At 40.9% G+C, this 72,089-nt stretch overlaps 2 protein-coding genes and 1 long non-coding RNA gene across 19 annotated transcripts; 2 read left to right on the top strand and 1 right to left on the bottom strand.

Moving 5' to 3' along the window:
• The first annotated feature begins 12,848 nt into the window (after positions 1–12,848).
• On the top strand, positions 12,849–18,247 carry LOC113049913 (gap junction gamma-1 protein). Of its 4 annotated transcripts, none has more exons than XM_026212655.1 (4): positions 12,849–13,008; positions 13,718–13,790; positions 15,612–16,776; positions 16,997–18,247. In XM_026212655.1, the coding sequence occupies exons 3-4, from the start codon at positions 15,633–15,635 to the stop codon at positions 17,008–17,010; spliced, it is 1,158 nt and encodes a 385-aa protein (XP_026068440.1). In that variant the 5' UTR covers positions 12,849–13,008; positions 13,718–13,790; positions 15,612–15,632; the 3' UTR covers positions 17,011–18,247. The 4 variants fall into 4 exon arrangements, with proteins under 4 accessions (XP_026068440.1, XP_026068439.1, XP_026068442.1 ...); XM_026212654.1 differs by having other exon boundaries at positions 15,607–16,776; XM_026212657.1 differs by lacking the exon at positions 13,718–13,790.
• An 18,339-nt stretch (positions 18,248–36,586) lies between these two features.
• LOC113049912 (uncharacterized) lies at positions 36,587–53,126 on the top strand. 14 transcript variants are annotated; one of them, XR_003276667.1, is made up of 12 exons: positions 36,587–37,251; positions 37,873–37,915; positions 38,321–38,350; positions 39,597–39,701; positions 39,877–41,868; positions 42,711–42,804; positions 48,485–48,726; positions 49,597–49,626; positions 49,937–51,148; positions 51,256–51,322; positions 51,618–51,767; positions 52,285–53,124. It is a non-coding gene; the product is annotated as an uncharacterized LOC113049912 (long non-coding RNA). The 14 variants fall into 14 exon arrangements; XR_003276671.1 differs by having other exon boundaries at positions 48,485–50,326; positions 50,647–51,148; positions 52,285–53,126; XR_003276670.1 differs by having other exon boundaries at positions 48,485–50,326; positions 50,627–51,148; positions 52,285–53,126.
• An 11,606-nt stretch (positions 53,127–64,732) lies between these two features.
• LOC113050074 (zinc finger BED domain-containing protein 4-like) lies at positions 64,733–66,799 on the bottom strand. The gene is made up of 2 exons (XM_026212776.1): positions 65,998–66,799; positions 64,733–65,909 (listed from the first exon to the last, which is right to left on the bottom strand). Exons 1-2 carry the CDS (start codon positions 66,468–66,470, stop codon positions 64,820–64,822), a joined length of 1,563 nt encoding a protein of 520 aa, XP_026068561.1. The 5' UTR covers positions 66,471–66,799; the 3' UTR covers positions 64,733–64,819.
• Positions 66,800–72,089: the final 5,290 nt, after the last annotated feature.

The following is a 72,089-nucleotide window of genomic DNA, read 5'->3' as shown; positions in this document are numbered from 1 at the left end:
TCTCTATGTGGTATGTACTGAAACTGTATATATTTGCTTAGCGGTTTTGGAAAATGACTAAGTTCCACTTTATGTCATTTTTCTTTTCTTTTTTCTTTTTTTTAAGCTGTACATGTGGAAAGTACAGTTTGATGACAACATCGCATATTGTTTACTTGATGTGCTTACGCGCCGATAGCTAAGTTAACAACACAGAGATATTTGAAGCAGTTTTACTCACCGCATGCGGTTCCAACACACGATCGTGACCCTTTTTTCGTTGGGACTGCATTATCCTTAAGAAATAAACGATGTGCAAATCCGGCGTCAAACTGGGCCTTGTTTGTAAAACAAGCATCTTCGAAATGCAGGGAACAAACAAAAACACTTGCACAACTCCACTGATGCTCTGTAAAAATAAACTCCATCCACTGGTCCCTTAATGCTGTTTTTTTTTGGTAATCTGTGCAGGGTTGTCTTGCCCTGGCAACCAAAAACACACTTTTTTTGTGACTTTTCGCGACGCTCTCGCTCTGATCAGTGAATGTCTGTGTTCAGCCTCTCAGTGCTCTGATATACGGGAGCGCGCGCTCTTCCGGCAGAAGTGCCCTTAGGACCCATATAAGGAAATTCAGCTCCATCTAACGTCACACAGAGCCATACTCGAAAAAAAACTTTCCGAAACTTGTGACAAACCGGAAGGAGTATTTTTGGAACAGAAATACTCCCTCAAACATACAACTTAATTTTTGAAAATTAATGGCTTAAATTTTTAAACATTGTCCATGTTTAGCATGGGAATCCAACTCTTTAACAGTGTAAAAAACTCAGTATGCTGGAATAGCATTTCACTCCTTCTTTAAAGAGATGGGTCTTTAATCTAGATTTAAACTGCAAGAGTGTGTTTGTCTCCCGAACAATGTTAGGTAGGTTATTCCAGAGTTTAGGCGACAAATAGGAAAAGGATCTGCCGCCCGCATTATCAAATAGGTAGGTATTATCAAATTGCCTGAGTTTTGAGAATGTGTAGCGGACGTAGAGGAATATAATTGTGACTGACTCGTCACAATTATATATATATATATGTATATATATGTATATATATAAATAAATATAATAAATAAATATAATATATATATATATATATATATATATATATATATATATATATCTATATATATATATATATATATATCTATATATTGTCACGGGGTGAAGAATCACTCGACAAGAGGTGCGTGAAATCAAAGGCCCCGGAGGGTGGATTTATTTAATAGTGTGGGGTGCCTGGTGAAGTGTGCTGCTCCGCTTTCTGGTGGCCGGTGCTTCCCGTGTGTTTTCTGTGCTCTTCGGTGCCAGTTAAGGTGAAAGTGGGTGCCCTGACGTGCTCCAAAGCAGGTGGGCTGTCAGTCACTCGCTGCATTCCCTCTTTTGAGTGCAGCATGTGGTGCTTAAGAGCATGTAGGTATTTGAGGAGCAGCTGTGACCGATCAGCCCGTGACGAGGAAGTGCAGGTGCTTTCTGTCGGTTGCCAGGGCGACGCTGATTCCTCCGGGAGCGCTCGTCACCCCCCCCCCCAAGCGTCGTTCTGGTCCTGTGAACATATGTAGAGAGTAGGGGTGAAGTTAGGGGAGGGTGGGGAATGACCCCTGACAGACCTGCGTAAGCTGTCCAGATCCGGGAGAGGCCATCGGCGTTCGTGTTGGTGGCCCCTGCTCGATGGCGAACTTCAAAGTGGAAGTCCTGGAGTGCTAGTAACCAGCGAGTCACCCTGGCGTTGGTGTCCTTGGCATGGGCCATCCATTGTAGGGGCGCGTGGTCAGTTACCAGGGTGAACTTGCGGCCCAGGAGGTAGTACCAGAACTCCAGGACTGCCCACCTGATGGCCAGGGCTTCCCTCTCCACGGCATCGTACTTCCTCTCGGCTGGGGACAGCTTCCTGCTGATGTAAATGATCGGATGCTCCTCACCTTCTTGAATTTGGGAGAGGACCGCTCCCAGTCCTGCGTCGGAGGCTTCCGTCTGCAGCAGGAAGGGGCAGCTAAAGGCCGGGGCGCGGAGTACGGGCGAGGACATGACCGCCGCTCTAACTTGGGGTAGGGCTCTTCCGCCGAGGTGGTCCAACATACTTTCTCCAGCTGCCTCTTCCTTGTCAGGTCTGTCAGGGGGGTGGCTAAAGAGGAGAAGTTGGGGATAAAACATCGGTAATAACCCGCCAACCCCAAGAAGGTTCATACCTCGGTCTTTGTCCGGGGTCTTTGGGCAGCGTGGATGGCCTCAACTTTCTTGTCTTGCGGTGGGATGAGATGTTGCCTCGGAGTGGACCACGATGTCATCCAGGTAGGCGGCCGCGTAGGCCTGGTGGGGCCAAAGGAGGATGTCCATCATCCACTGGAACGTCGCGAGGGCCCTGTGTAGGCCGAAGGGAAGGGTCCGGTACTGCCAATGGCCACTGGGGGTGGAGAAGGCGGTCTTCGTCTTGGCGGCCTCGGAGAGTGGTACCTGCCAATAGCCCTTGGTGAGGTCCAGGGTACTGATGTACCGGGCCCTTCCTAGGCAGTCCAGCAGTTCATCAACCCTAGGCATGGGGTACCCGTCAAATTCGGAGACTACGTTCAGGCGGCGGAAGTCGTTACAAAAGCGGAGGGTGCCATCCGGCTTTGCGACCATCACAATGGGGCTGGACCATGGACTCCGGGATGGTTCTATTACCCCCAACTTTAGCATTTGTTGGACCTCTTCCTCAATAGCCTGCCGACGAGCCTCCGGGACTCGGTAGGGCCGTTGCCTAACGACAACTCCTGGGGACGTCCGGATGTGGTGCTGAAGCACGTTGGTCTGCCCAGGCTGAGAGGAGAACACATCCTGGAACTGACTGACTAGGTGCTGCAGCTCCGTCTTCTGGGCAGCCGAGAGGTGAGGGTTGACATCCACAACCACGGCCTCGGTGAGGCTCAGGGCAGCTATTTGGTCCCGGGTCCCCACCCATTTCATCAGGAGGTTGATGTGGTAGAGTTGCTCCGCCTGTTGTCGTCCCGGCTGTCTCAGGTGGTATGTGACCTGCCCAATCCTCTCCACCACCGAGTAGGGTCCTTTCCAGGAGGCCAGTAATTTGCATGCGGAGCTGGGGACCAGGACCATGATGCGGTCTCCCGGTTGAAACTCCCGTGGTTGGGCTGCCCGGTCCTATTGACGTTGCTGCGCCTGCTGGGCTCTGGTGAGGTGTTCCCGGACTAACGGCATCACTCGGTCGAACCGTTCCCTCATTTTACTGGACGTGTTCAATGATGGTACGATGAAGGGCCGGCTGCTGCTCCCACACTTCCCGGGCCACATCCAAGAGGCAGGGCCGGCACAAGCTCAAATGCCGCTCTAGACAGAGCACGATCGTGCCACCCCCACCTCACATTCACAATTACGGATCCTTAAGATGCATGTAAAAAACCTTTTTTTTTAATCTTTGAAATCACAATAAATAAATAAAAAATTAATAAAAAAATAAAAACGTGCAAGCATGTTTTCAGAGTTTTTTTCATTCTGCAAAAAGGTGAAAAGGTACACAATGCAACAGCTGCGTATAATTTCTGTTTTATAGGCTAATAAATAGTGTACAGAATAAAACTAAGCATATGCACAAAACTCTTTAGCTCACAAAAATGGAGGTTTAGATTTTTTCTGGACTGATACACACATTCACACACCACATTTCAGAAGCATGCGCGTCGGGCTTTCGCAGCGGCAAACGATTTGATTGCGTCCTCGAGTTTAACTTGTACTTCGGAGATAATTTTTATCAGTTTAAGCTTTGAGAAACTGCGTTCTCCAGATCTCACAGTGATGGGTAGAGTGAGAAGCACTCTGAATGCTACGAAAACATTTGGAAAATTGTTTTCCATCCCTTTTCACTGATTAATTTAAGCGCATCCAGTGGTTTATATCCAGCAACCAGGAATCTGCCCAAAGCAGTCAGCTCTTCAAACAATTCATGCCATCAACATCCCGCAAGTCTCCATGAGTCAGGGTCTTTTTCTGTCCTAAGCAATCCTGAAGAACTATTGTATTGTTCTTTTCTTTGAGAGATGCAATGTCATATAAAAATCCAAAAAATCCTCTCTCTCTCTCTCTCTTGCCTTCTCTCTCTCTTGCCACCCTGGATGAGCTGCCGCCCTAGGCGACTGCCTAGTTCGCCTATAGGCACGCGCCGGCCCTGCCAAGAGGCCCCGAGGTTGACGGCCGAACAGGAGCTTGAAGAGGGTGAAGCCAGTTGAGGCCTGAGGAACTTTGCGGATGCCAAAGAGCATGTAGGGGATCATGAGGTCCCAATCCCGCTTGTCCTCCGCCGCTACGTGTCTGAGCATTTGCTTGAGGGTCTGGTTAAATCTCTCTACGAGCCCATCGGTTTGGGGATGATAGACAATGGACCTCAACTGCTTCACCCGCAGCACCCGAAGCATTGTCTCGGAAGCGGCCTTTGCTGAGCGTCACTCCCGGATAATCGAAAATGGGCAAAAAGGCGGGAGCTGGTTGCTGAAACCACGCCCACCTAGCTCGACGGCGGTGACAGCAGCGGCAATCCACCTGTTATTCAAGTGGCTGAGCCCTTAATTATGCAGAACTTTAAAAAAATAATGCTCACCTGAGGTGGTGATGCAGTCACGATGCGAAGTGGAGTGGCCGTTACAGCTCGAGTGTGAATTACTTTTCTAATAATTCAACAGCCTGGAGTCAATTATTCCACTTATACTATGGTTACCACACCTCAAGAATTCATCCGGTTTTTGTACCCTAATCGCTATTGTGAATACTGTGAATTATTCACAAAATGCCTATTTTGCTAGTATCAAAACACAATTAATTTCTGGGAAACGCACAGCAAACGTAGTCCCAGGCAGCTCTCCTGACCACATTACAGTTCCATATCACTTTGCATAGTGTGAGCCGTGTCCTGGGCACCTATCAGCGTCGCCCTGGCAACGAGGGAGATTCACCTGCACGCAATCACAGCTGGCTGATCGGTCCCAGCTGAAGCGGATGAGGAGAGGACTATAAACGCTGTGGCTGAAGGTGACACAGGGGAGAGAGGATCTTCAGATGACTGAAACTAACGTTGTGTCTCTTGTCCCTCTAGACAGCTGCGGATCGACCAGCCCGCCACCCGAGCACCGGACACCAAGTTCCCTTGCACTCAGCCGGCCGGCAAATAGGATCACGTGGCACCGAGGACGAGCACCGGACACTACAGGATTCAGCACTACACCATTCAATAAATACACCCTTCGGGGCTTCACTTTTCACTAAACCCTGTCGTGTGATTCTTCAGCCCGTGACACTGGTGGAGAATGCGGGCAACTTACTGAAGAATCACCGACTCACCAAGTTGTTTTTTTTCCCCCCTCTGCTTCTTCGTCAGGCGGTGACTCCCTCCCCAGCTATGGAAGAGCTTCTCAAACACCTGACGGAAGTAAGCCTTCGCCAGCAGCAGATAGTCGAGCTCCCAAGGAGAAACGGAGCGTGAAGTCGCCGCTCTCCGCTTCACGGCTGCTCAGCGGGCCCCGCTGCCGGACCCGCGCACTCAAGCCACCCAGCTCCGGCCCAAGATGACCGTCCACGACGACATAGAGCATTACCTGGGCATGTTTGAATCCATCGCCGCACGAGAGGACTGGCCCCGTGAGGAATGGGCGCAGATACTGGCACCATTGCTGACCGGGGAACCCCAACAGGCCTACTTTTCTATGCCAGCCCACCAAAAGGAATCCTATGATGAACTACGGAAGGAAATTTTGGCGCGTGTGGGTTTGTCCCCCATCGCCGCGCCCCAATTGTTCCGAGCCTGGGAGTACAATAGTTGGTTGCCAGCCCGCGCCCAAGCTGCAGAACTCAACCGCCTCGCCTATCACTGGTTGCTCGCCGGGAGCCCCAGCGCCGCCCAAGTGGCCGAACGTGTCGTCGTGGACCGGTATTTGTGCGCCCTGCCACGGCCCCTTCGACAGGCGGCCGGGATGAGGAATCCACGCACCGTGGGAGAGCTCGTCAAGGCTGTGGAGCTGGCGGAGATGACGATGCGACGAGAGGCTGGGGAGCGAGCACCGCCATTTCCCCGGAGGGTGCACCAGGAGCGACGCACGCCAGAGGGCACCCAGCGCACGGTCAGCAGGTCGGCGGTTCCCGGCATGCAGGATGAGCCGATGCCCACGGAGCCACCACCCTCTCCCAATCGCGCCTGGCTGGCAGGCTGTGCAGTCCATCTGGAGCCGCCGCGAGGAGCACCCCAGAACGAGGTTACCATTAACGGCCGACCATATTCAGCGCTGTTGGACTCTGGAAGTGCGGTGAGCCTGGTCCAGTCCTCCCTGTTTCCCCCACGGACGGGAACCAAAGCACGCCTCTCCATTACCTGCGTCCATGGGGACACCCAGAACGTGCCCACCCGACGAGTAACACTCTCCACGAGAGCTGGCACCTGGCCATTGGAAGTGGGCGTAGTCAGGGACCTGCCCGTGCCCGTGCTGTTGGGGAGAGACTGGCCAGGCTTCGACCAACTGCTCACCCAAGTCACCCGGCCTGCCAGCCCTGCCGGGAACCGCCAGAAGAGGAAGAACCACAGCCGGGGTCCCCGACAGCGCCCTGTCCTCCTCGCTTCGGACAGCGCCCGAGATGGTGAGTCCCCCCCCCAAAGTGCTAACCTTTTCTATGATGTGTTCCAGCAGGTACGGGGTGGGGGAAGTTTTATGAAGGAGCAGCTCGGGGACGACCGGCTGAAGCACTGCTGGAAGCAGGTGAGAGTGGTTGAGGGAAAAGAGGTCCAACCACCACCACACCCAACCCCACACTTCGTGGTTCAGAACGGCCTGCTGTACTGTGTCGCACAGCTGAGAGGGGAGGAGGTCAAGCTATTGGTAGTCCCACACACGAAGACACAGACGATCATCGAGCTAGCCCATTCCCATCCTATGGCGGGCCACCTGGGGGCGCAAAACACCACTCACCGAGTCCGGGACCGGTTCCATTGGCCCGGCATGGAGGCGGAGATCAAGCGGTTTTGTCAGGCATGTCTGGACTGTCAACGGACGTCCCCCCAAGCTCCTCCCCCAGCTCCGCTAATCCCGCTGCCCATCATTGAGGTGCCCTTTGAGCGGATAGGAATGGACCTCGTAGGGCCGCTGCCGAAGTCCGCCCGGGGACACGAACACATCCTCGTCATCGTGGATTATGCGACCCGGTACCCCGAAGCCATTCCACTGCGCAAAGCCACGTCCAAGGCCATCGCCCAGGAGCTCTTCCTGCTGTGCAGCCGGGTCGGCATACCCTGGGAGATACTGACCGACCAGGGCACCCCCTTCATGTCCCGGACGATGGCGGACCTCTGCCACCTCCTAAAGGTCAAGCAGCTTCGGACCACCGTGTACCACCCACAGACCGATGGGCTGGTCGAGAGGTTCAACAAAACCCTGAAGCAGATGCTCCGCCGCGTGGCTGCGGACGACCGACGGGATTGGGATCAAATGCTGCCGTACGTCCTATTCGGCATCCGGGAAGTCCCCCAGGCCTCCACTGGATTCACACCATTCGAGCTCCTGTTTGGGCGGCAGCCCCGTGGCCTGCTCGATGTCGCCCGAGAGGCCTGGGAGCAGCAGCCGACCGCCCATCGAACCACGATCGAGCACGTGAGGGAGATGAGGGAGAGGATCGACCGCGTCATGCCCCGCGTCCGGGAGCACCTGGCGGCCGCCCAAGAAGCTCAACGTCGACGATACGACCGGGCGGCCCAACCACGGGAATTCCAGCCAGGGGATTACGTTCTAGTCCTCGTCCCCACAGCGGCATGTAAATTCCTCGCCAAGTGGCAAGGCCCATACATCGTCGCGGAGAAGGTGGGGCCCGTGACTTACAGAGTACACCAGCCGGGGCGTCGGAAGGAAAGCCAACTGTACCACATCAATCTCCTGAAGCGCTGGGAGGGGACGGGGACTCAGCTTGCGGCCCTAGCCGCCTCCTCACCCGTGGTTGTTGACGTCAGCCCCCACCTGTCGGCCGCCCAGAAGACAGAGCTTCAACATTTGGTCGGTCAGTTCTCCGACGTGTTCTCCCCACGGCCCGGGCGGACCAACCTACTGCAGCATGATGTCCGCACACCACAAGGGACCGTTGTGCGGCAGCGGCCCTATCGAATTCCCGAGGCCCGGCGACACGCGGTTGAAGAGGGGGTGCAAGAGATGCTGAAGCTAGGGGTCATCGAGCCCTCCCGCAGTCCCTGGTCCAGTCCCATAGTCATGGTCCCAAAACCGGACGGCACCCTCCGGTTCTGTAACGACTTCCGCCACCTAAACGAGGTCTCCGAGTTCGACGGATACCCGATGCCCCGTGTGGATGAGCTGCTGGAGCGGCTGGAGAGAGCCCGGTTCATATCCACGCTCGATCTCACCAAGGGCTATTGGCAGGTACCGTTAACAGAGACCGCCAAACCAAAGACCGCCTTCTCCACCCCTACTGGCCACTGGCAGTACCGGGTTCTCCCCTTCGGGCTGCACGGGGCTCCGGCTACCTTCCAGAGGATGATGGACATTGTGCTGAGACCCCATCAAGCCTACGCCGCGGCCTACATAGACGATGTGGTCATCCACTCGGAGACCTGGGAGGACCATCTGGAGCGGCTCCGGAGGGTGCTTCTTGAGCTGCGGCGGGCAGGGCTCACCGCCAACCCCAAGAAATGCCACCTCGCCCTACCTGAAGCACAGTACCTCGGTTTCCAGGTGGGCCGGGGCCTAATCCGTCCGCAACAGGGAAAAGTGACAGCCATTCTCTCGGCCCCGAGGCCCTCCACCAAGAAACAGGTACGGGCCTTCTTGGGGTTGGCTGGGTATTATCGATGTTTTATACCCAACTTCTCCTCCCTAGCGACAGCCCTGACAGACCTCACTAAGAAGGGACAGCCGGAGAAGGTAAAGTGGGGAACCCCGGAAGAGGAGGCATTCAGAAGGATAAAGGCGGCGCTCACGTCTGAGCCACTGTTGCGCGCTCCCGACTTTAACTGTCCCTTCTTATTGCAGACGGACGCATCCGACACCGGGTTGGGAGCCGTCCTGTCACAGGTGCAAGACGGTGAGGAGCACCCGGTGGTCTACATCAGCCGAAAACTGTCCACCACCGAGCAACGATACGCGGCAGTGGAGAAGGAGGCGCTGGCCGTCAAGTGGGCAGTCCTGGAGCTGAAATATTACCTACTGGGACGGAAATTCACCCTCTTCACCGATCATACCCCGTTGCAGTGGATGGCCCGGGCTAAGGACACCAATGCCCGGGTAACGCGGTGGTTCCTAGCGCTCCAGGACTTCCACTTTGACGTGCGACATCGAGCTGGAACCGCCAACGCCAATGCGGATGGACTCTCCCGCCTGTGGACAGCTTTCGCAGGTCTGTCAGGTACTCTTCCTCCACCAGCCCCCGCCTCCCCCCTCGCCCGAGGAACCAGAGCGACGCTTAGGGGGGGGGGTGTGAGCCGTGTCCTGGGCACCTATCAGCGTCGCCCTGGCAATGAGGGAGATTCACCTGCACACAATCACAGCGGGCTGATCGGTCCCAGCTGAAGCGGATGAGGAGAGGACTATAAACGCTGTGGCTGAAGGTGACACAGGGGAGAGAGGATCTTCAGATGACTGAAACTAACGTTGTGTCTCTTGTCCCTCTAGACAGCTGCGGATCGACCAGCCCGCCACCCGAGCACCGGACACCAAGTTCCCTTGCACTTAGCCGGCCGGCAAATAGGATCACGTGGCACCGAGGATGAGCACCGGACACTACAGGATTCAGCACTACACCATTCAATAAATACACCCTCCGGGGCTTCACTTTTCATTAAACCCTGTCGTGTGATTCTTCAGCCTGTGACAATAGTTAACTGAAATAACGGTCACGCAGTTTGCACAAACATTTTTTATCAGTTAGCCTATATAGTGTAGCAACTTAAAGGCTACACATGACATTTCTAACTAACGAGGAGACAGTGCTGTTTTGAGATGCAAAGAGGTAGCCAAAATTATCTTTTAGACCGGCCACATCTATTAATTTTGCCTTGGCCCCCCACTTTATCTTGGTTCACCTCTGCTTAATGGTCAAGATCAAGTTATCTGCATATCCTGTGCTCCATCAAGTCACTCTTATATTAGCTGTCAGTGCTAAAATTAATGCACAGCTCAGATTAAATGTACAGCATGTGTATGTGTATGACTCTAATAAAGTTAATATTTTATCATGAATAAATCTTTCAGGTACTCTTGTTACAGAGTAGCTGTGGCTGGAATAAATTTCCTATATTAGTTGCTCTTAAAAAGATGCAATCTAATGCTATTTACATTAAATAAGACTTCTCCAGAGCAGGTCGTTGCTCTGTTTCTATGACAGCAAGTCTAGAGGGGTATTGCACAAAAGTAGAATTAAGAAAGCCAGTATAACAGAAAAGGCGCGGCTTGACCTAGTTTAATCAATGCATGCTGGTTCAGTCCGTTGCACATTTGCTGAGCCAGGAAGAGAACATGCAGCTATGTCAAGCCAGGTGTAGATAGTTGGGATAAATGCACGTTCGCAGCATTCTTAAGCAGACCAATCACAGAATCAATGATGCAAAAATGGTTATAACCCGTGCTGTATTCTTCTCACCAGCTGAGCAACAGTTTCTAATGGAAACATATGAAGAGGTAAAACATAGCTATAATAATTATAATAGTAATCTGAACAAGCGTGTATGGCCAAAAAAGTATCTGGCAGCAAGTCAAGAATGAGTACAAGAACATTTTGCAGGCTGGTGATTTGATGGCTGAAAAACAATTTACAAATTAGGTGAATAGTGTCTGCTGACATATTTTATTGTCTGTATTGATTATATCATTTATTTTAGTGTAAAAAATGTTTTAACTGGCATGGGGGGTGGCTTTCTGACCCAAGACTTCACCACAGCAGAGGAGCTGGCCCTGGAGTTGAATAAAGGGAAGGCAGTGATGGAAGGGATCCATGGAGGACCAGCCACTAACTTTGGCCCAGCAAGTGAAACTGGCCTCTTCATACAAGGTACATTATTGCCATTCTAAAGCACATGGAAAACAATCAAATATTTAGAGTTTGTTATGTGGACTGTTTGACTTTGCCTTACTTAGCAGTGTCTGGTAATAAACGTGCACTTCTGGAACCACCAGACTATGATCCGCCGGTGAGTACTCTTTAATAAAATCATAGGCTTGGCACGTCCTGTCAAAACTATCAATAGAAGTTCTACTGAATATGGCAGAGGGAAGGCAACTGCAGCAGTGATGCCAATGATGAGACTCCGCTGCTGGACTCAGAAGGCTTGATGTGTCGTGTCAATTTTGTGTAAATTTTTAGTCCATAATGGTAAGTAGTCAGCAATGTGGTTCTGATAGAAAATTAACAGAATTACAGAATTAACCAACTGTCAGACATCTCTACACAATGCATCTTAAGAGACAGATAGAGCTGGCAGAGGACAAGATAGAAGTGAACAAGAGAAAACTGCAGGATATAGACCTTGAGATGGAAACTGGACTTGAAAACCCAGAAACTAGAGAGAGAAGTAAGTGATTTCAATTCACATTGCAACCATGACTGCACAATGATAATCATATTTTTTTCTCTCAAAAGCTCCAAGATGACAAGTGATGACCGCAAAATAAAAAACTACAAAAACATTGTGGTCTCTTACCTTTTTCATTAATCTCCAGTACACTATAGAGTTATTGATCCAGCAAATTGTAACTTGAATTTGGGAAGATAAATACACAGTGTGTGCTATTAATGCCAAACAAAATGCATGCACACATGAAAGAGTGACATGCAGTATTCTTTATTAAAGGGAAATCAAAACAAAATTAACTGAAATAATTTGCTATATATTTTTCTCTGACCAGTCTACCATTTATCCCAGTTATCTGGGAAGATGGCAGCATTGTCCCATTCAATATCCAAAGCAACTCTGGGAGCCCTTTCTATTCTTAGGCTGCAAATATTGTGCAGCACTGTTCAGGCAACAGTCATGTCTCAGGCCCTGTCTGCGGAGGCCCTCAGGTGGTGTAGGCACTGAAATCATGATTTCAGGAGGCTGAAGGTCAATTCTGAATCAAGCCCTCATCCTGGGATGGTTGTAAGCCTGCTGTGCTGAAGTTTGGGTGTCTGCAATTGGAGTAAACAGGAACATCTCACAGGCATAGCTTTGTCTCCTAGCAGAACACCAGAGAACTCATCTGAGAATACAAAATATAATTCTTACAACAAGCAGAGTAAACTTCTGAAATGCACATGATGTACAAGGTGCTTAAAAATATTGGGCTGGCTTACCTAGTGAATGTCTCTGGTAAATTATTCTGACCCGAAAGACAATTTAAGTTACAGTTTGGCCCTGTTATAATTTGGGGATTGCTTTTCTTGGATGCTGATGCTGGATGCTGAAAAGAATGTTAATCAAGACAAAATATTTTAGGTAAGACAGAAACAACTTCAAACATTACCGATACCTGCAGATATAGCTCCTATTGAAATGTATGTTTAGTTTATATATTTCATTATATTTATTAAATAAACTTTTATTTTATAGGGGAAATAACACATATTGACATTTGTTGATTTTTTTTCTTTTTTTTTTTTCTTTTTTTGCGATCTAATAAATCACCTTTCCTGTCATTCCAAATACATTTTGCCCAATCCTGATAACTCATATATATATATTCGAATCAATATTTACAGTGGAAACTGAATGATAATTTATTTATTTTTGCCAGGAAACGTATGCGCTCAAGTTTCAGGGTTTAAAAGGCTTACATGTGGGTGTAGACGAGCTGAAAACGCTGCTTAGGATGGATGCTCACGTGGTGCGTGGCTTCCAAACTGTGTATGGGTTTACGTGAAAAAAAGGGAGTGGAAGTTAATTGAGAGATAAGTGACACGATAGTGTCGGAGTTTTGATCAAACACAGGTATTGTCCAACAGCTGAGCACAGGAGTACTAAACACCTGTTGGACGAAGGTATGTTAATGTTTTGTTTTGTTTCTTGTTTAAAGTGTAATTGCGCTGTGTATTTACCGTAGCAACACGTGACTTGAGAATTCAGATTTAATTTCAGTGATACAAAGTTATCGCGAATAAAACTTAAAATAGATTTTAATCGGCTCAGATTGCTGAAACTTTATTTTATCGATTAATAAATCGATTGCGGAAAAGACTTTTAGATGTAATTTAGAAGCATATAAGAAAAATAAAGAATTATGTTTGTTTTCTTATTCATCAGCTATATAATTTGTGCATCTTTTAACCTTTTCTGGTTTTATTTATTTTATTTTTGTACTGTATGTAACGCAAATAATTGTTTAATAACACATCACTCAACTTTTACCTGAAGTTTGAATAGTCAGACACCAATCAACAATCATTCCACCAGCTTGAATTCTGGGGATGTTATGATGATCTTTTATGAAATTTGCATTGTGTATAATGCCGTATTTATTTATATCTAGAATGATAGGGGACAGTCAATTCAGACAGTACTGTAGCAATGTAGGTATTGTGGTGTTTCCACAAGCAGCTGTCTTCTGTGGCCTATCTGTTGTCAGCATAGGTAATTTGTATGCAAACACTTTACCATACCATCGACAGATTTTTCAATACTGGAGTTAAAATGTGAATCGTCTGTGTAGTTCCATGACTGTTCACAACACATTCTTTCTCTTAACCGCAGAACCTTAGACATGGTTAGTTTCAGGTTGTGACCTGCTGTGACTTGTCCTTATCTTTGAAGCTCCAGCTCACAGGTGAGGTCGCTGATGATGGCATGCAGCTACTCAGTACATTTCCATTACGGACGTAACAAACATTTTTCTCATGTTTGAGTTATTGTTATAATAATAATAATAATAATAATAATAATAATAATAATAATTATTATTATTATTATTATATTTAATTTTCATGTATTGTTGCAACAAAAAAATGCTCTTTGGCAGTAGGCTATTTCATATTCAGTGTATATTATATATATTAGGGATGTGACGAAAGACTTATCACACAAGATGAGACGAAACAAGATGTTTAGACTTTTTTAAGAACTCCTTTAGGAATATATTGGGGAAAAATATTGTTTTTAACTGAAAATCAACTAGTACTTTATTAAATTAAACTTCTATTTTAAATAATTATATGCAGCAATAAACAACATGTAAACTGGAGCTTCAAGGTTCTGGATAAACTAAGAATCATGTTTATACACACACACACACACATATATTTGCATAGTGTTTAAAAAAATATATATTAATTTGTACAAAATAAAAATGTAATGAAGGAGTCGGTGTCTCAGTTCATAAAGACCTATTTCTCAATTAGAATCTTTTGAATGAAGATTCAATTACAAATACTTTTTTTAAACGGGCAGTTGTCGCCACCTCGTGGCGTAAAAGGATATGGTGTTACAATACATTCACGTGTTAAGAGATACTTTCGTTTTGATAGATACTGTATAGAAAATAATTGTTTATACCCATATTATAAACTGTTATCCCAGTACTTCTGCTATCTAAATGTATTTAACACAGAAATAATGATGGGTGGTTGAAAAGACTGTTTGTGTAGCTCTTTCTGGATTAGCTGCAGCATGAATGATTACTTCACATGGGCAGCAACAAAACATGCTTCTCACGCTCCACTGACACTCCCGATGTGGAACAGTCATAACAGACATAGCTGAATCATTGTCATTCAGGAATAAGATCGCGTGGAGGGTTAAACTGAGATCGCCATCTTTAAACGATTAATCTTGCAGCTCTTATGTAAACACAGCAAATTGTTTTTGCGAGAATTATCGTCACGTTCTCGTGTATATATGTATATATATGTGCAGTGCACAAAGTCAGATCATACTTTGGTAAAGTTGCTGAAATATCATTTAACACTTCTGCCCCCCCCCACCCCCCACCCTCTCTCTCTCTCTCTCTCTCTCTCTCTATATATAAGGCCAGAAGTGCTTAAATTACATTTCAGCAACTTTCCCATAGTATGATCTGACTTTGTGCACTGATTTCAGTAGTTTCTAATAATACATTTGTACACACGTGGATGACCTTACTACTTACTGAACACTATTTAACATTTATTAAAAGAATAAAAATAATAATAAAGCACCTCTTTGGCACCAATATTTTATTCCATTTTGTGTATAAAAACATGGGCGCATCTGATGACAATATCAACAAAGCATTACATTAATGAGTTTAAAACAAATAATCTATTGTGATTAAAAATATCACATAAAAAGTCCTTATATCAAATTAATTAATTGAATGTGGGTAATTCTACTAAAAAAGTAATCCCAGCCACTTAACTATATGGCTAAACTATATTTTGTGTGTGTGTGTGTCTAATGAACACTGACACCTGCTGGTGACTTTCTTCATCACAGAAAATAATAAAAATACGTTGTTACAGCGTTAAACATATGCAGGTTTTTACGTGCATTGGTTACTGCCTACATTTTCAAAAAGGAGAACACTTTAACCCTTTTAATTGAGAAGTTGTGTGTCCCATATGCAATGCCTCTATGATCCCACTACCTTTTTGTTTTTTCTTCTGCAGATCAGGTTTCTTGTTTTGGTGGCACCATGAGTTGGAACTTCTTGACTCGCTTGCTTGATGAGATCTCCAACCATTCCACTTTTGTGGGAAAGATCTGGCTCACACTCCTCATTATCTTCCGAATAGTTCTGACAGTGGTGGGGGGTGAGAAAATCTATCAAGATGAACAGGGCAAGTTCATATGCAATACTGCACAACCCGGTTGTAATAATGTATGCTATGATGCATTTGCCCCTCTATCACACGTTCGATTCTGGGTTTTTCAAATCATTTTGATTTCCACACCATCCATTATGTACCTCGGCTTTGCCATGCACAAAATTGCTCGAATGGCTGATGACGAATACCGACCACGTAAGCAAAAACTGCTGTCTATGGTTCATCGAGGACTGAGTCGTGACTATGACGAGGCTGACGAAATGGATGATGAAGTTCCCATGATCTTGGAGGAGCCCTCTGAAAAGGATAGTAAAGTGGTAGCTGCAGCTAAGTCTGCCCCTACGTCCAGTGCTACGTCTACGAAGCATGACGGCCGTCGTCGCATCAAAAGAGATGGTCTTATGAAGGTGTATGTGCTGCAGTTGATCTCTCGTGTTGCGTTTGAAATAGCCTTCCTTTTTGGCCAGTATATTTTGTATGGTTTTGAAGTTGCGCCATCCTACATTTGCACTCGAAGCCCATGTCCATACACCGTGGACTGCTTTGTCTCACGTCCCACTGAAAAGACCATCTTCCTGCTCATCATGTATGTTGTCAGTATACTCTGCCTGGTGCTGACTGTGCTGGAAATCCTTCATTTGGGAATTGGTGGTGTGAGGGACAGTCTCCGTAGTCGCGCGGCTCGGAGGATTCCCATACACAGGTCATCCACATCCACTATCTGTCACCGCCTTAGTGCACCCCCGGGATATCAGGCCGTCCTGAAAAAGCACTCCACTGGCAAACTTAAGGCACAGTCTGGACGGGAGTCATTGGGTGATGGCTACAATGGTCGGGATATAGAGCGTCTACGGAGACACCTGAAAATGGCACAGCAACATCTGGACCAGGCCTACCACTCTGAGGATGTAAGGGCTCCACATAGTAGCGGTCCAGACTCTACCAGCACTGCCATTGAGCAAAACCGACTCAACCTAGCTCAGGAAGGCTATGTCAGCTCTAAGGAAAAAGGTTTGTTTTGAGTTTCTCAACAATCAAAAGCAAAATTGGCTGGCGAATAAATTTCACTTAAACTGTTCATGAGATATAAATCATCAATGTCTGTCAGACCTGAAGTGCATCTTGATATAAATTGCCATGTTTTGTGATTTATGTGCATTTTTTTTTTTTTTTTTTTTACATGTTTGATGAATACTTAATAATATATGTTTTCCTTTTCTGCTTTTTCAAGAGGGTCATGCTTGAAGAGACTAATGGCTTTTCATCAAACAAACCAACTCCAGGCTGAGATGCAAATTTTGGTGGGCAGTCGTTGACAAGATTTTGTGTGTTTTTCCTGTTCATCTGGCATTGAATAGATAAACTCAAAGCTGAGAAACAAATAATGGAGACCAATTATTGACAAACTTTTGTGTGTTCCTCTAAATGCATATCAGAAGAAGTGTTACTTACAGCATTAAAACCATAGCTGCCAAATTTAAAGACTAGACAAACGCCAGCTCTTAAAATACACACTACTGTACCTTTATCAAGCAATTATATGTGCACATATTAAAACAACAGCATGAGCACAAAGACACATTCCCTGTGTTGTTGAAGATGTAAGTATTGTTCATTATTATCCAGTATTTATTGTTTAGCCAAAAATCGCAGGTTGAGTAGGTTTAGGGAAGACCTTTTTCAAATAGAAATAAGGGCACAGTAATGGTTGTCTGTTTTTCTTGGTGAAATTCATTTTGAGGATTTGACATTTAGAACTTTTGAATAAAATCATTGCAATACAAATGAATCTGACCAGAATTTGAAAAAAAGAAAAGAAAATGAAAAAAAAAAGAACCTGGAAATTGCTTGAATTGTTTATTAAAAGCTTTAATGATCTTTATTACTGTAAGATAATAATAAAAATAGATGAAAAAATAAATAAAATCATCTATACAACATGCAATTGCATTACTTTTATTACAGAAGATATTTTTGGTGTACTTGAGATTTATGGCGAGATTTTACAATGACATTATATAGATGCTCACTGTTTGTGTCTTTGGTAAAGTATTTGGCACATCTTAGGAAATGAGTAGTACTTTGAAAAATATGTTTGAAATGTAGACTCTTATGCGATGAAGGCTCATTACTATTGTTTGATCAATTATTTTTTGTTTTCCCTGATTTGTATGTCACTTACATACAACCATACATACAACCATCTTTTAAATGTTATGTAAATGACTCCAGTTGTGCCAGTGGCTTATAGGAATACCTGTTAATACCTGTATTTAATGGATTCCCTCTAACAGTGGCTACCATGTTTATATTAGACGTAACAATCCAAATGGTTATGACATACAATATTGGTTAATGCCCCTTTAAAAATAAAGGTGTCATTTGTTTCTTGCCTTCAGGATTTGTCCTTTTCATTTTAATCAGAATGTTAAAGTCTTATTAGAGTGTGATGGTACAACAGCAAAAAATCTGACCTGGTAAGCCAAAGGTCTTGTATTTAAATTGTAATACAAAAGTTCCTTTTCACTATGCCTCTGAGAAAACCAAAATGCTTTCTGTGACTATTCATTTAGTTTGTATCTTATTTTCAAGTATCTGCTATATAATCAATGACTTTCAACACATTACATTGTATTGTATTGTTTATAATAATTATATATATATATATATATATATATATATATATATATATATATATATATATATATATATATATATTCTTTTTTTTTTTTACTTTCTACAGAAGTGAACAATTGTTATTAATGTAGAAGTGGATAAAAGATTATATGTGACCCTGGATCTTAAGTCGCATGGGTATATTTTTAGCAAAAGCCAAAAAATAAAAAACGTATGGGTCAAAATGTTCGATTTTTCTTTTATGCCAAAAATCATTATGATATTTAGTAAAGATCATCTCCCATTAAGAAATTTATAAATGTACTACTGTGAATATATCAAAACTGCGTATATTGATTAGTAATATGCATTGATATGAATTCAATTTAACAACTAGCAATTTTCTCAGTACTTTTTGCACCCTCAGATTCCATATTTTCAAATAGTTGTATCTCAGCCAAATATTGTCCTATCCTAACAAACCATACATCTATGAAAATATTATTTATTCAGCTTTCAGGTGTGCAATGTACAATGTTTCAATGTACAAATCTCAATTTGGAAAAAATTACACTTAAGGCTGGTTTTGTGGTCCAGGGTCACATATAATAATGACATGTCTCTCTCTCTCTCTCTCTGTTTTTTTTTTTTTTTTTTTTTCAAACATTTATGATTTATTTTGATATATACTGTATGGGTGTTGTGCAATTTCTTTTAAGTATTTTAGAATTATTTTTCAAAGAGCTTAGTGTACAAGGTTAAGATGCTTTTCTGTAATTGGCTGTATAATTTAGTACAATTAAATAAATATGCAAATACGCAAAAAAAAAAAATATCCTCATTTGATGCTATATGTGTGAACTTTACTGAGCAAGGTTTTACTTAGGAAAACTAGTAATTGTGTATTAACAATTTTTTTTTTTTTTTTTTGCTGAAGGTTAGCATTGCTAAAGTTAAAGTTACAAGTAGAGAAGTTTTCTATCATCTATCATACTATTTTAATGCACAATTATTTGCTTTGATCATTCATTTAAAATGGCTTATCTGTGTTTAAAAAATCATTCCCACATTTTACAGATAATCTTAAAGCTAAGAAACAGCAGAGTGTTAGAAGCAGTTGCACTCTTCTGGTGTGTTGTTATGCGGGGTCTCATACTTGAATGAATATACCCCGTCTGAGGTGGTGGTGAAATGGAGTGGCTTCATGCTCTCTGGGACAGGAGCGCAGCAATGGTTTATCCCAAGTAGAGTAGTAGTTTGCTCAGCACTGGAGCAGTTGCTATGGCAGTAGTACTGTAGATGAAGGCTCTAGGATAAACAATCCAGTTCTCCCAGCCAAGGTCCTCGAAGGAGATTTCTATCCGTTTTCTTCTGCAATCTGTGTCATCAGAAGCAGGTCTCCTGAGCTTATCTTAAATACAGAAGCCCATTATATTTTTTATGTGAATGTGAAGTCATTGCATTTTGTCTTATTAGTCAAAGGTGACCCCTGAACTGAATTAGGCGTGAAAACATTTTATTACATCCTTATTATTAATTTTTCTTTGTAAGATTTTTCTTACAGTTTGGATACTATTATACCTGCTTTTCCACAGTATAAAACATGATTTTTAAAAGAACAAACAAGATATTGCTTTATCAGATGTTTGACCTAGATTGTGCCAATATCTCTGCCAAGATACTGTTTTGTCAGTAGTTTTGCCAGTATCTTGGCAGGTAACTGCCACCATTCTAAATATTAATAGTCTTTTTCTTTTGGCAAACACTTTGACACCTTAATTTTGTTAGTCACATGTGTCTAGTTTAGATTTAAACCATTGTACTAATGGGTGTGATACACATGGATTTCTTCTACTTTTTAAAAGTCAAAATAATAGTCAGAATATGCATCATAACAAGAATGGAATACATGTAGAACATGGTTAAGCTTTCCACACAGTGCCAGCAGGTGGGGTAAGCCTACAACCTACAACAGTTGGCAAATGGCTCAGCGTTATTTTAAATTTGCCAGGAAGAGATCAGTTTTGCAGTCTGCATAATGTATGAAATTGCATATTGTAGCCTTTAGTTTTATGATTATTATTAAAAATAAATTATTGTGTAATTCAATAGAACACTCTTACTGATAATTTTCTGAAGTATTATGCGTAAGGCCTGGTTCACACGGGGCGATTTTAAAATTGTTGGCCGATTTTCCAAACCTGAGAGTCCCCACACATGGCGATAAAAAATCACGGGTCTAACAGTTTTGGTCGTGTGGTGTGCAGTGTGTGGTGCAGTGTGTGGTGTGCAGCCACACGGCAATATCAACACATCACACACAAACCGATTTGACTCCCGAGCATTCCCAGGTCAGACGGGAAATCTCGCGAAATCCCTCGAGATCAAACGTGACTTCACAGTAAACAATCATGGCGGACGAAGAGGATGCAGTGGCCGTAGTTTGTGCTTTGTTTTTAACGGTAAAAAACATAAGAAAAACAAGAAAAGGCGATGGTCAAAGAGGTAGAGACAATGCGAGCATGGACTATACTTGCTACATCATGATATGGAGGAAAGTTGTTGTTTTATCTCATAGAAATGTTGTTACGTACTACACAGATTAATCGTTGAAATAAACGTTCATATATTCGTGTCCATGTACTCTGGTGGACTGCAGTTGTGGATGTAGTTATGCCCATCGACTTTATTTGTATTTGTTATATTATATACGCCGGCTGTTTTGATTTTGTTTCCCGGTACTTACTTCCTCACCGCCTCGTCACCTCGCTTTCTGATTGGCTACATGCCACAGTCCACAGTCTGCGTGATTGTTTGTCCTCGGGGGACACCACACACGAGAAGAAATCGGGCCAAATAAATCCAACATGTTGGATATCCCCGATTTGAGATCGGAACGGTCCCGACGTTCTTCCGAGCAGAGGAGAGCGGTCTTAACACACCACACACAGCAGGAATATTTGATCAGATTATTTTACGATAATCGGAGCATCCTAAGATTGTCGGAAGGGGTGAATCGGGGCTAAAATCGGCCTAATTATCCTGCCATGTGAACCAGCCTTAACTCTCTTTGTTTCAACACAACTAAAGACCTATGTTTCATTGCATTATTATTCAAAACGGTATTTAACATAATTATTATCGGTAAACTAAACATATAATGTGCTAGCCCATGCTATCTTTAACCAATAAATCACTCAACATTAATTAATTGTCTTCACACACAAAAACATTAGTGTTGGTTGGTTACAAAGAGTCTGGTATGTTTCACAGCAGTGGGGAAGAGTGTCACATTTGTGTCACAGAGTGTAGTCACATTTATACTTGTCTGTACTATGCCTTTAAGACCAAATGGTCAGGGTTTGGCTGGTTAGTGTCAGCAGTTAGTCCCTGCTGGTAGATGCTGTAAGTAGGGGAGAGCGGGGTCGAAAGTAACGTCGGACGAAAGTAACAAAGTGATTTTCTCCGAGCCTCTTTCTGCATTTGCATTCCCAACTATGACAGCATATTCAGCATGCAATCCTTGACGGAGCTGAAAAATATCATGTGATTTCCTCATCGTTTCCGGAAGTTAGGTCCGTAAAACTGTTTTCGAGTACAAAAAGTAAATATTTGAAGTGGTAATTTTTTTGTATTAGTAGTGTTGTTTTTCTTGTTTCATGTGTCACACTAATGTTCAATCTACAGGTTATTTAGTGCTTTAACACGTCCTAAAGTTTGAATTTTCATTTTTTATATATATATATAAAATTAAATCGAGTTTAAATGTCAGGAGTTCCTGTTGGGACGAAAGTAACAGTTGTTACTTTTGTCCCGCTACAGTGACAAAAAGTATTTATTTTGTTCCAGTGCAAGCTATTTTGTGAGTTTCTGTGTCTTGCATCATTTCTTACAAATGTTTATGTCATATTATACCAAAATAATATGTCTGAGTGAGGGTCAGAAAGACAGACAGAGATCTGATTATGTCCAGATGTTTTTGAGAGGGCGTTTCTGGACATAGAGGAACATCTCTCTCTGGGCAGCTGCTACGTCACGTTTATATTTAGGTTTTAGCCATATCTTAGCCTTTACACCTCCAACTGTGAATTTGCAATGTTTCCAGTTGTTTTAATGCACATTTTCAATTCATGCATAAAAACAACTGGATGGAAACATGTAACAGGCCTACTGTTACATTATGTTAAGAGTTTTTTGTTTATTTTGCTAATGTGATTAAATTTTTATATTGTGCATTCTGTAGAAAAAAAAAAACTTTTATAAAAATACATTGAAATTGACAATAAAAAAAATACAGTCAGGTTTTAAGACATCTGATGAAACTTAAATTTAAAATGAAAATATGAAAATGTAATTTAATCATTTTTTGCTAAGATAAATGACTAAATATGTTTGCAGTTACACATTAACAAGGTCACAATAAGGTATTCTTAAGAAAAATAAGAGTAACAGAAAAAAAATCTAGCTTATATTGTTGTGTTACTTTTGACCCACCTGTGTGTTACTTTCGTCCCAACCGATGGGGTCGAAAGTAACAATGTGCAACTTATGTTCAAAGTGAAATTATACTGAAGTCTTTCTACATTTCTACAAAATACCACCTGGTATTGATAGACCACACTTCTGAGTTACTGGCCACAGCAGAAATATTAACTTATTAAATTATGTTTTTCTGAAATATGTTTTTCTGAAAAACTTTCGCCCCTGCTCTCCCCTACACCATTATGCACGCAAAGGCGTCTTTCTCAGTTAATTGCTACTGAAAATTAATCATGTATTCTGATCGAATTAAATTTAGGAAGTAATAAATCATAAACAAATATTTTCTTAAAGTAGATGATTTGTTAATGATGGATTTATGTCCATTTATTTTTAATTCTTATAAGTGTGAAGTGGATTGTTCCATTGGTCTGCAAAAGTTTATAAGAACTTTTTTTTCTCTCTCTCTCAATGGTACACACATTTAAAATAGATAAATGACTGGGGTAACCATATCTCTGTTTGACTTGCTCACAAATCTCATTATTGTATTAAACTCTAATCTCATAGTAAAAGTATTACAAGAGGCTTTGGGACACCCTAACAGATTCCGCCTACCCTTGATCCAGCTATCACTTGAAAGGTGGTGGTAGTAGCCTGTCACCTCTATAGCATAGTATAAAGCACATGAAAGGAAAGACAAAGGGTGGAGAAGAGAGAATGGAATGTGTTAGATCTTGATGACTTGAGTTATGCTACCATGTAGTCAGCAATGTGCTGTGTGACGTGCTGGTAGATTGCTGGGAGAGAGGGTCACTGTACCAATTATGTTACGACACTGAAGGGAAGTAACATAAATAAAATGTTCTGAAAAAGTTCAGTTTCAACAGTTTCTTTATTTTTTATCCAGTTTCATAGAGGCAAAGTGAAGCAACTCTTCAGGGTTGGGCAAGGCCAAAGCAATCATAATAATTAAGCAAGTCGTACACTGGCTATCCCAAACAGAGGAGAAAAAAGAAAAAGGTACAAAAAGGAAAAGGCACCCACTCCTACTGCTCCTATAAAAGAGATATATGTGTAATGTTTACAGAATGAAAGGGCAACACAACTGCCACAATAAAGAAATGAAAAGAATGATAAACAGACAACCAACAAATTCAAAATCTAAATAAGGATGCTTAATATAAATAAATAGGAATATGTAGTAAACAAAAACAGCTCTCTTTTATCCCTCTCTCAGCAGCCACAACTTGCCAACAACATCTTGCTCCCTCTGGGCGATATCAGCATTCTCATTGTATTTCAGAGGAACGCTTCCTCCAGCCTTCTAATCTATTGGTATGTCCCGAACGCGTCCAATTAAGGTGGAGCTACCTAAAAGCAAGAGAGAGAGAGAGAGAGAGAGAGAGACGCACGCACATACACAGGAAATACAAATACGTCTTTGGATGAAACCCTCCCAACCATCAAAAGTCAAGACATGTGTGACTGTCATGTGTGACCGAACACTAAGTCAGATTCAGATTTCGGGCAAAGGGCCTGCACAATCGATGACACGTTCCAATGATTCCCCCATTACAGTTATCAGACGCAGCGATGAATCTTCTGGTTAGGTTTTCCCACCACCTGACACACAAGACAGGAATGGCATTAGGCTGACACATCAGACTTTGACCCAGGCCAGAAAAAATAACATAACACTCGCTCATACGTTTTCCTTATTCCCAAATGCCCTGGAAGAACATTATCATGTGCAAGTTACATTATATTTTTACGGTAACCCTTTGCAACCATGATCTGACACACACTATCCTCAGCTTCCCATCTAAGCATTAATTAGAATGTCATTTTCCCAGAAATGTTACATTTGAGTCACAGTTTTGTTTATCCGGTGCAGCAGCAATACATCCTGATAGTGTCAAATCAGCATTCTGCACAGCCTGTGACCAACCTGCAAAGGACTTTCAAGAAGAAATGCATACTTCTGTTTCAGAAATTGATTCGCTCACACCAGGTGCAACCATTAATGAATGTGACAAATTCACCACTTCGTCAAAACCTAAGAGCTTGAGCTCTCATGATCACACATGCAGGGAATGATCACTTGACCACCAGCCATGTAATTCTCTAAGATGAACTCAACTCCATCTACTGGGAGTTGTGTGCAAACAGCCATATCCACATACCCGGTTACCAAGTCTGACTTCAAGAAAAATATATGTAGAGGAGCTTTTATACAATGGGTATCCACCCCGCAAAGAATGTCCAATATGAGTCCCTGGGACCAGTTTTAACACGCTATTTACAACTAATGATTGAGCTGCTCCAGTGTCCCTTAATATAGAAATTGATGTAGCCTCGTCCCCTCTCTCTTACACACACTCCATTTCCCTCTCTTGTATAAACAGACCCTGGTACTGGACTAATACTACATAATCCTGTGAAGGCTTAAAGATTAAGCTGCAGTTAATTAAGCTATTCAGATGCATTGTGTTGAGGTAAAACATTTATCTTTCTTGTTATTTTTATTTTTATTTATTTATTTATATTTATTTATTTTTTTACTGTAAAATTGATTTTGGTACAGATAAGTATGATGTAAAGCTTAATTTGCCTTGAAATTCACAGTTCCATATTCTAGTGTGCATGAAATGGAAAATATAAATGGTATTTATATATACAGGTGCATTGCAATAAATTATAATGTTGTGGAAAAGTTCATTTATTTCAGTAATTCAACTCAAATTGTGAAAATCGTGTATTAAATCTATTCAGTGCACACAGACTGAAGTAGTTTAAGTCTTTGGTTATTTTAATTGTGATGATTTTGGCTCACATTTAACAAAAACCTACCAATTCATCTGAAAATATTAGAATATGGTGACATGCCAATTAACTAATCAACTCAAAACACCTGCAAAGGTTTCCTGAGCAGGCTATAGAGGATAAGTTAGGAATGAAGCACCGGTAGTATCCCACCAACCCCAAGAAAGCTCATACCTGGGTCTTGTTTGTGGGACGTGGGAACTTCTTCACTGCCTCAACCTTCTTCTCCTGGGGCATGATGAGCCCTCTCCCAATCTTGTTGCCCAGGTATTTGGTGTCGGTGAGGTTGAGGTGACACATCTTGGGGTTGGCGTCAATACCCTCTGTAGATGCTCCAGGTGCATCTCCCAGCTCTCCAAATGGATGATAATGTCATCCAGGTAAGCTGCGGCGTAGGCTTGATGGGGCCTGAGCATAATGTCCATCAGCCGCTGGAACGTTTCTGGTGCCCCGTGAATGCTGATGGGAAGCACCCGGCAATGCCAGTGGCCATTGGGGGTGCTGAAGGTGGTCTTTTACCGAGAGCTTTGGGAGAGTACCCTTTTGTCAGGGCCAAGGTGCTTATGTATCGGGCCTTCCCTAGCCAGTCCAAGAGCTCATCCACCCGTGTTATAGGATGCCTGTCGAAGGCAGAGACTTGGTTGAGCTTCTGAAAGTTGTTACAGAACCGGAGGGAGTTGTCCAGCTTTGGTACCTTCACAATTGGGCTGGCCCAGTGGCTACGGGCGGTCTGGATGATTTCTAGATGGAGTATATTCTTTACCTCATCCTCTATAGCTGGCCGAGCTTCTGGTATCCGGTAGGGACGCTGCCAGATTACAACTCCTGGTGGTGTGTGGATTTCGTGCTCAATTATGGTGGTTCTGCCTGGGGTTTCACTGAACACATCCTTAAACTGCCGGACGGTGTGGGCAAAAGCTGCGAGTTATTCCGGCCAAGGAACCCATTTCTTGAGCAGGTTCACATGGTAGATCACGGTACATCACCAGCCCCATTCGTACCACCATGGTGTAGGGCCCCTGCCAGGTTGCCGACTTGCCGCTGTCGGGACCAGAACTACCACCCTTTCCTCTGGTAGGAATTTGCTGGCTTGGGCTTGGTGGTCATATAGCTGTTGCTGGGAACACTGGGCCATCACGAGGAGTTCCTTCACTAGGGGCATTACTCAGAAGATAATTTCACTCATTTCCCGCATGTGCTCGACCAGGCTGCGCAGTTGGGCTGGCTGGTTCTCCCACGCTTCCCTTGCAATGTTGAGAAGGCCTCTGGGTTGCCTTCAAAACTTGAGGAAGTGGCAGAGATCTGGGTACCGGGTGGCATAATCTACGATTACGAGGATGTGTGACCCCAGGCAGACTTCGGCAGTGGTCCCACCAGCTCCATCCCGATCCGCTCGAAGGGCACATCGATGAAGGGGAGTGAAATGAGTGGGCTTTTTATTTATTATTATGCACTGTGAACCAACATGAACATTCATTTTTGTTCCAAAAATACTCCTTCCGGTTTGTCACAAGTTTCGGAAAGTTTTTTTCGAGTATGGGTCTGTGTGACATTAGATGGAGCGGAATTTCCTTATATGGGTCCTAAGGGCACTTCTGCCGGAAGAGCGTGTGCTCCCGTAGAGCAGAGCACTGAGAGCAGACACATTCACTGATCAGAGCCAGAGCGAAATGTCACAAAAGAAGTGACCCCCCCCCCCAACAAAAAAATAAAACAGCATTAAGGGACCAGTGGATGGAGTTTATTTTTACAGAGCATCAACGGAGCTGTGCAAATGTTTTTGTTTGTTCCCTGCATTTCAAAGATGCTTGTTTTACAAACAAGTCCCAGTTTGACGCTGGATTTGCATATCGTTTATTTCTTAAGGATAATGCAGTCCCAACGAAAAAGGGTCACGATCGTGTGTTGGAACCGCAGGCGGTGAGTAAAACTGGTTCAAATATCTCTGTGTTGTTAACTTAGCTATCGGCGCGTAAGCACATCAAGTAAACAGCATGCGATGTTGGCATAAAACTGCACTTTCCGAATGTACACCTTAAAAAAAAAAAAAAAAAAAAAAAAAGACGACATAAAGTGGAACTTAGTCATTTTCCAAAACCGCTTAGCAAATATATACAGTTTCAATACATACCACATAGAGACGTCCTGCTGTAGTTGTTGATGCTGCTGCTCTTGTTAAATTTCAGCCTCGGGATCTGATTCTGGATCATAAATATACGCTGAATCTGATTGTTAGCCATGGTTTGTTTTGGATGATGGTTTTTTCCTCATGGTAATGTCACAGTTTCTAGCGCTCTCAAAGCAAAAGCCTACTCGCGATCGTGATTCTTTAGCTCCACTCACACGTCACTCGTGTTTTTCCGGGAAAAAACGGTACAGACTATCTTTCTCTTATAAATATAATAAAACTAAAGGCTTTTTGGAGTTATGAAGAATGCAGTACTACTCTATAGGTACTCAAGATTAACAGGATATTGAGTGAAAACGAGCATTTCAGCCCCCCTTTAAAAGTTATAGACACTGAAGTACCTTGAAAAATGTTTTACACACTGAATTTTTTTTGATATAAAAATAAATGAAATCAGTCCTGGAGGAATCTAGAAAATGAATGGGTTGAAAGTCACATATATCTTTCCATTTCGAATCTGAAGAAGATATCATGAACATTTAGATTTCTGCAAATATTATTCTGAGACTATGTCTACAACACCCCCCCCCCCATATAAAAAATATAGTATTGAAGGCTCCTACAAACTATTTTTGTCATTAAACATTCCACTGCATATTATTTCAATTATAAAACACTAGACAGAAACTTAGAAATCATATAAGTGATTTATGTGAGCTATCTAGAAACTATCTTTCTCCTATCTTTCACTTTTTTGTGGATCGTCTCATTCTGTTTGTGACACTGTATGTTGCAAAACCATGCCGTTATTCTACTACCAAGACACAGTTTCTTACCATGAGTTATTCCATAACGGACACAAACAGTTCCTGAAGAACTGAAACATAAACAATGGAATTAACATCCATATTATGTTATTGCATCGTTGGACTAAACGTGCTCCGTGATATGTCATTCAGTGGACCCATACCTTTCTAACTAAACTGGGATTTACAGTTGTGGATGTGTTTATGACTCATTATTATGATGAATCTGGTATGTACTGCATTTTTATTCTTCATGTTTTGATGTGTACTGCTTACACAAATGTAGCAAATACAGTGTTTATAACCTTTCCATTGAAAAACAGCGATCTGTCGTCAATGCTTGAGGCTTAGATCTTTATAATTATATGTAGTTTACCAAGATTAAATTTGTCCCGGTTCATTTAATCTATTCATAAATATTGACACGTGCGAACATGGGGAGTTGAGGATGCCTCTGTCGGGGTGCAGGTTAACAGCGAATACACGGTTGAGGGTGAGCCAGAATTTGGAAAAAAGGCCAGACTTGAACACAATTTGCAGCAGTTTTTGGGGCCACACTATCACAGTGGGAAGAAAATGGGACACTCTACAGCAGCCGAAGAAATACATAAAAAATTAAGCACCACAAATTCCCACAATGGAGAACCCCTTGCAGTGGTGGGCCCGTAACCACAACAATTTTCCCCGTTTGGCCAAGCTTTGCAAAAGATACTTGGCTGTTCCAGCTACCAGCACCCCAAGCGAGATCAGTTTTTTCACTGGCTGGAAACACCATCAGCCAACAGCAGGCAAGCCTCCATCCAGCTCATGCCAATTCCCTTCTGTTCTTACATGAAAACCATGATCGAAAAGTAAAAACTGTGAATGAGCAGGACTGTCACAGTGGGAAGGCTTACAGCCTACCTAGCGTAAATGGCATCATTATGCCGACATAGTGCATCATTTTGTTTTTTGCACTAAAACAGGAGTTATTGTTGCATTGTTACCGTTAAGTTGCAAAATATTATGAGCTGTCTTTTAGCATCTGTATAATTGTATACTAATTGGTTGCAAATTGTGGCATGTTGCAAAGCAGTCCTATATCTTGTGGTTTTATGAATGATGTCATCGACTAGTTGATGTCAACTCCACTTTGATCTCATAACAGTCAACTTAAAAAAAAATCAGAAGTTGTTTAACTAATGCTAATGGATGGACATTTATAATAAGGCGTTACACCAGAAAGGCTTGTTTTATTCTTTTTGAATAATGGGATTAAACTGTGTAAATTTCAATGCTTCCAAACCATTTCAAGTCTTACGTCTGTGAGTTATTGTTGTTGGGCGTCTAAAATAAACAAGATTCACAGCAACTACAAAGTCAATGGCTATGACTATGCAGGGTCATAAGCTGTCAGAACACTCAGTTCCTCTCACTCTTTCTCTTTTGGGCACTGTATATCTCGTCCTGTTCTCTTATCCCCACAGTCTCTCTCTCTCTCTCTCTCTCTCTCTTTCTCTCTTTGTGCACACATGCTGAGTGAGTGGGCAGAGCATTGAGCGTAAGTGGATCAGCACCTAGAAAGGACTTCTACTGCCCTGAAAGACAGCGGAGACCAGGACAACTAGAGCCCCAGATACAGATCCCCTGTAAAGACCTTGTCTCAGAGGAGCACCAGGACAAGACCACAGGAAACAGATGATTCTTCTGCACAATCTGACTTTGCTGCAGCCTGGAATTGAACTACTGGTTTCGTCTGGTCAGAGGAGAACTGGCCCCCCAACTGAGCCTGGTTTCTCCCAAGGTTTTTTTCTCCATTCTGTCACCGATGGAGTTTCGGTTCCTTGCCGCTGTCGCCTCTGGCTTGCTTAGTTGGGGTCACTTCATCTACAGCGATATCGTTGACTTGATTGCAAATTAAAACAGACACTATTTCAACTGAACAGAGATGACATCAATGAATTCAATGATGAACTGCCTTTAACTATCATTTTGCATTATTGAGACACTGTTTTCCAAATGAATGTTGTTCAGTGCTTTGGCGCAATGTATTTTGTTTAAAGCACTATATAAATAAAGGTGATTGATTGAAGTGGACAGAGTGGTGCGAGTGCAGGTTTTTCCTTTCTTGAGCTTTTGTCTTCAAGTGTTTGATACTTATTTGACTTGTTGGGCCACGTGCTGCCGTTCACTGTGGTCACAGGTTCTCAGTAATATCACGTGGCACCATGGTGTGAAAGTGGTGTCCGCGAAGACTGTGTAAGACTACTGCTTAGCTGTAGGTGAGGTCGTGGGGCATGAACTTATCATGTCAGCAACCAAGAAGAACAGTGCCACAGTTGTTTTTCTTAGCTTAGTGGAAAAAGCAAATGAGTTAGTTTAGACTGGTATAGTTGTTGACAACCTTTTTACTCCTGCTATGGTAAACTGGTGTCACCTTTCAAGATTATACCAGTTGGCTGCAAGTCCCCTCTCTTGAGACAGGTGGTTTAATTTAGGCGTTTTCATGATCATAAAAGAAGACAAAGAATTCGATTTGTCTCTTCATCTTAAAGTTGATTAATTAATGTGGTGGTGGTGTGTGGGTGGTGTTGGCGCAGTGGGGTGGTGTTGCCTCAGTGGCTAAGACAAATGCCTTTGGTGTGACAGACCTGGGTTCAAATCCACTGGGAGACACCAATGTGTCTCTGAGCAAGACAGTTAACCTATAGTTGCTCCAGAGGTGTGCAACCTCTGACATATACTGTATAGCAATTGTAAGTCACTTTGGATAAAAGCGTCTGCTAAATAGGTAAATGTAATGTTTTGCTGAGGAATTTGCTTTGGATGGCACTGAAATGGAGGCAGAAAAAAAACAATTTAAAGTGCTAACAAAAAAGAAAAAGCAGATTGTTAAATCAAAGAAAGCAGATGTGGAGAATATTTATTGTGACGATTTATGAAACTGAGGATATTAAAACTTTTCTCAGGGCTGTAAAAAACAAAAGAAGGGTGCGTGTAATTGAGTATTTTCCAGACACAAAACAGTTTGTTGACAAAACTAGGCTTTCCATGTCATGTTTTTCCTATATTTCTTTATAGATTAAAAAAGGTAGTGACCTTCATTAACATCATCAGAGAGTGTTTCACTATCTTTTTTAGTGAAAAGAAGATAAGAAAACGTCTCAGGTTACGAATGTAACCATGGTTCCCTGAGTAGGGAACGAGACACTGCATCCTCTAGGGGTCATTATGGGGAACACCTCATTGTGACCCGTGTCTGAAGCATACATTGAAAAAACACCAACGAGTTGGCCGGCGACAGCCTCTGACGTCTCTACCGGCGCTATTATAAATAGGCGCCAGGAGAACACATCATCCATCTCTTCGTCTGAAGCTTGCGTCCGAAGCATGGCGGGGAGCTAGAGGACGCACTGTCTCATTCCCTACTTAGGGAACCATGTTTACATTTTTAACCTGAGACGTTCCCTGAAGGTTTGGAATCAGAAAGGTTTCCTTTAAAGGGATACGGCCAAGAACCCAGTATTTATACTAAGACTTGCCTGTCACACAGGGGCTACCGCTTACTCTTGCATAAGCTTGCTGAAGGAGCTGTCTCAACAGATAGTAGCAACACCCTGTTTACATAGGTATCCGAGGACACATAAGTGGAGTGGCACCCAAGATGAATGTTACCAACTCAAGAAAGGGCACGAAGCAACCGCGCAAAGCCCTCACCATATAGGATTTTAGAAAGAATGCAGGGCACTAGCGTGCAAACTTACGTACGAAGACTATACTTGCACACCATAGCATGGCTTTTCAAATACTGTTCTAAGGAGGGGCTCTCGTGACACTCTAATAGAGCAGCTCATACATGGAATGCTGCATCTCAAAACAACATGTTTGAGAGTCATCAACTCGATCTGTAGAAATAATGATGGAGTGCTCTGAGGAAAAAACAGAGAACTCTGTCTCAAATGAGAGGAGAACTCCGAATTCAGAGTAGCGCACTCATAGGCGACCCTTCTTGGAAAGGGGGAGCGCTGCTAAAATACCATGAGAATCACCCAAATAGCCCCTCACATTGAGGGAAGCAATGCTTGAAGTGTATAAAAAGATACACACTGGCTGAATGGAGCCCAAGGAACCAAGGTCTAACCATCTCAAGAAAGGAAATGAAGCTTAGTGCGTAACCCTTACAGTACAGGATTTCAGAAAGTGCGCAGAGTCTTGTGTACCAGTGATGCGCGGGTCAATGTATTAATAACCCGCACCCGACCGGCGTTTTCAACTAACCCGCCCGCAACTCGGACCGCAAAAGAAATTTAATAAAATAATGTACCTGACCCGCTTCCTGACCCGCATTTTTAAAAAGCAGTAAATGCTCATCGTAGCGTCATTGGCCATAGGAATGTAGGCAAAACTAACTAGGCAAAATAAATCAATAAAGAAACGAATATAGTATAATTTTGTCAAGAATTATAAAAAATCGTCAGTAAGCTCATAATTTGTACTAAAATAGTCTAGTCTGGCTATGTCTATTTGTATGTTTCTGCAAGCTCAACAGACATTGAGGCTCGGGTTTGTTCCGATCAGAGCTTGTGAGCGGAGAGTGCATTTCTGAATATCCCGATCCGCTCCCTCATTCCGTGGGGTCTCGCTCAACACAGAATGCCCTGCTGGTTCGAAAATATGCAAGTAGTCATTTTATTGTTTAGTAATAAACTGGTGTTTTCTGTGTTGCTGCAAAGATGAAGTTGACAATGCAGACTCGCATATTTTGGTTTGAATATTTTCGTTTAAAAGAAGACAATTCAAGCTTTCTGTAATATATAGCCTACATTTCTCAAATCTGAGGCACACGCTGAGTTTAGTTCACATGCAATGCAAGTGATCATGCCGGCGCCTTATTACATTGTCTGCTAGGCTATATATTTGCTTCTTATTTATTAAATACAGACAACTGATTGATAAATCATTGATCAAAATTAAGATTAAGACAAAATTAAGACAAAACGAAAATCTTTTAAAAATAGTTTTCTATAAAACAAAACTTAATGAAGTCGTCAAAATCATGTTTTACCAGAAACAGCGCTGTTGCTCCCCATGCAGTCTTCTTTGCCTCCTCCATCTCTACGTGCAGACTGAGCTCATGCGTCATCTTCATGCCAGTTATTCAGCCAATAAAGTTTAGGCCCATGTATTTCAAAAATGTGTCTGGTACTATATAAATTTTATTTCAAAGGACCCGACCGAACGCGACCCGAATATCATTAAAAATATTTTTGGATGACTCGTAACCGCTGGCAACCGCAGGCGACTGCAGGCACCCGCTCATTTTGGATCAACCCGCGCATCACTGTTGTGTGCACACTTACCACTTACGGGGAAACACACAGAGTTTATTAGTAGACACTTAATCACCAGCAATTTCATACACATATAAATATAAACAGAAAGGGTTACATACTCACCCACCCTCCTGTGCTCCTCGCATAACAGGAGACTGTTATGCGAGAAGTTTCCACCTAACCTCGATCAGGTGGAGAGCTGGTGGTTACAGGGCAATTAGGAAGGGGAGGATAAAAGCAGAAGTTAAAAACCCCCAAAGGGAATGAGTAGATACCTAGGTATCGCTCTGATTCGGACGAGAACGCTGCCTCATTTGGATCACATCCTTAACTCCCTAAAAGGTCCCTAACTCTTCGTGACCCATGATTCCTCTTACAGAACGCAAGAGATGGCGGAGGCGGCCTGCTTGGTAGCACGGAGAAAGAGATCTGTGGTGCATCGCAGCTAAGCTACCTGGTCAACTGAGAGGCCCTTGCCTTTATCCAGGTCCTTCAGCAGATCAGCCTGATGAGTCTGAAGCACTGCCATTGTGTGCAATGAAGCTGACCTGCTGCTACAAAAGAGGCATTCAACATGATCAATAACTCCTGCTCAGTGTGGATAATTGTTCATAATGCTTTTACAACCAGAGTGAGGCTGTTCTGTCCCAGGGTACAGGCACCTGGCAAAGCTTCATTCATTCACTTTCTTCGAGCAAAATTATAATACCGTTAACTTAATGCTTTTCTCTATCAAGTTGGTGAAGGAGTCGTTCCATCTGTTTCAGGTCAACCAAGATCACCTTGGTGTGGAATATCTTTTCAATGCCAAATGGACATAACCCTCAGGTTTTGCTGATCTTTTCACGAAACCGGTGGCCCCAGCACCAGTACGATGGCCACTTTATCCTGGTGACTGGTGACCATTTTACAAAGGCCTATGGAGACACTGTTCCCCAATGGAACTTCTACCCACCAGGAAGACTTAGTGTCCGACCACAGTCCTCAATTCATATGCCAAGTCTGGAAGGCTTTATTCAAGTTGCTTGGCACCACTCTCATACTTTCTTCAGGATATCATCCCCAGTCCAACAGCCAATCCAACCACAAAATCTATTTATTTTTATTATTTTTTATTTTTTTATTTATTTATTTTTTTCTTCGTGACTGATCATAACTTTTTTAATTAGGGTACAAAAAGTTAGATTACTTGCATCAACTCAAGCAGGACTGTAGCCGTTGGATACTCATCTCACACTTACCTCAGTTTTCTAGTCTTGTAAATGGACACTTCGGGCACAATGTTTTCATCATGACTTCATCGGATGAGTCATCGGATGCCCATTTTCCACAAGTTGATATGGTTCTTTAGGGTCTTAATGAAAAGTCTGTAACATAGTTTGGTTAAAATTTCTTAATGGTAGGTTAAAAAACACCTTTTTTACCCTGTCAAAAGCAGCTCTTTTCAGAGCAAGCTGTTTTGTAGCATTTTCCTTTAAATGTTATTGAGCTCTGCTGACCCCTCCCCTCTCTTCCGAGCTGCTCCCAGAGTAGGGTGGCTATATGCGCCATTCATACAGGACAAGTCCCAGCCAGGATTTTAATATTGCCTAAAACATCCAGAGCAGTTTGACCAATAACATGCAGGTATTGTACATAATCGACCAATCATGGGGCTGCGTGTGAGAAGGTGAGATCTAGAAGGAACGATAAAAGCAATGCAAATATGCACACATGTTTGTTCGTTCGATTGACATGAAGCGTCGCTGCACACAAATAAAAAAAAAAACAAAGTGTGCCACAATGCTTCAAATCAAACGAACAAACACATGAAAGTGATTCGAAAGCATAAGGAACTGTCTGCTCTGCTCTTTATAGCTCTAATGAATGTTCACAATGATCAACCTGCACAATGCAAATAGCCAAAACCTGGATATTTTAGGCATTATTAAAATCCTGGCTGGGACTTGTCCTGTATGAAAGGTAAGATGCCAGTCCAGTCTGTGCTAAAACGCTACTGTAAATCGAACTATTGTGGGAGGGGCCTGTGTGTGTGATGTCACAAAGACAGGCATCTGACATAGGCTCGATTAGGGGTAAACATTTTGGTAGATAAAAAGAAAAAAACATTGGGATTTTTAGCATTATAGGGTTTTTGTGTACACACAATTTCAGTTCAAACTACTTGTAAAAGTGCATGTAGCACCTGATGAACCCTTTAAATCCAATAACCCTATACTTTAAAGCTACTGAATTAATTTACACAGTTAAATAAAAATAGAAATGAACTGCAACGAAATTTAAAATAACAAGTCAGTTCTTTATCTTATTGATTGTTGTTTTGAGGTAGGCTTAGATGAGAAAATGTATTAATCTACAACATTATTATCTTTAACATTATTGTCTTTGTTGTTCCATTTATGCATGTGTGCTCGATAAAGATTGAATGTCATTCTCCATGTAGTAGACAGAATTTTATGCATATAGTTACAAAATTAATAGAATGTTCATTGTGTATGCTGAATAAATGAATTCAATTAGGTAGCAAAAGAAAAAAAGTTAACTCTCTGTGTCAGCTTTCCTCCTTTCCCATTCCAGCAGGAGCACCATCGACATGGGAGTAGTGTGACGTAATCACAGCCTGACAGAATATATAATTGATGCTTTGTGCTGAGACCAATACTCTCTCTCTCTCTCTCTCTTCACACTAACACCAGAGACAAAGGAAGAGATGTGAGAAAAAGAGAGATAGCACAGAGTGGAAGCTGAAAATGTTGTTTTTGCTTTGACTGCACTAAGATCTGCCTCTATTATTACCTGCCGCTTGTTATTTGTTTCTCTTTTTAGTCTCATCTACCACTACCCAATTTCTCCAAAGGGGATTGAAAGAACGCAAGTGGGTGTCGGTAAAAGACTGATTTTTCATCCCTTCTCTTGTGACTAGGACCAAGCTGACCTCCACCTCCTACTGTGCCTTTGGAATATCTTATTACTTGGATTTCTGTTTGACATTTAAGAGTATCTGAATCCAAGAGCTTGGATGTTGTTGTTGTTGTTTACTTGAGGATTTTTTCACCCCTTAAACTATCTTTTGTCACACGAGGATCATGGTTGGATGTTTGAATTTTTATAAATTTTTGCATATTAGTGAATTTTGATACATTCTTTGAAGTAAAGGCTCTGGCAACGACATGACTGATACTATTAGGAGAGTACACAGGAATCAGTAATAACCAGGATTCAGATTAGAAATAGACAGTGGTCTCTGTTGTTTAGTCTGAAAGAGAGATCAAGTTCATCTGAGGCCATGAAGAAAATCTGGTCAAAGAAAAGATTTCAGGTGAGTTTAATCATTCTATCCAGAATCATACAGTCCACAAAATATACAATTTGTCTTGTGAGATTTTTTTTTTTTTTTAATTTGGAAAATCACACTCACAATGTAGTAATGTAAAATAGGTGATTTAGTTATGAACAACACAATAACTTTTAAAGAAACAAACCTAATGTCACTGAGTAAAATGTTGTTGTTGTTTGATATCAAACAAACTTACAGCACACACACACACACACAGACATATATATATATATATATATATTGCCCCAGTTATTTGCCTTTATAATGGGTGATAAACAATACAATTCCTCATGCACCGTGACAACTAAATTACCCAGTTGCCTTGGTAGCAATGTAGGAGTGCATTTGAAATGCTGCAAACCAGCATGATAATTGACAAAGGAAGGGAAATAAGCATACGTCTTCATATATATGAATTGCGTTTCATTTCTGTGTCAGTCCTGTGTCACCATGATATATTCTTGAATAGCTGTTGAATGAAACCCAAATTATTTATACCACTATCATAACCATATGAATGCAACAAACAGGCTAAGAAAGAATCTATTTAAAATGTTCCAAAATTAACGAACAGACTTTTGTGTATTTTATTTGTCTTTCCAGAGAGCTGGACATTCTAGCTGGACGTTTGGGAGATTCACTCATGGTGTGTTTTGCTTACAACAAATCTGTAAAATGTCCAAAATGGCAAACATGTTGGTAGAAAATACAACAACTAAAGAGTGTGCACAACCTTAGGATATGTTTTGCAAAATAATCATAGCGTACATGATTAAAAAGGTTTAGAAATAGCTGTTAAGATAATACATTTATATCTATAGATTTTTAAATGTAAACATCAGAAATTGTTGGGTTTCCATAAGAAAGGAGTGCAATGCTGATTGTAGCTGTACAATAATAAAATTTTTAATTTTGCCTGTAATTATACAATTGTGTTCATGTTTGTGTGTTATATATATGCTCCCACACAAGTGCATGTCTGCAGACATTGGTTTCTATAGTAACAGTCTTCTCTTGTCCACCTCTGCATGCTGCCGTTATGGAAGTGAAGTTTTTCACTTGTGCAGGAAGGAAAGCAATGGTAATTGTTATCCATTTCTGTGATCCTTACCTTCCATTACTGGACTCTTGGATTGGTTAGCATTTGCAAACATGCGTTATTATATTAGTTTTACTCCAGAGCTCTAGTTTCAGTTTGATTTATTTTCTTTTAACTTAAATTCTACATTATTTGTTACAGGGAGAGTAAGGCTTGTAATGCAGCATTATTTTCTTTCTTTGTTTCTTTAATGCCAGTTAATGTGGATTCCTATCATTTCAATCCATAGGGAGATTTTATCTGAAACTGCCATGATATATCCAGGAAAAGAAAATTACAGTATGAAAGTATTTGTTTAGTTATGAAAGTTACGAAACAATGTAAGCCTAATTAATTTATAAGTTATACATCATTCAGAGTTTTGAACTCGGGGCCAGTTGTATTAGTTGGTCTGAACATAGTCTGACCAACTAGCAGTTAGCCAAGGGTTAATGAGTCTCATTTATTTATTTATTATTTAAGTTATACCAATACATTTTTAAATGCAACTGACTTTAAAACATTATGACCAGTTTTAAAGAAGAAGAAGAAAAACATCCCTAACTCGTAAGACTAGTTCTAGCCTTTTAGGCAACTGGCCAGTTGTTTACTATAAAAAAATATTTTAGTGACAGTAATTTATTAATGTGTGCTGGGAATTGTGAAAACTGGAACTTTAATAAATAATTGCCTTAGATTTATCCATAAGAACCAATTCCTTTAAGGTAGTCCTGAAAGAGTTCCACTAAATAACATCCCTCATGGCTTTTAATTCAAAAGTGTGTGAATTCTCATATGTTTAATTACATTTTTTATTATTATTTATTATTATTATTATTTTCTTACATTTTTTACTAAAAATTTTACTCAAAATATATGCGATGAGACAAAATACTATAGAGCTCATTATAATCAGTGATGCTCCCTACACTGGATACGGTGCGGCGATACACGACAAGTCCCCGACAGAAAACTTCTCCCGCGTTTTATTTATGTCATATTGACACAAATTTCAAATGATTTTCAATGGTCGCTTTGTTGCGTCCAGTGTAGACAGACTTTAGCTGTTGCAGCTCGGCGTGACAACTGTCGAGTCTGGTGTAGACACGTTGTAAGTTTTGCATAACTTTTCTAAAATTATTTATTTCAGAAATGTATTGCAGCTAAATCATTGAGAGAAATGTCAATGTTATTTTTGTAAAAAATCATACCAATACATTTCAACAAGCCTCGACTACTCCCTCTTTAGACTCAAACAGTACAGAGGATGAAACTGAAGAGCCTCAGGTCTCCATGGAGATGAAGGAACAGTATATGCCTTCCCAGGGGGAAGCAATAAAGAATCAACCCACTGGTAAGAACATAGTGAGTGAGTACTTGTGATTGTTAAGCCTTCCAACAAAGCTCAGAATTCATAAAGGTATTAGAATTAATCCATCCATCAAACTAACCAATTGAAAAAAGCTTTAGATTATTATAATATTCCATTAACAGAACATGTTTTTTTGTGTGTTTGTGTTTTTTTTAAGGCCGGGGGAGGGCAATGCTTTTCCATATCCCAGGTGATGGTCCAGTAGTAGAGAGAGAGATGCAAGCTCTGGGCTCTAGAGCTCCTGGTCTTCAGGATCCCTTGTCACCTGGCAGGCAAGCAAATGCTGGGTGTGTTGAGAGCCCTCCAGCCAGACACCTGGGGATTGAAGCTCTTGTGCGGGCCTCACAAATAAGTGTGTACTATGTGGCACTGGGGTCAGAGGAGAGTATGTCAATAGCCAGTGACTACTATGGCAGTGTTTTGAGCCTCTATCGAAGAAGGACCTTTTCCATTTATAGTGTTCAATAATGAGCGCTGGCACACTGGATATGAAAAGGTATAACGTAACTTGAATCGAGGTGGGACAAATCAAATTTAGATTACAGCTCTAATGGAACATTTTAAAAATAGTTTGCATTACTTTATTCTTCATTTATCGTGGCCTATTTATCTCAACCATGTCATGTTATTTATGTTTCCTTGATTCCTACTTTCCCGTGGCTCCACTTGCATAGTTTTTTGTTTATGTTTTTTTTTTCTTACAAACTATTTTGCATGCCATTGCATTTGTATGCTAATTGCAGTCTTTTTTGTTTATTAATCTCCAGCAGTGCTTTACATCTTTCAACATGGCATGTGTTTCAGTGCATGTTTTATTGTATAACTATGACATTTTACTTTCTTTCACTCAAAATGCACTAGTAACAAAATATCCACACAATTTATTTATTTTTATTTTTTTTTGACACAGATTTGCCATTTTAATATTTTTATTTTCTGTCATAATGCAACATTTTCAACAGTCACCCTTATTTCAGGAGCTAGTTTGACTTTATGACAGGGAAACATTTCCATTTGTTCAAACCAAGCCATTCCAAAAAGCGAGTGATGTTGAGCCAACAACAGATCCAACAAAAAACAGGCATTAATGGAGCTGAGCTACCTTTTGAAATCTCAAAAATCTCATATTCATGTCAAAGCAGTGGTTCCAAAGATAAATTCTCACTCCAACCCCAAAAAGCGTCACAGGCAAGTTCCAAAATATTTGATAAAGTGAGAGCTTTTGATGAATAAAAACACAGCAGTAACATACCAAAGTTGTCTTCTTCAAGACTATCATGGGATCTGAATCGAACATCATCCTGCAATTCTGAGGATAGTACAAGTAAATCAGGGAAGCCCCAAGACAACTTCAAGAGTGATGTAACACCCAAGAGGTCTTTCTTCAAACAGAAGGCATCCTCTCTGTAGGAACAGTCAACCCATGTATAGAAACAGTTTCAGAATAAACTCTCAATAGAGCTTAACCGAATAAAAAAATATTTGAACATCAATAAAGCATTTTTAGTGGAACAGCGCACCCAGACTGGCAAGCAGTCCACTGGAAACACTTATTTCCAGTTATTTCCAGCCCAGGTAATTCTGAAGGTTGAAGACACTACTAATTCAAAAGATTTACCATAATCAAAAGAAGGATGATCAACATTTCCAAAGGAGGAATCACCACAACTACAGAGAAAGAAATTGGCAGATGAATCAAAACAACCTGAAAGAAAATCACCTTTTGATATTACGGGAAACCAGTGGAAGAAAAATTTCTAAGCCCAGGTGGTTGTTAGACACGCAATTCTTCAATGAAAAGGTCATGTTCAGTAAAACACCAGAACAGTGTTCACCTAAGATGCCAAGGACAAGAATGTTCAGCAAATTCCCCAAATCACCTGTAGAAATATCACTTGCTCAACCCATAATTCAAGGGGGGTTAGTGCAAGCAACCCTAAAACCTCCAAGGTTGTTTGGTTCAGTTTCCGTGCTCCCAAAGTCATTAAAGAAAACAGAGGAGGAAAAAAAGACTCATCACTTATTGCGAAAAAGACCATACCTACTATTGTGGTTGAAAATAAGCCTGTTGGTGAAGAGGCAGATAAAACAAAGTGTTGTCAAAAAGAAGTTGAGAAATATGAAGGAAAAACAACTAGAAGAAACAGAGGTAAACCTTCTTTCAGTAAGCCACTATTTTTAATTGAATTGGATGAACATTCCTAAATAAAATTGTACATATTCAAAACAGGTTTGGAGCAATCAACATCATTTGTGACATAATGCTGGACACCACAAAAAAAATTTGACTTATTCCTCATTTCTTTAAAAAAAGGTTACACTGAGCTAATTTTCGGTGCAATGGAAGTTAATGGGGGCAATTTTGGAGGTCTGAAAAGTGGACATTCAAAGCTTATATTTTTTACAAGCGCTTACATTAATTGTTCTGTGGAAGTTGTGTTTTATTTGTCAGATAATCAATATTAGTATTTAATATAATATTATATATAATATTTTTTTTGCTGTTGTGTCTTTGAATTCTAGCTTAAAAAAAATAGTAGTGTGGCTATATTATTGAAACTGTACCTTAGTGCCATAATTCCTGAGTCTCATTGATTTCCATAGTAAATTACTCACAGTAACCTTATTTTTTTATTTTTTTATTTTTTTATTTTTATAAAGATAATGAGGAACTACTGGAAATGTTTGTGGTAATCAGCATGCCACAAATGCCATCTATTGATCTTAACTTGAACACAGAATGCTCCTTCAAAACTCAAAGATCAGACACATCTTTGAAGCCAATTTAACTGCATTACTGCTAAGTCTGCCATAATGGAGCAACTTATTAAAATGATTAGTTGTTTGCAGCATAACGTTTAAATTTAGATCACATACAGTTATTTGTAACCAGAGTCAGAGACATTGTGGGGTTGTAATGAGTTCATGATATAGTATTTTACCTTAATGTCACTTGGTCTCTCTGTAACAATCGTTGCCTGATCCTTCTAGAAGACCAGTCAGATGCCACTTAAGAATGCTGTGGTAGCTGCTCGATCAGAGGTAATGCTTCAGTATGTCAACAAGGGAAAACCTGTTCCCAGAGGTAAGATCTCAGACCTAATATACAGTTTTATATAAATGCTTGTTATGTAGCTCCTTAAATTATTTTATGATCATCCTTATGGTATCTTCTCATGTAGGACTAATACTATTGCAAGTAGTGGATACACTTTCTGTAAATTACGTATATCATAACATGGTTTGAAATTAACCCCAACCAAATGAAGGTAAAATCAATTATGGTGGGTAATTCTGTCAACTCACTAGCCAATCTTGACGGGTTATGATTCATTAAACTGTAGAACTACAGCAGACAGACCATCTCTATAAGATCGACACTGGGTTCAATTTGTGAAACACTTTCAGGAAAGTTCATGTAAAATCTGTGCAGATTCAGTGGAAATACTCAGAAATAAGTCATGGTGTAAATATCATCAGATTTGTGCTGCATCTGCGCAGATCTGTTAACATGAACATGACCATCTTTAGCAACAAATGACTCACTCTACTGTTTGATTTGTGCCTTGTAAGAAGAGTTTCATAATAATAATACAATTTAACATTGAAACGTTTATAATTAACCTAGGGAGTATCAGCATAAAATATTATCTGTTCATCTTATATTAATTTAAAGTTAATTTAACCATTTAATTCAACTAACATTATTAAGTATCACTATAGACCAGCAATAAATATTTAAATTTATATTGCATGATAATGGCAATATAAACACATTACAGTCATGTATGGCAATTATCGCAATTTAACTTAGCAAAAGTGTGTATAATTTTATCGACTTCTCTGAACCAACCTAATAGTGATACATTACTGTCTAGCAATACTAAAACTACTCCTCTAAAGTGTGTATAAAATAGAATTACCCCTCTTTAAAATAATCACATTTTGTTGCTTTGCAGCCTGAAATGAAGACAGATATACAATAGTTTTTGTTTTATACTGCTGTATTTACTCCATATCCAAACTATAACATCCCATTGAAAAACAGAATCAGGCAGCATTTTTGCACGAAGGCACCTCATGAAACTGATTTTGAACAGGCATCTGAGGCAGTGTGACAGATTAATGATCTACAACAAAATAGAATGAGTTTTGGTGATAACTAAACTTATATTCAATCAGTAAATTAACATCAAAAGTGCAAAAAGTTAGTCAGTGATATACATTTACACACAAACTGACCACCAAAAGCAACTTTTAGATGCCATCTTTATTTCTTAGTTCAACCGTCACAGAACGGAATGCACAGGATTGTAGGATATTTAAGGCAGCGAAGGATATATCTGTGCTGCATTCAAAAATAGATCAGATGAAGGTATCTCATGAGACAGGAACTGAAGCTAACTTTAGACTCAAAGTGACATGACATACAGCCAAGTATGGTGACCCATACTCAGAATTTGTGCATTTAACTCATCCAAAGTGCACACACACACACACACACAGCAGTGAACAGCCATTTATGATGTAGTGACGGGGAAGTAGTTGGTGGTTCAGTGCCTTGCTCAAGGGCACCTCAGTCATGGTATTACCAGCCCAAGACTTGAACCTACAACCTTAGGGTTAAGATTCAAACTCTTTAACCACTAGGCCACAACTTCCAATTCAGGTGTGCCTTGATGCCTTCCTTCCTTGGAATGCATCCTCCAAAGGCAGCATTTTAGAACTTTTGGATGCAGCATTGGAGAAGGATCACCCATCTCCTAAAAATGACTTGTAAACTTATTCAAGTGTAGCTAATCACCTTTCAATGGCACACAAAGCTGTGGTCATTTTGATTAGCTCAGCATGAAAAGAGCTTTCCTGGAGCATTTTTCTAGAACAGTCCTTGGTAACTTATGCAAATAATCAGCTATGGGTGATAAGGCAATGTTAAAAGATCAAATCAAGGGATGGATAAAAAAAAGGCAAAGGCGTTATCAATGCCTAGAAGCAAAGTGAAATCTATTATTAAGCAGTGGAAGGTATTTGTTACAACACAGTCCCTCCCTGGATAAGGATGTCACTCCAAACTGGATGAAAGAGCCAGGGGGAATCTGGTCTAAGAAACCTACAGCAAATCTGAAGCAGTTGCAGGAAGTTATGACAGAGTGGTCATTGTGTGCATCTAACAACAATATCACACATTCTCCAAAAATCTGGCTTTTATGGGAGGGTTTCAAGAAAAAAGCCACTCCTCAAGAAAGGTCACATGCAGTCATGACTGAACTTTGCCAAAACAAACCTTGAATATTCTGAGGCCACATGAGACTAAAATGTAATTATTTGGCCTCCACACTAAACGATCCAAATTCCTCCAGTAACATGAAGGTTGTAATATCCTGTTATGGGGGTGTTTCTCTGCAGCAGGGACTGGAGCACTTTTTTGGGGGGTTAGAGAGTTGGACTTGCAATCAGAGGTTTGTGACTTCGAGGTTTATTATTATTATTATTATAGATGGGGGAGTGAATGTACAGTGCTCTCTCCACTTTCAATACCACGACTGAGGTGCCCTTGAGCAAGGCACCGAACCCCCAAATGCTCCCCGGGCGCTGCAGCATAAATGACTGCCCAATGCTGCGGGAGTGTGTGTTCACTGCTGTGTGTGTGCACTTTGGATGGGTTAAACGCAGAGCACAAATTCTGAGTATGGGTCACCATACTTGGCAGATGTCACATCACTTTCACTTTTTTTCACTTTTTCAGGAAAGAAGGAAAATGGATGGGGCAAAATGCCATCAAATTCTTGCAGAAACTCTGCTGCCCTCTGCCAGAAAGTTGTCAATGGGAAGAGGGTTTACCTTCCAACATGGCATTGACCCAAAGCACACAGCAAAACTGACACACAGTGGTTAAAGGAGAAAAAGGTGAATGTCCTTGCATGGCCTAGTCAGAGCCCAGACTTAGATCCCAATGAAAATCTGTAAAATGACTTGAAGACTGCAGTCCACAAATGGTTACCGTCAAATTTAACTGAACTTGAGTAATTCAGCAAAGAAGAGTGGGCAAATATTGCAAAGTTAATAGAAACATATCCCAGCAGACTGAAGGATATAATTAAAGCAAAAGGTGCTTCAAGAAAATACTCACACAAGGGGGTGATCCTTTTTTCAACTCAGTGATTCAGTTTATTTATTTATTTTTATTTTTTATTTATTATTTATGTTGGTGTTATATCTTTGACTCAGATATTATAAATTGCACTGAGTAAATATAGCTGGATAAAACAAAAACTATTTTCGCCTTCATTTCAAGCTGCAAAACAACAAAATGTGGCGGAGATAGAATTATTTTCTATACCCACTGTAAGTACTGTACTTCTGTTATCTTTGGCAAGTGGAGAAGTTTCCTTTTTAGGTCACAAAATACACAACACATTTATAATCCCCCTTGTTCCTTCACATAGTTGCAGCTTTGTTTTTCTTGTATTGTGTAAGATTGTTGTATTTAACTACCTTTCAAATAAACCACTGATGAATTAAAGTTTAGATAAATCCCAGGATGTTTTTCTTCAGATCTAGTTTGATAACTAATTTATGCATGGAATTTAACCGGATACTTTGTGCAAGTGATAACGCTGTAGCGAATAACATAACTCAAATAGGAGCACAATTATCGCTGTATTATTTTGGAACACAACAACACATGAAAGCAAGCTTGACAGCTAGAACTGTCTGTTCTCATACTTGCACTGAGTATGTTTCAGACTTACAGTGACAGAAAAACACCTCACTGGCATTTCCTGTGATCCACAAATAAATGAATCTGTGTCTTTCAGCTTTTCACAGAAAAGGCATTGGCATTTAACTTTAGATATTGCTTGTACTGAGAAAACATAATAGAGCAACATCAAGCATGTAGTTAATGTCATGGGAAACCAGATCCAAAGTATATGAAAGTATCAGCAAATCTACCAGACAAGAACTTTATAACAATGGAAGGGTTGAGGATATATTTCTTTGAAAAAAAATAATAATAATAAAAAACAGTGAGCATAACAGCTGAAGCAAGACATATTTAAATTTTTAGATAACTGCCATGACCAGTTTAACCTATCAGAAATTATATGACACCTTTAAACAAATAAACAAATAAAGATTAAAGGAATCTTTATGGAATTTTCCATTAAGCCACAGCATTTAATCTGTGCTGGGGGGACTGCCTTTCATACTGTAAGTGGAAAAACTTTGATTGGAGCATGGAAGCAAGTTAAATCTATTATCTCCCACGCTGTGGTCAGTTAGAAATCTCACTCAGAGCCATCTGTGTTTGTTCATTGGCCAAGATTCACTGCAGATTTTCTCTTCTTTTGCCAAGCATGACACTGTCATGATAACCCTTGTGTGTTGTTCATATTTTTGTTACTCAGCCAGTGTTCGTGGGTCTGGTACAGTGAGTGGTCATTGAAAATTTGTTCTGATATATTTTCTTCACAGAAAATGATCCAAGGCCAATGAGTCTGAGTTTGAAAAAAAACATTATACTTTTCATTATTTTTATTTTGATAAAAGTGAAAACTGGTCTCATAGAACTGAATAACATACAAGGGTTAATGTTAGGAAATAAAATAAAACCCAAGTCGGTGGAATCAAATTACTGGCATTTAGTAACATCTTTTATTGTGCTAATGTCGATGGCAAATTCATGGCTTGAAATAATGGCTGCTTAAAAGAATTGTTTTTGTTAGTAGGGGACCACATAATGTGATCAGACAGCCCTTCACAACAACAATTTGAATAAATAGTTTAACTACACTATGCGTCTAAAATTATTATATACATAAAACTATACATTTCAGGTATAGTATACATTTCTTACTATTAGGAAGCTCTGAACTGCAATGTGAAAAAAATCCTGGTTTTGGTATCATCTGAAATCAATTTTTTTTTCTTCTGGTTAGTACAAACACAGTACAAAGAAAATTGTGCAAATCATAATCAAAATGCATCATGGAATCTGATGTTATACTGTATGACAAATAGGCCTTTAGGAAAGTCTAATTGTCTAGTTACATTATTGAAGACCAACATTTTTTTTTTCAACAAAATATTTCATGCCTCTCTCTCTCTCTCTATCTCGCTCTCTCTCTCTCTCTCTCTCTCACACACACACACACACACACACACACACACACACACACACACACACACACACACACACACACAAACCCTTTATTTTATTTGGGCTTCTGTAGCAATGCCCCCATTTTGCTTTACAGCAAGTATTTGAGCTGGCATGGTCTCCACGTAAACTTATGATTTAAGTTATTAGAAGGTTTTACAGTGTTTACACTGATGGAGTGAAGAGAACATGGAAATAAGTTCAAGAAATGTGTTGTTTCTGCTCATTTTAACCAAATAAAGCATTAAAAATCTTTTTTTCAAGTGTAATGTAAAAAACTGAAATTTCTAGAATGTAAATCAGATTAAATGTCATCTATCCCTCATTTTTTTATTTACATTTTTCACAAATTGTACAAAGAAGCTAACAAAAGGTTTCTTACATTTTAATTAGTGATTCCTTTTAATTCTATAGTGCGAAGTAATTCATTTTAAAAAACAAAAAAAATGTTAATGTCTTGGTTCAAATTAAATCAGTGTCTCAGACTTCTGAACCCCACTGTATTTTTATTTTATTTTATTTTATTTTTTGCAATTCTATATTGAACTAATTTATGAACTTTGGATGGTATAATAACTTATAACTGTTCTTTTTTGCCATTCAGTTTCTGCTGAGTCATCTCTGACAATTGCCAGACCAATGCAGGATGTAAAGGTCAAGGCAGGAGAGATAGCTATATTTGAATGTTTTCAAACTGGTCCACAGGCTGTGGATGTTGATTGGCTGGCTAATTGGAAGTTTATACACCCCGCACTATTTCATTGTAAGATGCAATTTACCTTCTGTTAAAATCTGTGCAAGATGACAACAGTGGAAGCTATACTTGTAAAATCAGTTCAGCAAAAGGTAAGAGTCCTATAACAACATTCCAAATTGAGCATAGCTCTTACATCATTTATGCATTAACATCGAGTTGCCTATTCTTTAATGTTATGTTAATCTTGTTTCTTAGTAATGCTTATTTGTTTGCAATTACATCATTTTCTCAAATGCTAACACACTGATTCATTTGGCCCAATTTTCAAAACCATTAAAGACTCGTTTCTCAAAATGTTTAACACATTTCTCCTGTTTGTACACACGGGCCAATTTGCAAAAGGCTAAAAATAAAAAAAGCAAAGAAAAGCTCTTCTGAACTCTATATAAAGGAGTCACTACCAGGCATATCTACTTGCATGTAAAAAGACAACCTCTTCTTAACAATGTCTAATAAAAAAACACCCCCCCCCCCCCCCCCAAAAAAAAAATTCAATTGTTACCTTTCTTTACCCCTTTTCTGTATTGATTGTTATTATTCACTATTCAGGTCATGGTTACAGAAAATGCATTCAGTGTATGTGTGTGTGTGTATGTATGTTTGTGTGTGTGTTTAAAACCATGTAAAAAAAATGTAGCTATGGGATGTAGTGTGTCAGATGGTTCAGACTCAATGGACAAACTAGTAATAGTGGGTTTTCCATCCAAATGTAGGCAAAACTATATATCAGCTTATCCCTAAAAGTTCCAAACAAGTCACATTTCTATCACTTTTGATATAGAAGCTTTATAACAAATACATTTTTTATAGCAGAAATTATGAAATATAATTAAGAGTATCAGTGTCTCTAAAAGGCAGCTTTAGTAAAATGTTTACCTTTTCCCCTGATTTTCTCTAATTTTCAATGTCCTTTTTCATTTCATGTCCTGCTTCACTTATGTGCATTGTTCAACAACAAGCTCTAGGCTTAGGCCAACTCATTGACTGAGGTACTGAGAAGAATTGTACTTGAATTCTGTCTCTACTCACATCAGAGAAATGTGGAGATATCTGTTACTTTCTTATGACATATTTATTAATTCTGTCCCTGATTACACATGTATCTACTGCTATTCTGCACTTTTAATGAATGAAATGGTCATGCCTATAGTCTTACTTCAGCACAGCGGGCAAAAGCAAACCCACATAAATCTTTTGTCTTGCAAAATGCTGGCTGTGTCATTTCTTGATTTTTGCACATTGCATGTAGACTTGATAAAATAATTTATTATCATTATTTTAATTGTTTTTATATCACAGGACAGTACTTGCAAAAAGCTCCAGTCATTCAGGACAAGCCTGATATTGTTTATGAACCAGCCTGTCACCATCACAATAAAACTTAATCATGTCTAATCAAACTCATGGAAAAGGTTAGTGACAAATACAAACCAAACATTCAAAATGCAGTATAAATTGTGTATTACATTAACATAATATTAAGTAAGCCATTGTTTACTAGAAGTGGTGCTTCTCAACAAACCTGATGTATTAGAGATGACCATGCCTGATGATGACCAGGATATTTCAGTATATTTTAGTGCCCCCTTCATTTGAGACCATCATGGAGGACTTGGATGTGTGGGGAAAACATGTATTTTTGCTACGGTTGTAGACAGAAAACCTGACCCTATTATCCTCTGATACAAGGTCAGTTTGCACTATTGACTATTACGCCAACTGAAATGTCACTGAACATTTTTTCTGTCCTTAGTGATTCCGTGCTATATGACTTTCAGGATAATATCCTTCTGTCACAGAGCAGTCATTTTACCTTTGTGTATAATGACAGAGAGTGCTCGCTTGTGATTCTTAATGCCAGAAGCAGATCTAGAGAGTAATTCACCAAGAAAACACTAGCTATGTATGTTTAAATTAGCAGTGTTATGTCACTTACATATACATGTCTGATGAATGTCTCCATTTAGATAGCAAAGTAAATGTGTGTAGGTGTACTCACAATTTCACAGCCAAAAATGTGGACGAGGAGGAAGATCAAATGGAAGATGAAGGCACAATTCTACGGTGGACGCATAGGATGACTGATTAATGTGACATACACAAACAGATTGGCAGGTCAGACACCATACAAGAAGGACACTCCTGTTTATAATTCCTTTATTCCGCCACTGGGTGATATAGTCTAGTATGGTCAAGTTTTTATAGATTGTTCAGTTTTTTAGAACACTTTTTAGAACACTTAATTCAGTGTTCTCAGATGACTCTAGTTTTCTCTTCCAGATTTTGTTACTCTGAAGATGATGTAGTTGGCTTTGTTGTCCAGATTCTTCAGTGGTTAGAATATCTCCACAGCTGCCGGATTCTTCATCTTGACATTAATCCAGACAACTTCATGGTCACCAACCTCAACCTCAACCTCAATTCATGTCATAGATTTTGGCAGTGCTGAAAGTTTTAATCCTCTCTGCCTCCAACCATACAGCAGAGAACTCGGGACTCTGGAGTACAAGGGTATGTGCAACATAAAATTATTATCCTGTAACGGTTCTCTACATAATGATATAAAATATCTATCCTACATGGTTAACATTAATTACCTTTTTCCTGCCTTCTTCAAGCTCCAGAATTGTTGAAAGGTGATCTAGTAGGACCCCTAAGCTGACATTGAGTTCATTCCTATATTATGTAAGTCCAGTCTATAAAGGACTTCAAGTTGGCATGAAACTTGATGCAACCGAAATTTTATTGTGGTTTATTTTTGACAGAAGTGGTAACATGCAATAGAAATATAAACACTGTTCACCTTGGTATAAATACATAAAAAAATGTTTTTAAACTTTTCAATTTTAGATTATTACACAACAATGTAAGCATTCCTTCTTGAGAAATATTTAACCTTTCAAAAGGCAAAAATATTTTCCTTTAAAAGAACAGTATTCATTAATTGGAGTCTAATTTCACGTTCCTTTGTTTACTGTAGACTCAGCGTTAGGCTTCCTTTCCGAGACAAATACCCAAATCTGACAGAGACCAAAATCCATGCCACAAAGTTTGATTCAACTAAGCTCTACCCAAAGGTGTCCCAAAGTGCCTCCACATTTTTTGAGAAGATATTAAATGGCTATCCATGGTGAGTATTTATTAAACAACCTGGAGGCAGTTGCAACTTATGTTAACACTTATTCCTTAAATACAAGGGTTTTCAAACCCTTTCTGGAGCCTCCACAGCATTGCACAGGTTTAATCAGGGGTAGCTCTTGGAGGTTGACTTTGTTTAGAGTTTAATTACAACCATATTCAAACACACCTAAACCATTAGTCAAGGTCTTCCAGATTACTCTAAACTTGGTGTGTGATGTTGTTAAACTCTGCAGGACTTTAGGTGCAGCAATGGATACCCCTCTGTGACTCTACCATTTTAGAAAGCGTAACAATCATCTAGGATCACGGTTGAGTCAAAAACCAGCAGTTACGATTCTCACCTTCCACCATCAGCTTGGCAGTGGATGTGTGTCCCCAACCTCAAATCTTATTATAGCCTTGATGCCACAGAATCATTTTCAGAAAAAATCCTGAAGACAGAACAAAAAGAGTAAATGTAGTAGATATTCCAATAACCTGACTGATTTTCTGGACCTTTTCCTCAGGTGTTGACCCACCATTAAGGACTGCCTCAATCATTCATGGCTTCATAACTCTAAATCTAAAGAAGCTGGGTCGACAGACCTTGACTTTCACTACTACACAGCTCAAGGAATTCCAGGAGGAGCATCAGCGAAGATGTGCAGAGACGACTACTAAACACAAGGTCCTCCTAAGAGTCTACCAGAGTGGGTCTTCATCCCCAGCCTCACTGACTAAGCCTAGCTCAACAATTGAAGAATAAAAAAATATGGACTTTGAACAGGATATGGTAATGAATTTCTTCAGAGCTGGAAAATCTTTGGAAATTATACCCAGAGGTTTCCTTGATGACACCCATAATAAGAGTAATATTAGAACAAAATAGACTATATTTAAAAAAATAAAATAAATGTAATATATGTCAATGGTGTTGATCATAATTGGTTGATAGCTTGGTGATGGACATTAAATAAGGTTTCAATACTGGATTCAGTTAACTTTGGATCGGTAATTATACCCGAATGTATGTTTTTTTAAAGCATTGTCATTTAGTTTTTTATGTACAATAGTTTGCTACATGTGATGCATTGATTTGGACTTAAATTTGAACTGAGAATCAATTTAAGAATTACAGAAACAGGTAATAAGGCCTGTCCATGAAGAAGAATACAGTAATACTGTTTTCTGCATTTCATAAAAACATTGTTTTCTTTGAGAATTCTTAAAATACACAAACTTATCTGCAGTGTAAAATGCTGATTTGTCAGTGTTTTAAATATATAGAGTGTAAACAACTAATTAAGCTTTATTAAAGTTTAGACACATTATTCAGTGGCGTTCCAACACTGTCAATACATTCAGTTTTATTATAGATTTTTTTTTTAAAAAAAATTAAAATACAGCAGGTAAGGGTAACATATATATTTACTAAATGTATTTCTGATTCATGTGAGATACTTTCATTTCTAATAAATTCTTATTTAAGCAGAATTCAAAATAAAACTAATTAAAAACACACAATTGACATTTTTTTTACAGATGGGCATCTTCTGACTTTTATTTTACTTTATTTTTTTTACTTTTTTTACAGGACATCATGTTTACAGCTATAAGAACATTAGTACCCTGAAAATGGTTTCATATGACATTACTGCAATTACATTTTTCATCTATAAAATAGAACATTCTGTCAGTCTATTCTGTAAAATATTAAAGATTACAAATACTATAAAAAACAAATCAGTCCACATAACATTCAACTTTCTCTTCTTTATCAACATTAATGAGTGAGTTTTATTACATTAATGGTTTTGCTGCAAAAAAAATAATAAATAAAAATAAAATATTATATTGCAGCCATTTGCTAAAATCATCTAAAATAATTTGCTAAAATCATTCATACAGGAGTTCTTTTTTTCCCCTCATTAATGTAAACACACCACCCCATATTGACAGAAAAACACAATTGTTGACCTTTTTGCACATTTATTAAAAAAAGAAAAACTAAAATATCACATGGTCCTAAGTATTCAGACCCTTTGCTGAGACACTCATATTTGTCCTGTGACTATGTCACAATTATAAAGGCCTGAGTCACTGATGCTGCATTCCAAGATCTGTAGACAGCATTTACATCAAATGGAATAAATACTCAAAGTCTTACTGGATTTCAGCTCCAACCCATTCTGCCAATCGATCCATCAAAAGAAAACAGCTCAGTGAGAAAGAATGAAAACATATTTAGGAAGGCACTGTGCATGTGCATTTTTTAGGAGAACCTTTAGCTATCTGACTGTCACATTTGGGCTAGTCAACTCACACTCCAAAATGCAGATTCCTCCTCAAGCCTGACATTGGATCGCTTCTTAATGATCGTCACTGGTGTTTCTAAGAATTTAATTTACAATGTTTGTTATTTTTGCTAACTATGTGAAAAAAATTATATATTAAGATGCCCTAAACTTGGAAGTATACTATGAGGCCTAGTTTTAGTTTTGTTAGTATTAGTTATATACTGTCACGGGGTGAAGAATCACTCGACAAGAGGTGCGTAAATTAAATGCCCCGGAGTGTGGATTCATTACGAAGTGTAGGGTGCCTGGTGAAGTGTCCTAATCTGCTTTCTGGTGGCTGGTGCTTCCCGTGTGCTCTCCGTGCTCTTCGGTGCCAACCAAGGTGAAAGTGGGTGTCCTGACGTGCTCCAAAGTGTGTGGGCTGTCGGTCACTCGCTGCTTTCTGCAAAGAAATTAGAGAGGGATTAGACCAGCGTTGCATTCGGTTCGAGACCATCTTCTGAGTGCAGCATGTGCTCCTTTTGAGTGTGCTGGCTGATGGGGAGCAGCTGTGACCGATCAGCCGGTGACGAGGACGTGCAGGTGTTTTGCTTTGGTTTCCAGGGCGACGCTGATTCCTCTGGGAGTGCTCGTCACATTCCCCCCCTTAAGCGTCGTTCTGGTCCTGTGAAGACATGTAGAAAGTAGGGGTGAAATTAGGGGAGGGTGGGGAATGACCCCTGACAGACCTGCATAAGCTGTCCAGATCCGGGAGAGGCCATCGGCGTTTGCGTTGGCGGCCCCAGCTCGATGGCGGACTTCGAAGTGGAAGTCCTGGAGTGCTAGGAACCAGCGAGTAACCCTGGCGTTGGTGTCCTTGGCGCGGGCCATCCACTGTAGGGGCTGTAGTGTAGTGGTCGGTTACCAGGGTGAACTTGCGGCCCAGGATGTAGTACCGGAGCTCCAGGACTGCCCACCTGATGGCCAGGGCTTCCTTCTCCATGGCGGCGTACTTCCTCTCGGCGGGGGACAGCTTCCTGCTGATGTAAATGATCGGATTCTCCTCACCTTCTTGAATTTGGGAGAGGACTGCTCCCCGTCCTGTGTCGGAGGCATCCGTCTGCAGCAGGAAGCGTCAGCTAAAGTCCGGGGCGCGGAGTACTGGCGAGGACGTGAGTGCTGCTTTCACCTGGGAGAAGGCTTCTTCCGGCGACGGGGTCCAGCATACTTTCTCCGGCTGCCCCTTCCTGGTCAGGTCTGTCAGAGGGGCGGCTAAAGAGGAGAAGTTGGGGATAAAACAACGGTAATAACCCGCCAACCCCAAGAAGGCTCGTACCTGGGTCTTTGTCTCGGGTCTTGGGGCGGAGTGGATGGCCTCAACTTTCTTGTCTTGCGGCCGGATGAGTCCTCAGCCGACTTGGTAGCCCAGGTACTTGGCCTCAGAGAGGGCTAGGTGGCATTTTCGGGGGTTGGCGGTAAGTCCAGCCCGCTGGAGCTCCAAAAGCACCCTCCGCAGACGATCCAGATGTTCCTCCCACGCTTCGGAGTGGACCACGACGTCATCCAGATAGGCGGCCACGTAAGCCTGGTGGGGCCGCAGGAGGATGTCCATCATCCGCTGGAACGTCGCGTGGGCCCCGTGTAGGCCGAAGGGAAGGGTCCGGTACTGCCAATGGCCACTGGGGGTGGAGAAGGCGGTCTTTGGTTTGGCAGCCTCGGAGAGTGGTACCTGCCAATAGCCCTTGGTGAGGTCCAGGGTACTGATGTACCGGGCCCTTCCTAGGCGGTCCAGCAGTTCGTCCACCCAAGGCATCGGGTACCCGTCGAATTCAGAGATTTCGTTTAGGCGGCGGAAGTCATTGCAAAAGCGGAGGGTGCTATCCGGCTTTGGGACCATCACAATGGGGCTGGACCATGGACTCCGGGATGGTTCTATTACCCCTAACTTCAGCATTTGTTGGACCTCTTCCTCAATAGCCTGCCGACGAGCCTCCGGAACTCGGTAGGGCCGTTGCCTAACGATGACCCCTGGGGGCGTCCGGATATGGTGTTGAAGCACGTTGGTCTGCCCGGGCTGAGAGGAGAACACATCCTGGAACTGACTAACCAGGTGCTGCAGCTCCGTCTTCTGGGCAGCCGAAAGGTGGGGGTTGACATCCACAACCCCGGGCTCAGTGTGGCTCAGGGCGGCTACTTGGTCCCGGGTCCCCACCCATTTCTTCAGGAGGTTGATGTGGTAGAGTTGCTCCGCCTGCCATCGTCCCGGCTGTCTCAGGCGGTAAGTGACCGGCCCAATCCTCTCCACTACTGAGTAGAGTCCTTTCCAGGAGGCCAGAAATTTGCATGCGGAGCTGGGGACCAGGACCATGACGCGGTCTCCCGGTTGGAACTCCAGTGGTTGGGCTGCCCAGTCGTAATGACGTTGCTGCGCCTGTTGGGCCCTGGTGAGGTGTTCCCGGACTAACGGCATCACTCGGTCGATCCGTTCTCTCATTTGCCGGACATGTTCGATGACGGTAAGATGTGGGGCCGGCTGCTGCTCCCACGCTTCCCGGGCCACATCCATGAGGCCCCGGGGTTGACGGCCAAACAGGAGCTCGAAGGGGGTGAAGCCAGTTGAGGCCTGGGGAACTTCGCGGATCCCAAAGAGCACGTAGGGGAGCACGTAGGGGACCACCTCGGTCTTCAACGGTTCCCCTTGGGGCTGTAAGGCTGAGTGGCGGCGGTCAGCAGCTTCTCGAAACCGGGCCAATCCCTTCCAAGCAGTACGGCCACCGGCAGGTCCTTCACCAGGCCTACCTCCACCGGCCAGGCGCCCTGGGGGGACGAAATGACCATCTCACGGGCCGGTACTTGGCGAGTGTCTCCGTGCACACAGGTAATCGGTAGGAAGTTTTTACGGCCACTTCGAGGGGTGCACAGTCGTGACTGAATGAGGGTGACCGCATTGCCTGAGTCCAACAAGGCCCGGAACCGTCTTCCATCCACCTTCACCTCTGCTTCGGGGGCTCCCTCCGGCACTCATTGGTGAAGGATGCAGCCTGCCAGCCAGGCTCGCGGAGGTGACTGTGATTCTACACTTGGCATGGGCTCATCTCGCGGTGGGGGAACCGTCGGCCTGCTGACTGGTCGCGCGGTGCCTTCGAGCGGGCGTCGCTCCTGGACCACCCTCCGGGGGAATGGCAGCAGCCGGTCCCCTGCCCCGCTGTGATGGACAGCATCCGCCGGCTCGATCACCTCCACCAGTTCCTGGACGTCACGTGGGTTCCTCATGTCGACGGCCTGTCGGTGGGCCTCACCAGGATCTCTCGCTTAACTTCGATATAACTGTCGGCACTCGTTAGGGGGAGTGAGAAGTTTTCCCTCTGTGCTTCACCGGTGAGGAGGGGTGCCAGCGCACGTGCCCACTCGTCCTCTGGCCATCCCTCTCGGTGGGCGGTGTTTTTCGAAGACCTGAAAGAAGGCTTCCACATTGTCATCGGCCGTCATCTTAGGTAACAGACGGGTGGCTTGTGCCCGAGGCTCAGGTAGCGAACGCGCTGGGCCGCGGCCGCCCGGACGGCGGCGAGTTCATCCTCCATCCTGCCCAGGGGAGTGGCGAGGTGTTCCGCTATTTGCTGCTGGCGGATGCTTACTTCAGTGAGGCGTTGTAAGACGTCCTCCATCACGTGGATGCGCGTGCCGCCTTCCGTAGTGCTGCTGACAGAAACAGGGGGAAAAAAAGGGAAAAAATTCATGCGTTGGGACGGTGATCTTGTCGGTGATTCCTCACTGTTCTGCCCGCATTCTGCACCACTGTCACGGGGTGAAGAATCACTCGACGAGGTGCGTTAATTAAATGCCCCGAAGGGTGGATTTATTGATAAGTGTAGGGTGCCTGGTGAAGTGTCCTGATCCGCTTTCTGGTGGCTGTTGCTTCCCGTGTGCTCTCTGTGCTTTTCGGTGTCAACCAAGGTGAAAGAGGGTGTCCTGACGTGCTCCAAAGTGTGTGGGCTGTCGGTCACTCGCTGCTTTCTGCGAAGAAATGAGAGAGGGATTAGACCAGCGTTGCATTCGGTTCGAGACCATCTTCTGAGTGCAGCATGTGCTCCTTTTGAGTGTGCTTGCTGATGGGGAGCATCTGTGACCGATCAGCCTGTGACGAGGACGTGCAGGTGTTTTGCTTTGGTTTCCAAGGCGACGCTGATTCCTCCGTCTCATCCACTGGACCTCTCCAGACTCAAGACTAACTTCTGCTCTAATTTAGCCTCTCCAAACTCCTCAGCCATCACTTCCTTCATTCTCTTTGTGAACAAAACCTGTGCCTCTGTTTGTAAATGTAAACATTTAGGGTTACAAAGTCAAGTTCTTTAATATTAGAAAAAAACTGCAAAAGTTGGTATTTGCTGAAAATAGTCCCCTCTGATGTTAATCAAATCTTGATCATGGCACATATTAACGTTACTAACGTTATTAACGTCACCAAGTTACCAACCTTTGGCCAAGAGGCTGAAGTGCATCTCATCTGTGTTTGCATCACATGAACTCTCCACTATCAAACTTCTTTAATGGGTTGATGGTGAAAGTGTGGGTAAGGCATCATACTGTGGCATTATGTAAAAGTAAAAGTAAAAGTGACAGCCTCTGCTTCGTAACCAGTGACCAGGTTTACCTCTTCTTTGTTGAGGTACTCAACAGGAGGCTCTGTAGATAAATACAACACATATAAGGTCTCATTGTATTTCTCAGATAAATGGGCCAATGACACAAAGAGTGTCCACAAAAATAATAATAATAATAATAATCTTAATTTTTCTTGTATGTTTTTATCTTTCTTCTTCTTCTTTTTCTTCTTCTTCTTAAAATTTATGCAATGCAGTTAGACCACGTTACTTTTTTGGTCACACCACATGATATTGATTAGGTGGACACTTAGGTGGTGAAACTTATATAGTGAAACTATAAAATATATTATATACAGAATATTAATATGAAGTGATCCAGTTGTATTATTATTATCATAAATAATGTCAAATTATTCTGCCAAACTTCTTCATAAGGTTCTAATAGCACTTTAATTCTTTCAATGAGGCTTTTTCTTCATTATTATATCGGAACAGTTGTCCCTGACAGCTAAATTTAAATTAAAAAATTATTCATGTATATAGAAAAACATGCAGCAATAGAATAGAAGAAACAAGTGACTCTAAAGTCACTGATTCAAACAGCAATGTAATCATTATAAATCAGATTAAAATATATTTCATAAGATCCCCATTTTTAAACACACAATTAAATAAATAATAATAATAATAATAATAATATTTCCTTACATTTATATAGCGCTTTTCTAAGCACTCAAAGCGCTATACGTGAAAGGGGGTATCTCCTCATCCACCACCAGTGTGCAGCATCCACCAGGATGATGCGACGTCAGCCATAGTGTGCCAGAACGCCGACCACACACCAGCTTACTGGTGGAGAGGAGACAGATGAGTGATGAAGCCAATGAGTAGATATGGGGATTGTTAGGATTGTTTCCAGTACCTTGAAATTTAACAATGGTTATCATTTGGTCATCAACAGCATTGCACATGTATTTTCCAGAGTCAGAAAGTAGGATGATGGATTAAGTCAGTTTCCAGAGAATTCCATGGCTTTCAATGTGTACACTCATTAGGGACCCATGGCTTTTCATTGAATAGCTACTTAACTGGAGCATTGGCTCAAGAAACCTCACAAGCTAAGATGAGATCATCTTCTGTCACCATCTCCTGGTAATCCGGATCACCAACATTGCCAGTGATCTTCACTGATCCCTAATCAAAAGTATCAAAAGTAACTTTTGTTTCGCTATAGATATCATGCACAGGTTCACATCAATACAATTGAAAGACACTTTTTACCTTGTATTGTGACATGAATTGAAATCGAATCATTTTTAGCATCAACAATATATTCTCCAGAGTCCTGCAGCTCTGCACAGAGAATGACCAGGGTTCTGAAAACACCTTCCACCTCAGAACAGAAGTGTTCATTCTCCTCAATAGGACTTCCAATTTTATACCAATTGACTACACTTGCAATGGACAGCTCACACTCAAATACAATGTCATCATATAACGCAACATTCTGCTCACTCTTCATCTGATCTTTATTTAGGATTTTTACTGGTGCCTCTGGAAGAGATAAAAATAAAGAAAAACTAACCTTCAGAAAAAAGAATAATAACTTTGTAAAAGAATAAAATAGAAATAAAGGTTTACCATCATACCAGTAATTTTGAATTTAAAATCCATTGTGTCATCTATGGCATTGCAAGTACAGTATATTTCCCAGAATCCTTCAGAGTTGGAAAATGAATGGTAGGCTTGCGAATGAGGCCATTCTCAGTAATTGTGATGTTGCTACTCTCTTCCACTTCCAATGGACACTTGAAGCTCTAGGACTACATGTTCACCAACTAAACTCTCTGTAATGCTGCCTGTCTTCTTGGAGCAAGAAAGTACTAAGTATCACCAGCAGAATAAAAAAATAAAACTATTTTAAAATAGACATCAAAAAAAAAAATATCTTCCCACAGTCCTGGGTCATTTCTGACTCTAGTACATACAAACTACACAAAATTACCTTCTACTTTCACCCAAAATGCGATTCTGTGCTTAATCCACCAGTCATCCACCAGTTTCAAGTTATCATTCTATTCTACCTCCATGTCATTACAAAATCAGCAGACTTCTGTGTCTGCTTTGGAGCTCACCGCTCAGGACCAGCTTCTCAGAGCTCAGTTTACACACATATACCTCTGACTCTCTGGGGGACACAATGCCTCTGATTTTAGAAAAGGTAAGTGCATAATGGTTGACAAAATATGAAAGAAATACATGCTGGTGGTTTTTGGCAAATTTTACAATGAGGCAAAGGTTATTGCAGCTGTATATGAAATCAGTATAACAAATATTTGGTTAAAATAATAATTTAATCATTTACTATAGCAATTACTACTTAACAAATACCAATTCTAATAACTTAATCAGTCAACAAAAAACTAATCTATACAAGAGGAATAAAACAGAGAGAAAGAAAAGAGAAAATCACTTGAAACCTATCCTTTTACTTACCCATAATTATGAGCTGAAATTGAATGAGCTGAAATACAGAGTCGCATACTCTCCAGAATGCCATCAGTGCAAAGAATGGTTACTCTCCTGTGTGGACCTTCAGCACTGAGTCTGATATTCTCACTCTCCTGGAACTTTAGGCCAGCTCCATTTGTTCGAGAGAGCTCTCAGTTCAGGACAACCTCCTCAGAGACATAACGCTCCATGTGGATGTCATCTTTTGGGTCCAAAATTGTAACTGGTGGTTCTAGATGTGATGCTGTCAACATCAATAAAGTTTTTTTTTTTTTTTTTTTTTGTGATTTCATTGTACTATAATAATAATACTTTACATTTATATAGCGCTTTTTTTCTAGACACTCAAACCGCTTTACATAGACAGGGGGTATCTCCTCATCCACCACCAGTGTGCAGCATCCACCTGGATGATGCGACGGCAGCCATATTGCGCCAGAACGCCCACCACACACCAGCTTACTGGTGGAGAGGAGACAGAGTGATGAAGCCAATCAGTAGATATGGGGATTGTTAGGAGGCCATGATGGTCAGAGACCAATGGGCGAATTTAGCCAGGATGCCGAGGTCACACCTCTACTCTTTCCGAAAGACATCCTGGGATTTTTAATGACCAAAGAGAGTCAGGACCTCGGTTTAACGTCTCATCCGAAGGACGGTGCTTGTTGACAGTATAGTGTCCCCATCACTACACTGGGGCGCTAGGACCCACACAGACCACAGGGTGAGCACCCCCTGCTGGCCTCACTAGCACCTCTTCCAGCAGCAACCTAGTTTTTCTCAGGAGGTCTCCCATCCAGGTACTGACCAGGCTCAGCCCTGCTTAGCTTCAGTGGGCAACCGGTCTTGGGCTCCAGGGTGATATGGCTGCCGGCCGTACTGTGACTCAGGTGGTAATGGAAGATAAATGGAATATAAATACAAAGTTCTGTCATGAAACTCTAGATGGTGCAGGCCGGTTCTAAATCAATCTGACATGATCACATCATTATTCAGATGGTGCAGGCAATGAGCTTACTGCCCAACATTTAAATAGTTTAAATCTGTATGGCATCTTTTCAGAAAGCATCCGAAATCCACAGCTAAGATAAGTTAACACTCTTACGCATTTTACTGTTTAAGTGGTCTCCCTTATTAATTTCTAAATGAGCAACCATAATCAAGTTTTAAACTGAGCATCATTTTTACCAGTCTTGCATTCGTATACAGGGGCAAAATACTAAGCATATACGCAACAGTTTATACAGCTGCAGCAACAAGCAGTCTAGCGAATTGCAAATCGTAGCTCCATGTAGCTGTTTTTTTTTCTTTCTCTAGAATCTTTACCTTACTATCACTCTCTGTTTTTTAGAGTTATAAAATATAACTTACTTCACACCATATTTCTGATATTATCGATCAATCTTATCAGTTTTATTTTGATCGTTCACTTTTATTTTATATCCGTGAGTGCAGTAGCTACACCTGCTTTGCGTTAGCACTCGTTAGCTTGTCATTAGCATTTTCATTCAAACTTATCGCTGTTTTCTTTTCTTTTCTCCTCTCCTCTCTCTCGCTCCAGTTTTTCACAAGTTCATCAAACAACCGTGGTAAGAATATTTCATCAAGCACAGTGAATAATGGCTTCTCCTGCTATTGTTATTTGCACCTCTTGTCACATGTACAGTTTATCTATCTCTGTTGCAGATGAGGGATTCACGTTTGATAAATGCAGGGAAATAGTTAGGCTGACAGAGAAGATTTCAGAATTAGAGACACGCATCCAAACTTTAATTGAGGACAGTAAGAATGTTAGGGCTCTAGATACGGCTTTGGATGCGTCTCACTCAGGGACTCCTGTACATTGTTTGGTTCCGGCAACAGAGCCCTTGCAGCAGGGCAACTGGGTAACAGTGAGGCAGCATAGTCGTGGGTCAAAACACCGCTCTTCTGTTCCAATCAAAACATTAAACAGGTTCTCTCCACTCAGTGATGCACCCACTGAGAAACCTGATGAAAGTGCTCTAGTTATTGGTGATTCTATTGTACAGAATGTGAATATAGAGACACCAGCCACCATAGTCAAATGTTTACTGGGAGCCAGAGCACCTGACATCTTGGCAAATTTAAAAGTGGTGGCTAATGCTAACGTAAATACAGTAAGATTGTTATTCATGAGCTAATGATGTTCGACTTCGCCAGTCGGAGATCACTAAAAATAACATTAAAGAGGTGTGTGAACTTGCAAGCATGATGTCAGACACTGTAATATGCTCTGGTCCCCTTCCTGCTTACCGTGGTGATGAGATGCATAGCAGATTGTCATCACTCAATGGCTGGATGTCTAAGTGGCGCCCAGAGAATAACATAGGTTTCATAGACAATTAGACAAGCTTTCGGGGCAGACCTGACCTGTTGAAAAGAGATGGTCTTCATCCCTCCTGGGGTGGGGCCACTCTTCTCTTTAGAAATATGGCAAATAGTCTTAGTGTTTATACTTGACTAACTGGGGCCCAGGTCAGGAAACAGACAGACTGGCTAAACCGACCGTCTACTAGCTGCCTCACGTCACAGAGGTCAGCTAATTCTCAGCACATAGAGACTCTTTCACCTAGATATCATACTATAGAGACTGTGTCTGTTCCCCGAACTAGAAAATACAAAAAAAAAAAACGCCCAAACCAAGTTAAGATTAACAATTTAATTGAGGTTCAACAAATAAAAAACAAATGCAATATGGATAAACAAATGATAAAGCTTGGCTTGTTGAATATCAGATCCCTTTCTACGAAAACATTTTTTGTAAATAATATGATCACTGATCATAATCTAGATGTGCTCTGTTTGACAGAAACCTGGCTAAATCCTGATGATTACATTATTTTAAGTCCACCCCCCAAGATTACTGTTATAAACATGAGTCACGTCTAAAATGCAAAGGGGAAGGTGTTGCTTGAATTTATAACAACATTTTCAGGATTTCTCAGAGGGCAGGCTCAAGTATAACTTGTTTGAAGTAATGGTGTTTCATATAACATTATCCAGAGAAACAAATGTTAATGATAATTCCCGTTATGTTTGTACTGGCTACTGTATACAGGCCACCAGGGCACCATACAGACTTTGGTGATTTTACATCCGAGTTAGTTCTGACTGCAGATAAAGTTTTAATAGTTGGTGATTTTAATATCCATGTTGATAATGAAAAGGATGCATTGGGATCAGTGTTAATTTTGACACAAAATTTTAATTTAGTTTTAGTCTTAGTCTTTTGACTATAATTCTTTTTAGTTTTAATCAAATTTTAGTCAACTGATTTGTTTTAATTTTAGTTTTATTTTAGTTGACAAAAATTGCTTGGTATTTTAGTCAACTAAAATCAATAACAGATTTACTAGGCTAAAGTTTGGTATAGGAAACAAACTTAACCAAAATATATAAAACACAAATTCAACTTTGTCAATACAACGGTGTCTTTATTTCAATTCAAAAGCTTTTATGCAGCAACAAACACTGTCATGGAAATTTAAACAATAACTAGCTGCCAATTCACCATCAATAAAAGAAAAATAAAGTTAGGTCCAGGACCTTAAAGCTTACAGCTGAGCTGAACAATAAGTGCAAACATTTTTAATTTCGAATCTAAAGTGCACTGAACGACATTTTCTTCTTGCTACCACAATGCTGGCAATTCAACCACAGAATAGTAACACTTTTTTACCTCTATTCATTTTCAAGAAAGCACTTCGTGCTAAAGTGACTTTTGCTCTGTTACGCTTTCCCCTGGTTAGGTCACCTGTGACACTGAAAACCCTCTCTGCAAAAGCTTGCGAAGCCGGCATTGCTAACAGATCTAATGCTAATGGTTTCAAGCTGTGATAAAATGTGTCACATTTCCCAAGCCAAAACTGGATTCCTGAATCACAAGTAATGGGCTGTGAGAGCTCCTCCTTATACTTGCTTAGTTGCTGCCTGATGCTACATGTGGATGACTTCGGTTTAGACTTTGCACGGCATTTGGACAGAAATCTGAAGACTGGCTGCCTTGAGGAGGAGGATGGTGGTTCAGGGTCAGGCTCTGGTCCATTCAGTTTCTCTTGACTCTGAGTGCACTGGACCACATACCCCTCTGCCTGCTTAAAAAGTTCCTGAACACTGTCATCAGCCACATCAAGGAGAGTATCACACACAGTAGGGTTGAGAAAGAAAGCAGCAGCAACAAGTGGAGAGAACTTTTCATCTGATGAATCCAATACCCAGGCAAAGCGCTGGTTTAAATTAACTTTCATTTTTCGTGCTAGATTGGCAAAATCCCGATGACTTGTGTTTTCTTCAAAATCAGTAAGGTGGCTATGCAAATCTAAGAGGGCAGGGACGATCAGTGACATAGACATTGTGTCACTCTGAAGAGTCTGTGTGTGTTCGGCAAAAGGCAACATGAGTTCATGCAATGAGCTGAGCTTCTGCCACTCACTAGAAAGTAAGTTGTCCCACCCCATCTCGTTCACTATTTCACAAAGAGGATCTTTAACTTTGAGGAGTCGTGCAATCATGTAATATGTACTTGACCAGCGCGTGGGACAATCATTCAAAACAATTAGGCCACACTTATCCAAAATCTTCTGTGTTGCAACAGATGACTTGCGAAAGAGCTTCACAATTGATCGTGCTTTGTCAAGGATTCGCTTCACACTTGCCTCCTTGTTTAGCATGTGGACCACAAGCTGCAGCGTGTGAACCACACATGGCATCCTTTCCATATCCATCTCCATGTTTTGATAGCTACCAAAAAGAAAGTAAATACATATCAGGTAAATGAGGTAATACATTAACTTACTGTCAAATTAAATTATGAATAAAAGTGGCTTACCGATGGTCTTCAGTCTCCTCCTCTGAATCACTTTCACCTCGGGGGGACTCCTCTTGATCATCTGAGCTAGCCTCTTCTTCTTCTTGAGTAGTGTGTTTAAATGCTGCTACCATATTGCTACCATTGTCCGTTATTACGGTCAGAATTTTGTCATTTGAAATGCCCCATTCCTGCATGCACTTATCCACGCAGGCCTTAATGGACAGGGCAGTGTGTGGATGGGCAACTTGTTCAAGAGCGAGCAGGATGTGTTCTGGATTGTTTTGATCAACACAAAAAAAGCAACAACTTATGCCAAGGAATGATGCAGACAGTCCCTTTTTAGTCCATAGGTCAATTCCAATTGACACTTTACGAGCACCACACAGTCGTTTCTTAAACTTTGTCATTTCTTCCTCATAGTGTTTTTCAATCAGATTGTTTATTTTTGTTTTCTTTGGCACTGTCAACTTCTTATCAAATGCTTCTATCATGAGAATAAAGTCCTCATCTTCTACTGTAGTCAGTGGTAACCCTGACCGTCCAATCCATTTTGCTATAGCCTCCTCTTTTACCTGTTATTCTCTGGCATTGCTTTTGTACTTTGTAGTACCTAACAGTGCTTCAGCAATGTTTTGATTAGACATTTTTGCCTTTTTTTGCGCTTGGTTCACCGCCTTCATCAGGAGACTTCTGTAGCTGTGACATAAAAAAGGAAAATAATTTAAATATGTTTATATTATTTATTCATTGCAATCACTTTATTTGTACAAGCAGTAAATATTAAAGCACTAAACGCAAATAAAAGCATGAAAAAAGTAAATATTTAATAAGTTGGCAGCTAGGTGGATAAAAAAAAAAGATTTTATAAAGGTATTCATTTGTCTAGCAATATTGTATATTTTAAATACCACAATATTGCTAGATTAGTATGTATAATGATAGGATGTGAACAGTCACGTTTCACATGACTAATATAGAAATATTTGTGATATTGTCAACAAGTAGAACATTATAAAATATACTAAACATTAATATTAATCAAATGTATATAGCATAATATTACGTATTACGGTGCTCACATTTAACTTGAAGAAGGGGCTATTTTACAGTACTTTTCAGTTCGTAATATTTAATGCTACAACATCTACCCACTGCAGTCTTCCAATTTTGCTTAGCTCAATAAACAAAATAACATTGTTGTGAATTTATCTTTGAGAAAATGTCTGGGTGGCTCGTCTGTAAATGCCTTTTTAAATTCGTTGTGTTCTTGCCACGAATGAGCGCTCCGCATGCTTCACACTTTGTTTTTTTTTCTTCGTCGTCAAATGTGAAGTGAGCCCACAAGTCTCCCCTTCTTTTTCTCCCAGCTTTGGACATTTTGTTGCTCTTTGAATGCCGTCTTCCCGGGAGCTCAGTCAAATAAGTCAGGCTCTGATTGGTTCTCTTCTCTCATGCAGTTTCGCCTGTTCCGTTTTGCCATTGGTTCTTTTGTTCATCTCTCCCGTCTGCTAATTGGATTTTCGTCACATTCTATTTTCGTCTCGTCCTTTATTCGTTGACGATAATGTCAATCAATTTAGTCATAGTTTTAGTCTCCATCAGTGACTTCTTTTCTAGTTTTCGTTTCGTTTTCATCCGCAAAAAAATATTCGTGACGAAAATAATGACGAAAATATTTAGTCAACGAAATTAACACTGATTGGGATCAGCATTTATAGACATTCTGAACTCTATTGGGGTTAGACAACACGTTTCAGGACCTACTCATTATCAAAATCATACTCTAGATTTAATACTGTCACATGGAATTGATGTTGATAGTGTTGAAATTACGCAGCCAATGATATCTCTGATCATTATTTAGTTTTGTGCAAATGTCATATAGCCAAAATTTTAAATTTATAATTCTTGTTACCAGTACGGAAGAACCATCACTTCTACCACAAAAGACTGCTTTTTAATTTATCTTCCTGATGTATCCAAATTCCTTAGCATATCCAAAACCTCAGAACAACTTGATGATGTAACAGAAACTATGGACTCTCTCTTTTCTAGCATTTTAAATACAGTTGCTCCTTTACGCTTAAGGAAGTTTAAGGAAACCAGTATGACACCATGGTATAATGAGCATACTCGCACCCTGAAGAGAGCAGCCCAAAAAATGGAGAGCAGCTGGAGGAAAACAAAACTAGAGGTATTTCGTATTGATTGGCGGGAAAGAAACCTATCCTACAGAAAAGCATTAAAAATGCTAAATCCAATTACTTTTTCTTCTCTTTTAGAACCAACATCACAGCAGTAATGACTTTATGAACTACTTTACTTATAAAATCAATACTAATAGAGATAAAATTGTAACCATTCAGCCTTAATTAAGTCTTAAGACCGCCATCAGTTCGTAGCAGTGAATGAAGATGTATCATATCGATCACAAGTGCAGTATGGAGTACCTCAAATCTCAGTACTAGGGCCGCTACTCTTCACGCTTTATATGTTATCCTTGGGAGATATCATCAGGAAACATGGTGTTAGCTTTCACTGTTATGCTGATGATACGCTCTATATTTCTTCGCGGCCCAGTGAAACACACCAATTTGAAAAACGAATGGAATGCATAGTCGATATAAAAAACTGGATGATGAGTAATTTCTTACTGCTAAATTCTGAAAAAAACAAAAGGTGTTAATTATAGGACCTAAAAACTCTGCATGTAATAACCTAGAACACTGTCTAAGACTTGATGGCTGCTCTGTCAATTCTTCGTCATCAGTTAGGAACCTAGGTGTGCTATTTGATCGCAATCTTTCCTTAGAAAACCACGTTTCTAGCATTTGTAAAACTGCTTTTTCCATCTCAAAAATATATCTAAATTACAGCCTATGCTTTCAATGTCAAATGCAGGAATGTTAATCCATGCATTTATGACCTCAAGGTTAGATTATTTTAATGCTTAATTGGGTGGTTGTTCTGCACACTTAGAAAACAAACTACAGCTAGTCCAAAATGCAACAGCAAGAGTTCTTACTAGAACCAGGAAGTATGACCATATTAGCCCGGTCCTGTCAACACTGCACTGGCTCCCTATCAAACATCGTATAGATTTAAAAATATTGCTTATTACTTATAAAGCCCTGAAGGGTTTAGCACCTCAGTATATGAATGAGATCCTTTTACATTATAATCCTCTACGTCCGCTACATTCTCAAAACTCAGGCAATTTGATAATCTAATTTGATCCTTTTCCTATTTGGCGCCTAAACTCTGGAATAACCTACCTAACATTGCGATATTGTTGACTTGATTGCAAATAAATGCACAGACACTATTTGACCTGAACAGAGATGACATCACTGATTTCAATAATGAACTGCCTTTAACTGTCATTTTGCATTATTGACACACGGTTTTCCTAATGAATGTTGTTCAGTTGCTTTGACGCAATGTATTTTGTTTAAAGAGCTATATAAATAAAGGTGACTTGACTTGACTAGCATATGTAATTTCTGCAAGGACACACCGACAAGTTGCAATCATGAGAACAGGTGAAATAATCATTATCACATTTGTATACACTTAAACAGGTGTTGTCCATATTTAGTTGAGTAACCTCAGTGCCATGTTCATTTATTTGTGTGCTGTTGATGTCTCAGTCATGCTTTTTTTTATCATCCTAATGGCTTTACTATACTAATAAGAGTTTAAAAGTTATGTCAATAATGATTATCAAATTACTTTAAATTATGATATTTTGCTTCAGGCAGCTGTATGGGTTTCTTATCTCATCAGTCACAGGCACACATAGCCATAGGCCACTAGTGTTAAGCATGGTAAGTATCGGCATGGTAGCCCAGGCAGACATAGTAATACATAGTAATACATGCGGTTCTCATTTCTGTTTGGAGCAGCAGAAGTACATATGTCTTGAAGGTAGATCTGTGAAAACCAAGAAAATGATTTTAGGCATATTTTAGTTTTAAGATCCTTAGTGAAGAATTAAGAATGTTTTGATTAGGGGCTGAAATGTCATAACAAAGAGGTATGTTACTCTATCACGCGTGGGTGTGCAAAGTAAAGCTCATGATGAAGGAGATAACAAATAAGGCTTTTAATGATCCACCAGAGGGAAAAGGGCACATCCAAAAACAAATCCAAATAATTGAACATCATATTAATGTGGACAAAATTGAACAAAACAAACAAGGTATTTAAACACAAGGAAAGTAATGAGAAGAACAGGAACAGGTAGGGAGTAATCAATCAACTAAACTAAGAACGGCACATGACCAAATAGGACTGTGACAGTTAGTTGTTAGGTACAAATATGTTACTGAAAAATCTAATTAAAAATGGAGTTACCTATAACTGACAGTTGCACAGCACTCAGTTTCCCAGTGCGTTTGAGGCGGCACATATTCAGAGTCCTGACGGTGAACTTCTTAGCCTTCCACACATTCAAGTGAGGCTCTTTGGAGCGTTTGGCCCTAAGTTGGTGCACATGGTCCACATGGTAGTAGGAAATTTCATATATCTCATTCAACTGTTTACTGACTTTCTCCCTAACCAACTGCTCACCTGACAGCTTGCAGGTCAAGACTTGCATGGTCAAGTCTTGAAAACGATGCTTGTTGTCTTGGAATGGGTCTGCTTTCTGTACCACCCCATCCTTTTGTTGATTCACAATTCTGACTTCTTGTTCTGGTGGATTCCGCTCCCATATCACATATCACAGCGCTTTTACTGTCTTGTAATGACTAATTCTATGTTATCACTGGAATTAGAAATGGCACAAATATCGAGGGCACATATCCAGCTCTAGAAAAAATAATAAATAGATAAAATAAAACATTTAACACTCGTCAACATTTTTTAATCTGACATTTGTAACATTCCTGTCATTATAACTTCTTGTAAGTTATGGGTCTAACCAGTTTGTGTGTGGGTGGGTGGCTGGTTGTGCTCTCTCTAAGTTGGGAACTTGCAGCTCAGTTAATCACCAAATACTTTTTTCAGATGGTTATAATGAGACAAAGCTGGAAAAGTTAATGAAGAAATACACATCATTTTGGCTAATAATAATAATAATAATAATAATAATAATAATAATAACTCTCTTTCTTGAATATTCTTTCTGGATCTAGTATGCTTTGTGATTTTTAAATGCTCTACAGTAGGTGTGTTGCCAGCTGTTAGTCCACAGTTGAAAAAAATTCCTAAAGAATATGCAGTTTACATTGCATGGTTAGCACAGGGTATTCCTATGAATACAGCTGACATCAGGGCAGTGTCCCAGTGTATTCCCATCAGTTCCAGTCAGTGGTGTGCTGCTATCAATTTTAATAGAAATACAAGTACGGGTGAACTACATTTGTAAGTTTTGAGTAGTAATGTTTCGAGAAGGGTCTGGCTGCTGCAGACTTGCACTTGCACTCTCAGACCCTTGTGCTTCCGCTAGCAACGCCACTTGCAGTCTTTATTTTTGTATTTTGTTTAAATCTCTCAACATTTTACAACAGTAGCCAGGTGGTGAAGACAAGAAAAAATAAACTAAATTACAATGTCACTTGCAATCGGCACTTGCACTCTCCGCTACCTGTGACATCACTTGCAATCAACACAAATCGTACATGTTGCCAATGGAGACAAGACGTTTTGGTGGTGATTAAACGATTAAAACTAAATTAGTAGGCCTACTACTATAACGTACAGGGTCCTGCAAGAAAAAAACAAGACCGGCAAATCCGTGGCCAGAACAGCAGAATATGAACGCAATGCAAAAAATCTTTCATTAAGCGTTTTCCTCCTGTAGAAAAAACAAACACTTAATATGGCATAATGTACTATTAAGATACATTAAAGAGACCACATTCGATATATAGTTATTACCTAATGTACTACAAGGCAAGCAGATGGCTATGAACACAATGCGCAAACTTTGTCCTCCCATACAGCAAAACGCTTAATGTGGCCTAATTACAGACTAAGATGATAAAGACAATTCAGTAGGCTTAGCTATGTCTTGTTGTTAACTCAACGTTAATACAGACCAGTAAATATGAACGTGCATTATGAAATGCATTAAGTGATTTTGAAAGGATCAACTCGGTACAGGC

The sequence above is a fragment of the Carassius auratus genome, chromosome 30 (assembly GCF_003368295.1).
Source record: "Carassius auratus strain Wakin chromosome 30, ASM336829v1, whole genome shotgun sequence".
Classification (NCBI taxonomy): Eukaryota; Metazoa; Chordata; class Actinopteri; order Cypriniformes; family Cyprinidae; genus Carassius; species Carassius auratus.
The sequence above is the reverse complement of the archived record's forward strand: the minus strand, read 5'-3'. Positions and strand labels throughout refer to the sequence as shown.

Coding starts and splice junctions, on each gene's coding strand:
- LOC113049913 (XM_026212657.1), top strand. CDS start 15,633: ATGAGTTGGAACTTCTTGACTCGCTTGCTTGATGAGATCTCCAACCAT.
- LOC113050074 (XM_026212776.1), bottom strand. CDS start 66,470: ATGATAGAAGCATTTGATAAGAAGTTGACAGTGCCAAAGAAAACAAAA. Junction 65,910..65,997: donor GAGGAGACTGAAGACCATCG/GTAAGCCACTTT, acceptor TCTTTTTGGTAG/CTATCAAAACATGGAGATGG.